This window comes from Maylandia zebra, linkage group LG19 (genome assembly GCF_041146795.1).
Source record: "Maylandia zebra isolate NMK-2024a linkage group LG19, Mzebra_GT3a, whole genome shotgun sequence".
NCBI classification, from domain to species: domain Eukaryota; kingdom Metazoa; phylum Chordata; class Actinopteri; order Cichliformes; family Cichlidae; genus Maylandia; species Maylandia zebra.
In genome coordinates, this window is record NC_135185.1 from 13,660,189 (window position 1) to 13,732,277 (window position 72,089).

Genomic DNA, 72,089 nt, shown 5'->3' on the forward strand with positions numbered 1-72,089 from the left:
GGAGGTGTAAGCCGCTGACTCTGTTCAAAGATGGTCGTTCACAGTGGACATAGATAGTTTGAAAGAGGAATGAAAGAAGTCATCTGTCTTTGTACAAAATTTGAACATTGGCGTCCTTGAAAGAGTGACCTTTGTACTTTACATGCAGATGGACAGCCGAGTCTTGTCCCATTGAGGTGGCTCTTCTATGTTGTGCCATGCGTTTGTGAAGTGGCTGTTTGGTCTCTCCAAGATAAAAGTCTGAGCATTCCTCACTGCACTGTACTGCACACACTACATTGTCAAGTTTGTGTTTAGGAGTTTTGTCTTTGGGATGAGCCAGTTTTTGTCTGAGTGTGTGGCTGGGTCTGAAGTACACTCGGATGCTTGGAGAAGACTGAGTTTTTCTGATAAACCGGCTACATAGGAGATGACGACATTGTTGCGTTTGTCTATCTTATCCTCCCTAGTTGGTGTCTGAAAAAGAAGATCAGCCTGAAGAAGTCACTTGGATAAGTAACTTAATGTTGTGCTCACTGAAAATGCTACGCCCAGATGGTGCTGTAAAAATGTGTGTGTGTGGTAGCCAATGTCCAAAGAAAAACTTTAAAAGACCTTCCGAAGTCTGGAGAACTATTGCTCAAGAGCACTTTAGAAATTACAAGAAAGTCTGCCTCCTTGGAGGAAAAATGTAAAGTAATGAGAGAGAGAGAAGAAAAAATACAGGAGTTCACATCCAATTATTTGAACAGCTCTGTTCAATAATCATTTTACAGCTTTTTTGACACAAACATTTGACATTTGGTTGTCAGTTGTATCAGTCAATCTCTAAGGTGGATGACACATCAGAAGCTTCTAGAAGTTATATTGAAAGCACTGATGATGAATATATTCCATCAACAGACTCAAGGAATGAAAGCAGTTCAGAGGGATCTGACAAACAGGGTCCCATTGTTCAAAATCAAGAAAACAAAGAAGTCACAAAAGACTTACAGAAGAAAAGCACTCCCAAGTACATCTTTGGATAAGGACCATGAGAAAGGAGAAAGTGAAAGCTCTGAACCTAACCAGGGAAATTTTTCTGTGATGAAGCTGCAAAAAAAGAAGAAGGATGGAACTAGAGTATACAGTAAAAAGCATCACTGCTTATACCGTCCACAGGAGTGCCATAAAATAGTAAGTCACTTAATACACAAGCACAGCAGTGAACTAGCTATAGCAGGAGCAATCAGTTTTCCTTTGAAATCAAAGGAGCGAAAACTACATTTTGACCTCATTGGAAACAAGGGGAACCATGCTCATAATATTGAGGTTCTGAAAGCTGGCTGTGGGACACTAATCCCAAATCAGCAAACTCGTAAACCAGTGAAGGCCAATGACTACATGCATTGCATAAACTGCCAGGCATTGCTGAAAAGGCATTCATTATGGAGACATATTTCACAGAGGTGCAGACAGCAAAACCAGGCAAAAGTCAGATCCAGTCACTTTGTGCCTTTGTACAGCCTGTCCCAGATGGTGTCAGCAGAAAGGTTTGGGAACTGGTGAATGCTATGCATCGAGATGAAGTCAGAAACATCATCAGACAGGAGAAAAATATCTTGAGACTAGGAGAACACTTGTATTCAAAACATGGACATGACAAGACCAAACATAAGTACATCAGACAAAAAATGGGAGAAATAGGATGATTACTTCTGTGCTCATGGGAAGCAGAGAGACTGGAAAAAAATGGAGGATTTCTATGTACCTTCCAACTTCAACTTTGTAGATGTTTTTGTCTTCATCAAAGCCAGCCACATCCTTGACTGCTTCAACTACAGAGCTCCATCACTGGCTCTGAAACTGGGCCATAGTCTCAAGAAGATCGCAGATATTCTTGATTGTGAAGCAAAGATGGCAGATTTTCTCAATGAGGAATTTCTTAAGATTCTGAACAGAAGCCGGGATCTTTATGAGAAAAAAATGGCATGTGTTTTTTTTCATCTCCTGCCCTGCAAACTCTAAAAGAAGGAAAATAGAACACTCCTCAACTCCTCCCTTTCACTGAGGATGTAAAAACCATGCATATGTATCTTGATAGGTACAGAAAAGAATACCAAGCCAGACTTGCCAGTGATCCCAATGGGAAGAACTGGTCCATGCTGGCCAATTTGACTCTTTGTGAAGTGATACTGTTTAACCGCAGGAGAGAGGGTGAGGTATCAAAAATGCCACTAACTGCATTCACCCTGCGAAATACTTCAGAAGGCCATTCGGATTTGGCAGTAGGACTTTCAGAGTTTGAACAAAAACTTTGTCTGCATTTCCACAGCATCAAAATTAGAGGGAAAAGAAACAGAAAAGTTCTTATCCTCTTAACACCAGACATGCTGTCCTCAACAGAAGCCTTGGTTTCACATCGGCGGGCCTGTGGTGTGTCTGATGAAAATCCCTTTTTCTTCTCTAGACCTAAAGCAGACACTCACTTTAGGGGATCGAATGCCATCAGACAGAAACATTGTCCTCAACTAAGTTGAGAAAGCATGTGTCCACAGTCCTAAACCTGAGAGACAATGGGATGGACATCCTCGCAATTTTTCTAGGCCATGATATAATAGTCCATAGGGAGTACTATAGACTGCCTGAAGGAACACTTGAGTTGGCTAAAGTCAGCAAAGTGCTCATTGCTTTAGAACAGGAGTAGGGAACTCCAGGCCTCGAGAGCCGGTGTCCTGCAGGTTTTAGATGTGTCCTTGATCCAACACAGCTGATTTAAATGGCTAAATTACCTCCTCAGCATGTCTTGCAGTTCTCTAGAGGCATGGTAATGAACTAATCATTTGATTCAAGTGTGTTGACACAGGGTGAGATCTAAAACCTGCAGGACACCGGCTTTCGAGGCCTGGAGTTCCCTACCCCTAGAACAAGGCAGACTGTAAGACTTCAAGGGAATGAGCCTCGGTCAAATCCAAATGAATCCCAATGGTAAACAAAATATTCTTATTTATGTATTTATTTTAGAGTAAATGTCTTTTGTGCTATGTGTTTTTCTTATCACTGCTTTTCAGAAGAAATGCAGAAATATGTGAACAGTGATCTTTCAGAGACAGATGTATCATTGGACTCATCTTTCAGTTCCTCAACATCGAGTAGGCGACACATTTAACTGTTTTTAGCATCCAGCCATTTACTGTATATAAAAATAGATGACATGATAATTTTTAAACTTGCAGCTTAAATGTGGAATCTTATGGTGGCAGACTGTTAACAGAGGGGACAAACTAAAACCTCAAAGTACATGCCAAATAAATTGTTCTGATAGAGTTTCTCTCATTTTACTTACTTCTTATCATGCGAATGTATGTTCAATTGTTAAATTTTCTGATCAGTTTGCTTTGAAGTGTACTTCAATGTTATAAAAAGGCTGTGAGCTGTCATTATTGACAGCTGATTTCAGTTTGTTTCTGGCAGGTGGATGGACAAGAACTATATCCCTTGCTGCACTGCCCCATCACTATTGTGCAGACTCTTGATCCAAATGACAAGTAACAGATGTCTGTGCTTGTTTTTTTTTCTTTAATCTTATCATTTGAATAGTGCAAAGACGTGGAGACATGCCATTCATCTTTACATACAGCTACAGTGGGGCAAAAAAGTATTTAGTCAGCCACCGATTGTGCAAGTTCCCCCACTTAAAATGATGACAGAGGTCAGTAATTTGCACCAGAGGTACACTTCAACTGTGAGAGACAGAATGTGAAAAAAAAATCCATGAATTCACATGGTAGGATTTGTAAAGAATTTATTCCTAAATTAGGGTGGAAAATAAGTATTTGGTCACCTCAAACAAGGAAAATCTCTGGCTCTCACAGACCTGTAACGTCGTCTGTAACAAGCTTTTCTGTCCCCCACTCGTTACCTGTATGAATGGCACCTGTTTGAACTCATCATCTGTATAAAAGACACCTGTCCACAGCCTCAAACAGTCAGACTCCAAACTCCGCCATGGCCAAGACCAAAGAGCTTTCGAAGGACACCAGGAAAAGTATTGTAGACCTGCACCAGACTGGGAAGAGTGAATCTACAATAGGCAAGAAGCTTGGTGTGAAAAAATCAACTGTGGGAGCAATCATCAGAAAATGGAAGACATACAAGACCACTGATAATCTCCCTCGATCTGGGGCTCCACGCAAGATCTCATCCCGTGGGGTCAAAATGATCATGAGAACGGTGAGCAAAGATCCCAGAACCACACGGGGGGGACCTGGTGAATGACCTGCAGAGAGCTGGGACCAAAGTAACAAAGGTCACCATCAGTAACACACTACAACGGCAGGGAATCAAATCCCGCAGTGCCAGACGTGTTCCGCTGCTGAAGCCAGTGCATGTCCAGGCCCGTCTGAAGTTTGCCAGAGAGCACATGGATGATACAGCAGAGGATTGGGAGAATGTCATGTGGTCAGATGAAACCAAAGTAGAACTTTTTGGTATAAACTCAACTCGTCGTGTTTGGAGGAAGAAGAATACTGAGTTGCATCCCAAGAACACCATACCTACTGTGAAGCATGGGGGTGGAAACATCATGCTATGGGGCTGTTTTTCTGCCAAGGGGACAGGACGACTGATCCGTGTTAAGGACAGAATGAATGGGGCCATGTATCGTGAGATTTTGAGCCAAAACCTCCTTCCATCAGTGAGAACTTTGAAGATGAAACGAGGCTGGGTCTTCCAACATGACAATGATCCAAAACACAGCGCCCGGGCAACAAAGGAGTGGCTCCGTAAGAAGCATTTGAAAGTCCTGGAGTGGCCTAGCCAGTCTCCAGACCTCAACCCCATAGAAAATCTGTGGCGGGAGTTGAAAGTCCGTGTTGCTCGGCGACAGCCCCAAAACATCACTGCTCTCGAGAAGATCTGCATGGAGGAATGGGCCAAAATACCAGCTACTGTGTGTGCAAACCTGGTAAAGACCTATAGTAAACATTTGACCTCTGTTATTGCCAACAAAGGTTATGTTACAAAGTATTGAGTTGTATTTTTGTTATTGACCAAATACTTATTTTCCACCCTGATTTACGAATAAATTCTTTACAAATCCTACCATGTGGATTCATGGATTTTTTTTTCCACATTCTGTCTCTCACAGTTGAAGTGTACCTCTGGTGCAAATTACTGACCTCCGTCATCATTTTAGGTGGGGGAACTTGGCTGACTAAATACTTTTTTGCCCCACTGTAATACGTCTCACAAAAAATACGTTGCGTAGTGTGAAGGCTGAATAGGCACTGAGGTCAACCATATACCATTACTGACTTTGTCTTCTTTTTTGTCAAAGGATCCCAAAGATCGAAAAGTCAGCCAACCACAGATGAGTTTGATGAAACACCCACAGGTATCCAGCAGACTAACTAGATGGTACCTGTTTTTATTCTTTTGTGGTTTTTAAAAACACAGAAATTAAAAAAAGGATCCTTAACACCTGAGAGAATAATGGAGACTGGGTCTGTCATTGATGACCCTAAAGCGGGTACTTCTCACACCTACCGCACACCCTGTTGCGTCTCAGGTACCTGTCTTAATTAAGCCTCTAAGCAAGGTTCACAAAAACCTAAAGAAAATTTACAGAATTTTGATTCTGTGCTATCTCAATTTGGAACAGGAACTAAAACAAAGGAAACTGAATCTGACACTGATGGCATTAAAATTAGTGATGGGTCGTTCGCGAACGAAATGGCTCTTAGAGCCGACTCTTTGACGTGAACGACGCGAGCCGTCACGTGGGGTTTTTTTCTCCCCCCTTTCTCTCACCCTCTCTCTCGCACTTTTTTCCGCTTCACTCAGCACGCAAGCCTTGTGCTTTACGCTGGGCAGAGGGGGAGGGGCGGTAGTTACACTCAGTAGCACAGGAACAGAGCCAGAGAGAGAGAAATAGAGGCAGGGACAACAACATTAGAAAGGTATAGTAATCATCCACAACTATTTTCGGTTGCAGATGATAAAGGGTTCAGAAAGTTTATTCATGCAGGTCCATATAACAGAGAATGTGCATCTTCTGTTTGTTTTCATATTATAATTTATATTTAATTGTGTTGTGGTTTGCAGTGTTTTGTGTTCTTTTCACTTTAAATTTGTAAAAGGAAAAAGCTGAAAATTTAAATAGTTAAAAGTTGAAATGTGAATAGTTGATTTTTGTATTATATGATTTATTTATTACATTTTATGTGGAGTGAATAAATAAAAGTATATTTACGGTGGCCCCTAGAGACAAAGCACATACAAACTTCAAATCACGTACGAACTCTGAAGCATGTACAAACTCCAAAACACGTAAAAACACGTACAAACTCCAAAACACGTAAAAACACAGAAGCATATAAAAACTCAAAACACGTACAAAAGACAGCAGAAGTGCTCCAGGATGCTGGGCGCAGTGTTGAGCCTTTGTTATCTTGTGGCTACACAAGCCAGCAAGTACCAACGACCGGATTTGTTGTGTGGTAGTAACAGGTAAATGAACTTTTTTTTAAATTATTTGAATATATATGAGTGCCTGTGTATAAATACACAAACAATACACACATGCTTTCAATTGTGTAATTTAAGTGATCTAGTAGCTCTGCTTTGGAAGTTCAGTTCATGCTAGAATTGTGTTTTGGAGTTTGTACGTGTTTTGTCTCTAGGGGCCACCGCATATATTTATATATAAACATATATAAATAAAACCACTTTTTTTTACGTTAGTAATTCCTTTTGTGCATAATTTTATATTATTGTTAATAATAAATTAATTAAAACAACAAAACAACCCGAAGAGCCGGTTCGGAGCCGAAAGAGCCGGCTCTTTTTAGTGAGCCGAACCGAAAGAGCCGGATCTGTAAAAAGAGCCGGAAATCCCATCACTAATTAAAATGGGTAATTTGCAAAAAAACTACAAAACTTTAAGTTTTTGCCCCCCTTTCTTTTTCTAAACCTGCTTTTACAAATTGGATAGAATTAAACCAAACAGGAGCACAGAGAGTATAGAAGTTCTTTTTTTGGGTATATTTATGAAGTTAATTACTGAACTTCAATAACTTAGTGAAACTTAAAAGAGTGTGTTTAATATATAAAGTCTTACACTCCCTTGCTCCACCACCACTAAAGCAGTTCATTAGGCATAAAGAAAGCTCAGACAGGACCACTCAAGCTACAATCCAAGGAGACTTGTTTATACCCTACAGACGGACAGCATTTGGGCAGAACGTCCTTTCTGTCCAGGGTGGCCATCTGTGGAACAGTCGTCCTCAACCCATTAGAGAATGCTCGACATTCAATTTGTTTAAGGCAAAGGTTAAAAACTGGTTATGGACAAATCAAGTGTGTGATCATGTATGAGTTGTATAGTTTTAATGTTTTATTTGGGAACAGAATGGTGTGTATGAGTAAGTTTGGTGATGGAGTTTTTATTATGAATGAATGATGAATTTTTATGAATTATTATGTCTATTTTTCTATGTTTAAGGACAACAGATGGAAATTAGCCTTTGGCTATAATCTGGCATGTTTACATTCATGTAATTTTTTTACATTTATGTTCATTAACATGCACTGTCCTAAATAAATAAATAAATTGTATTATTTCAGTTGTGCAAACCTGAAAACTTTTTGATTGGTATCTAGAGCAGATTTTCAATAATCCACAAGAAAAACATAATTTCTGTAATGGTAACTGGATGTACTGAATGTACTTTAGAACTTTTTTAGATTGATCATTTTGAGTATCACCTACTAAAGAGCCTGGCAGCACTGTCGTTGCCTGTATTGTGTAACCTTCTTTGTACCCTTGTGTGCTTATAATTGTTAGCTTTTCTATTGCTGCTAGCTGCTTGCCTACCATTTTATTTTCAAGCCACGTCAGTTCAGTTAGCACTAATTCTCTAACCGTGATTGGGTAAAATTGTTTGCTTCAAACTTTGTGTTTTTTTTTCCTTCAAGAGCTCTGGTTGTATCAGCAGAAAAACAAACAAACAAACAAACACACAGAACAGGACACAGAACAGAAACAATTTTTTTAAATTTACAAATATGTACAGGTGCTAAACTGCTAGCAGTCTACAGGGAGAAAACAATGCCACTTTCAAGTGTCTCTATTAGGATTAATCTCAACTGTTAAAGCTGACTGACAACTGATCCAGCTGTGATCGGCTACCTCACTTGTCAGAAAGGGATGTTTCCTTACATTTTCTTGTATCTATCCTCCATCCTATTTGGGAGGTACTAAGAAGCAACAAAAAGATGCAAATGATAGAAAAGTGTAGGCAGTTTCAGGGAACTAGGATGTATCCACAGATAACTGTGATAAAGCACCTAATGTATAATTTGCCAATTCACTGACAGATTTCTTTTATTAATATTCTGAAAATTCATGATTTAACTAGACTCTCAGCAGCTAAGAGGAAACAATTCAAAATTTGAAAGTGATTACCATAAAACCACAGTTTCTACCCTTTTCGTTTGTCTTAATTTATCTTAAATTAATTATTAAAACCGTATTAAGTCACTTTCTTTTCTATTTTAGGAACATCAAAGAAGAGGACTTGGACATCAGCTGAGGTGCATGCTGTGGAAAAGACACTAATGTCCTTCATTGAGTCCGGTAAAGTACCAGGAAAGTCAAGATAAGATAAGATAAGATAAGATAGAACTTTATTAATCCCTCGGGTGGGTTCCTCTGGGAAATTCGACTTCCAAAAAGCACAGCAACGACCGAAGTTACAGTTACAGAATTGTTTTTTTATACACATATATATATATATATATATATATATATATATATACACACACACACACACACACACACACACACACATATATATATAAATACAGAGACAAATATAAATAAAATATACAAAGGGGATAAATAGAATAAATAGGAATAAAAAATAAAAATACAAGTGAATTGCACATTTCAAGTATTGAGTCTATTGCACTGTTGACTATTTACAAAAGTATTGCACAAGGTATTGTACAGTGAGGTGAAGAGGCACTACAGCTTAGTTGTTCCCCCCTCCTTTGTCCTCCTGTTTCCCCTCCCTCTCCCCTCCAGAGAGGAGTTAAACAGTTTGATGGCATGTGGGACAAAGGAGTTTTTAAGTCTGTTAGTTCTTGTCTTGGGGAGAAGCAACCTGTCACTGAACAGACTCTTCTGGTTGTTAATGGCCGTGTGCAGAGGATGCCCAGCATTGTTCATAATGTCCATCAGTTTCTTTAATGTCCTTTTCTCTGCCACTGTCACCAGAGTGTCCAGCTTCATGCCGACCACAGAGCTAGCCTTCCTGATCAGTTTCTCCAGCCTGGATGAGTCCTTCTTTGCTGTGCTGCTCCCCCAGCACACCACAGCATAGAAAAGTACTCCAGCAACCACCGACTGGTAAAACATCCTCAGGAGCTTCCTGCAGATGTTAAAAGACCTCAGCCTCCTGAGGAAGTACAGTCGGCTTTGGGCTTTTTTATACAGGTGCTCTGTGTTGCATGACCAGTCCAGTTTATTGTCCACCCACAGCCCGAGGTACTTGTACTTGTTGACCACCTCCACCTCCTCCCCCTCTATCTGAACCGGCAGTGGACCTTCTCTGGACCTCCCGAAGTCCACAACCAGTTCCTTAGTCTTTGAGGTGCTGAGTTGAAGGTGGTTTGTGTGACTCCATGCGACAAAGTTCCTCACCAGACTTCTGTACTCCTCTTCCTGATCATCCCAGATACACCCCATGATGGCTGTGTCATCTGCAAACTTCTGAATATGGCATAATTCAGAGTTGTAGCAGAAGTCAGAGGTGTACAGGGTGAAGAGAAGAGGGAACAGCACAGTTCCCACAGTCAGAGTGTGTTCCCTGTATTGAGGCTTCACCGAAAGCACTTAAAAATAGAAGCTGGACAGCGGTAAAGTTCTACGTAAAAAAATGAATCACTGCAATGCAGCATAGAGCTGCAAAAAGAGTTTAACAGCCTGAACTTGTTCTTAATTGTTTATTTATGCTTTGTCTGCCCGTTTGCATTTATTTTTACATTTTGTGCTGGACCAATGTTTTTGGAGGTCAAGAAAAAAGTTAGGAAAAAATGCAATTCATGTTACTGTTTTAATTATGTTTTGAAAAGAAAAAAGGCATTCCCATACTGATATATCTAAAATTGGTTATCAGTGAGTACTGATAACCAATTTTATCTCGGAGTCAGCCAATTTTAAATCTCTTAAAATACCACATCTTGAAAATGCAGTAAAAAATGTTTTTAGCTCATCTGGATGAAGGACTGATGAGCTCATGTCATGGCAAGACATCCGTTGTCAATCCATCCAGTCACCATTCACAAGAATTGCTATTCCTACAGTACTGCTCAAAATTAAAACATTTTGACCAGCACAATTTATGACCATCAAATATAAACGTAATGATCACCTAATGGGGCTTCAACAAAACTGTGCTTGAGGCCAAGATCACATTTGTGATTCTCAATGGATTTTAATTCTTATTAGTAGAAATATAGCCAATCATTGACACAGAAATTTATTGCTTTCTTCTGCACTTAAATTTAACTGTGAAATGTGATGGATCATGAGCTGGATGAGCTACAAGTTCAAACAATCTGATATGTGATGTTTGCTGGGCGTAAGGGGCTGATTGTCTTTTCAAAGGCTGAAATAAATGTTACATGAATGCATAAGCTCAGTTTCTCTGCCCATTTTGTATAGTAGGTGACTTTTTTTAACCATCAAATGTGGTTTGGAAACATTGAATGTGGTGGTTTCAGTAAAAATGTTGTTTTCCATTTTCTGTTAAAGCAGATCTGGTTCTTCATATGTGATGAAAATTAACTGATAAACTGAATTGATTTAAAATTATTTTATTTGCATATGTTCAATCTTACAAAGTAAAACACTATACAAAATGTTACCTTTTGCTCAGCTTTTACAACATTATTAAATTTCATAAATAGTGTTTGTGTAATTTCATAATATTTTAGAATCAGATTTTTTTAAAATATATGTAATCTGATAGTAAGGTTTCTACCCAACACAGGTTAAATTTCATGGTTCAGTGTTGTTGACTGTATGCTCATAGACATTTGATTGGTCCCAACTGTGAATTACACACAATATAACTGGTCCCCATTAAAACAAAAATTCAGGTTTAAAATTTGAGAGTTTGACTTTTCAAGTTTAGATGAATTTCTTATGAATTTAGGAGTGAAAATCGTGTCTTTACACCCTTTGGAAAGGGTGGATCTCATCAGGCACCTGTCACGCAGTGGACCCCACGATGTAGGTAAAACGAGTATGTGTGTGTGTGTTCCAGATTTAACAGCATTTTTTCTATAAAGGACTTCTGCAGGGTGTTCAGTTTTACAGCATGTGTTTGTATGTGTGTGTTTGTTCGCATCTATAAACAGAAAAACAACAACATAGACACACACTCTTTTTGTGCCTCACTAATGAAAGTCTTGTGACTAAATATTACATAATTAAGAGGATCCAAACAGGAATGTGCAGGATGTTGTTAAAGTAGCTGTCTTGTTAATTGGCTAGATCCACATTCCACACAAGCAGTAATTACAACACACATACAGCCAAAAATATTTGTGCCAAAGCTTCCATGCAACATACTGGAAGCAACACTCAATTGGAAGCAACTTGGGGTTCAGCGTCTTTTCCAAAGACACTCAGGCATATGAATAGGGGCCAAGAATTAAACTGCCAACTCTAAAATCAATAGATATGTATTCGGTTTTGTGTTTTGAACTTTAAATTCATGTTTACCATTCAATATACTCTGTTTGGTTGTTGTTCTTAAGTTTCGTGTTTTAGAATTCCTTATTATTAAACTTTTTTTTTTGGCAGTTTAGAGTCCTTAGTTTATCAAATCAAACCAAATCAAAGCACTTTTATTGGCATATCACATGTGCAGGTACACTGGTACAGCACATGTGAGTGAAGTGTGCGAGCTTCACAAGCAACAGAGGTGTGCAAAATACAACAACATAAGAATAGGAATGCGAGAATTATAAGAATAAATATATGTACAAATATAAGAGTGTATGTGCATTATTGAATGTGTGTGTGTGTGTGTGTGTGTGTGCGTTGGTAAACATGTATTAGCTGGACATTTCGTCTGAATACACACCACACTAGAAGGACATTTTGAATTAACAGGACAGAGGCGGTGTCCTGCTAATTTTGACTGAAATCTAACAACGTAGAGTGGTTTCTATTGGTCCACTAACCCTAAAAAAACAAAAAAATCAAGATGTCGGTTTAATACATATAAACTTGATTTTGTGTTAAATCTGTGTATCACCAAGAGTGTCCCTGGTGGTAGCGTGTGTAATAGCAGGACCTCATGAATATTCACACATGTGTGAATAATAATGAGGCTTGTGTGTAGTTGTCCCGCCAATTCTTACACAGTCCTTCCAATTCACATGTGGGTTAGATAACTGGTAAATGTTCCAAAATGACCACACCAAATGAACCACTGTATGTTGAACTTAATTGTAATAAAAGCCTGCTTTACCTTGTTGGAAAGAAGACATATGAAGCTTTGCTTTTATATGAAACACTAAGGTTTTGTGTAATTATTCACAGTTATACTAAGTAAATACAGTTACGTACTTACAAAGTGGTATGAAAAAGTATTTGACTGATAAGTTATTTATTTTTTGGTTTGTTCTCTCATTTATCTGTTATCAGATTAGATGAAGAGAACCTGAGTGAATACAAATATAGGTTGTTTTCTATTATCTTATTTTTCAAGGGGAAATGCTTTCCTGGCCCTGTGTAAAGAGGATATTGCAATTCTAAAACAAATGTAAAAAAGAGTGACCTTTATTGGGTACACCTCGAACTGCTCGTTAACTACTCACTAATTGGGCAATCACATAGTGGCAACTCAATGCATTTAGGTGTCATGGTCCTGGGTCTCTCGACCCAGCATTTTGAGTTTGTGGTTATTTTTTATTCACTGTTTTAGGTCCTCTTGCCTTCACGTTTATCTGTGTTCCCTGGGTCTTGTGTTCACCCTTTCCCTTCACTGTGTGTTTTGTATTTATTGCTGTCTGTGTTTTGGTTTTTTGCTGCTCCATGCTTTGTTGTTCTGCTTTCTTAGTGTACAGTTTTGATTATTATTTTCCCATGTTTCGGTTATCATGGTTTGGTGTTCTGTCTCTGTGGCTGTATCCCAATTCAGGGTCTGCAGCCTTAAAATACGCAGCCTTAGCAGTCCACAAGGGCCGCGTACTCAAAGACCGCTAAGGTCGGAAGTGAGAGGCTTGTGAAATGGGACGGTCTAGGCTCCGTCGCACTGCTCAGGTTGCCTAGCAACCATGATACTCACCGCTGGAAACGTTTCTGTTGGATTGTGTGTCCACAGGTGTTTGTACTTTGCGTCACAATAAAATGACGGTAAAAGGCTCCGCCCACTTCCTATCCATGTCTCACCATGCAACGACTACTGTGAATGGACTGGAGAAGTGTAGTGGCAGAGTCCTCCATCAGAAATAAGATATGTGTGTTGACTTTTTATTCTCCCTCAAAAATATTATGCCATGACGTGGCCCAGAGCAGCTCTGCTAACAGGTTATGGGCCCAGCACGCTTCCGCTGCGCAAGTTACCGGCAGGTGTTAAAAGTTTGGCACGATTGAGTGAGTAAGCGTTTTTGTGCATCATGAGCAGACGCACGGCAGAGTCGGGCAGTCGATATTCCCGTTTGCAATTTGATGGAGATGAAAGGAAATATGAGATATGGGAAACGAAGTTCCTTGGTCATCTCAGACTACAAGGTTTGAAAGATGTCATCTTAAAGGCTGAGGGTGATGAAGAAGCCGATGGTGAAGATGATGACAAAAATGCAGAAGCATATGCAGAGTTGATACAATTTCTGGATGACAAAAGTTTATCGTTAGTTATGAGAGATGCAGTTGATGACGGACGGAAGGCCCTAAAAATTTTGAGAGGTCATTATGCAGGAGTGGGCAAGCCAAGGATCATAAGTCTGTACACCGAACTCACTTCTCTCACAAATGAAAAGAATGAAAGTGTGACGGACTATATTATCCGAGCAGAAGCAATTATCACAGCGTTAAAAAATGCGGGTGAGTCACTAACTGATGGACTTCTGATCGCAATGATAATGAAAGGTCTACCAGAGACGTTTAAACCCCTGATTGTGCACGTTACACAGAGTGAAGCAAAAATCACATTTTCAGATTTTAAAGTAAAACTCAGAAGTTATGAAGAAACCGAGCGAATGCGTGTGGCTATAACTAATGACAACGTAATGAGGACAAAAGTGCAATCAGACCAGGATTCTACTTCATGGCGAGCAGATGACCGAAGATCAAAGAATAATGAGATTGTGTGTTTTAAATTTTCGACTAAAGGGACACACTGCAAGAACGTGCCAATCTAGAGTATGGTGCAGTTTTTGCCGGAGTAGTACACACAAAGATGCGACCTGTAGAAGGAAGCTAAGACGGGATGAAGCGAGAGGGGTCGTGGAGAAGGACTACGCGTTCAAGACGGGCTCCAAACCCCAGAGGGTCCCGGACGGCGGCCAAGAGATGCTGAATAACCAGCTATTGGTGGATACGGGAGCGACGTCACATATCTTCACGAAGATCGAGAGTTTTAAGACTTTTGATGACACATTTCAACCCGAGGCTCATTGTGTAGAGTTGGCTGACGGAAGGCGGAGCAGAGGAGCTGCAAAGCGGCGAGGAGATGCTGAGATAAGTATGATCGACAGTAAAGGACGCAGCCACAAGGTAACATTGAAACAAGCACTCTACATTCCATCGTTCCCACAGGACATTTTGTCAGTAAAAGCAGCTACTAGTAACGGAGCCACTGTGGTTTTCAAACACGGGGACAGTTTTCTTAAACATGTTGATGGAACAAAATTCCCTATATATGAACACGAGAGACTGTTCTTTATAAACACTGTGCAAGAGTTTGAAGATAAATGTAATGGATGTTTTGATATGCAAACGTGGCATGAAATCCTAGGACACTGTAATTATGAGGATGTTCAAAATCTGCAAAATGTCGTTGATGGAATGGAAATTAAGGGTAAAATCAACAAAAATATGCAATGTGAAGCCTGTATACAAGGGAAGTTTATTCAAACTAGGAACCGAGAACCGGATGAAAAGGCCAGGGCAGCATTAGAGTTGGTACATACGGATTTGGCTGGTCCGATTACGCCAAACTCTAAAGAAGGGTTTAAGTTTGTTTTGTCGTTTGTTGATGATTATTCAGGTGCAACATTTGTATATAATCTGAAACACAAAAGTGATACAACTCAAGCAACTGAAAGATTTATTGCAGATGTGGCGTCAGATGTGGGGCAGGGATAGCTCAGTAGGTAAAGTGGTCGCCCCATGATCGGAAGGTCGGCGGTTCGAATCCACTTAACGGCTACCCTGAGGTACCCCTGAGCAAGGTACCGTCCCTACACACTGCTCCCCGGGCGCCTGCTTAGTGGGCTGCCCACTGCTTCACTGAGTGAATGGGTCAAATGCAGAGAAAAACAAGTAATTTCCCCATGGGGATCAATAAAGTATCCATTATTATTATATGGGAAAATCAAGTGCATTCGTTCTGATAATGGAACTGAATTTACAAGCAGTCAGTTCAGAGATTTATTAAGTAGACACGGCATTAGGCAGGAAACTTCGGCGCCATATTCGCCTCATCAAAACCGAACAGCAGAGAGGAACTGGCGTACACTTTTTGACATGGCGAGATGCATGTTAGTTGAGAGCGAATTGCCAAAGTCTTTATGGCCATATGCAGTACAAACCGCGGGAGTGATTAGGAACCGATGTTTTAACAAACGCACAGGTCAGACAGCGTATAAGATGTTAACTGGAAAAAGACCTGATCTTTCTAGAATGAAAAAATTCGGATCATTGTGCTATGCTTATAAACAAAATAGGGGAAAGCTGGATCCAAGATGCGACAAAGGTGTTTTCTTGGGATATGACAAAAATAGTCCAGCATATTTGATCTATTTCCCAAAAACCGGGAAGGTTGAAAAGCACAGATTGATAAAAATACTAAATCCCGCGACAATGGATCAACAAACACAGAGTGATCAGATGTATGAAGATGAGGTTTATGAATCCAGAAAAGATGGTGAACCCAAACAGACGAAGGATGAGGACATTCCAGATGGTAGTGAAAGCAGTCAAACTGAGTCCGAGGTTAAAACTGAGGATAAAGTAGATGCTGGAGCTACACGTTATCCATCCAGAATCAGAAAGAGACCTGATTATTTGAGTGATTATATCACGGATGTGAAAGAGTGTGAAAATGAACAGATGCAAACTAGTGTTGATTATTGCTACAGATTGTTGTGTGAAATACCCACATCATTTAGTGAAGCTATTGTGTCAAGTGAGTCAAAAGAATGGGAAAAAGCGATGAATGAAGAAATTCAATCCCTTAAGGAGAATGACACATTTACTTTAACCACTTTACCAGAGGGTAAGAAAGCAGTGGGGGGTAAATGGGTTTATGCCGTTAAAAAGAACTCAGACGGATCAGACAGATATAAAGCTCGATTTGTGGCTAAAGGTTTTAGTCAAACAAAAGGAGTTGATTATGAGGAGACTTTTTCACCGACTGCTAATTTATCGAGTGTGAGAGTTTTGATGCAGAAAGTGGTTCAGGATGATATGTTGGTTCACCAGATGGATGTAAAAACCGCCTATCTACACGCACCAATAAATGAAGAAATATATATACAACAACCAGAAGGTTTTGAGACAGAATCAAGTGAGACTAATAAACTGGTGTATAGACTAAAGAAATCACTTTATGGGCTGAAGCAATCAGGTCGTAACTGGAACCAAACCTTACATGACTATTTAAGCAGTTGTGGATTTAGACAAAATATTGCTGATCATTGTGTGTATTCAAAAGAAACTGAAAGTGAAAAAGTAATCATCATAGTGTGGGTGGATGATTTACTCATTGCAGCTAACAATGAAAATGTGCTTTCAGGCGTGAAAGAAATGCTCTCTTCTAAATTCCAAATGAAAGATCTGGGGAAACGTAACCATTTTCTAGGAATAGATTTTCTTCAAGAAAAAGAATGTGTCAAAATGTCATAGAAAATATATATTGAGAACATTTTAAAAAGATTTAACATGCAAAACTGTAAGCCAAGGTTAACACCCTGTGAACAGAAATGGACTCATTCTGATAAATTCGAGACATTACCAGATGTGAGGAGATATCGTGAAGCGGTAGGATGTCTTATTTATCTGAGCTATTGTACGCGACCTGATTTAAGCTATGTTGTCAGCAAACTGTCACAACACTTCAATGCGCCAACTGTTGATGATTGGACAGCAGTGAAACATGTTCTGAGGTATCTAAAAGGTAGTCAAGGAAAAGAACTGTGTTTTAGGAAATGTTCAAGTGGAAAACTAGGTCTACAAGCATACAGTGATGCAGACTGGGCATCCGATGTTTCTGATAGACGCAGTATGACAGGTTATTGTGTAAGCCTAAATGAAAATGGTCCTTTGATATCATGGAAAACCAAAAAGCAGACAACTACAGCACTATCAACTTGTGAAGCCGAATACATGGCATTAGCAGCAACAATTCAGGAGTGTATGTATTTGACTTATTTGATTCAAGATCTTGATGAGTTTGAGTATGAAATACCTATGATATTGGAGGACAATCAGGGAACAATCGCTTTGTCAAAAAAATCCAGTGAACAGACAAAGATGTAAACACATTGATGTGAAATATCATTTTATAAGGTCAGCTGTACATGAAAGGAAAGTGCTCATTGATTACTGTCCAACTGAGTCAATGGTAGCAGATATGATGACGAAACCAGTTTCAAAGTCTAAGTTAGACAAATTCTCTGTATTTGTGTTTGGAATGTAAGATGTTTTTTTCGGAGGACTGTTTTTCCCCAACCTGTGTACAAGTGGGGGTGTTGGATTGTGTGTCCACAGGTGTTTGTACTTTGCGTCACAATAAAATGACGGTAAAAGGCTCTGCCCACTTCCTATCCATGTCTCACCATGCAACGACTTTGTGAATGGACTGGAGAAGTGTAGTGGCAGAGTCCTCCGTCAGAAATAAGATATGTGTGTTGACTTTTTATTCTCCCTCAAAAATATTATGCCATGACGTGGCCCAGAGCAGCTCTGCTAACAGTTTCATACAGTATTGTTTGACAGAAATAAAGGAGAAAATTCATTTGTTTTTGTTCATGTGTTTGTTTTTCTATGAGCTTTGATGTGATAAGTATCTGAGGCTGAGACCACGGGACTGTAAAACATGATTGTTGGGCTTCATTTCTGTACTGAACAGTCATTTTAAAATTAGTTAGTAATTAACAATTAACTAATGTTGTTCATGAAACTAAAGTGGCAATGGCAATGAAAATATAATATGGCCAATATTAAAGTTATTATTATATTAATCATTACTTGTTATTACAGCAGTGAACTTGAACTCTGTGTCAAATACTGAGCTTCAGTAAAGATTCAAGTTGCAGTTATTTATATTTCCCATCACCTTAAATCTTCACTCAAAGACAAGTATCTTTGACAGTGTATATATCGATGTATTATATATAAGAGACAAATGTTGTTCTTTTAATATGTTGGTATTACTAAATTTGGCTCAATGCTGACATATATGTGTAAAAATAAAATGTACGAGCTGTGATAACCGTTTGTGATAGAATGAAGAGTAGACTGATATATTAAATATTCCTTTATTGAGTGAGGAAATCAGACCATGTCATGTCATAACTGCTTTAAGTCCTACAGAATAGATATCAGAGCCTTAAACAGGCTGACTTCTGCTAAATGGGTCAAACTGGGCACAAAGTATACAAACACATAACATATTTATAGAATATGATGGAACACTATAGATCAACTTACCTCAGAATATATAAAGCATAGAAATAATTACAGCAATATGATCCAACAAACACAGCAGTACTACTAATGCAAAATACTCAAAGCTTCCTAGAACTGAAACAAACATGGACATTTATTTTGAGGTCCATTCTGCTGCTGATACATACTTTAGGTTTGTGAATATTAAACTTGTTCCTGCCTTTCATAGTGTTTCCCTTGAAGGCCCTGAGTACTTTCTCCCACACTAAAAACACTGGAATGACAACATTATTTGAACATGAGCTAATCAGACTGATTCAGGACAGACAATGAGTTCTTTTAACCTTTTCTAGCATCCTTCACACAGAGGGAACAGTCTGTCTATTCTCTCCATCTGTCAGCTGCTGCTGGCTCTTCCTCCTCCTCTTCCTCACACACTGCTGAGTTTGTCCTGGTGGATCATCAGGGCTGCAAAGCCTCACAGATGATGTGCAGCAGTGGGTTCCTCAGTTTGTCCTCACTCTGGACACTTGCAGTTGTCACACATGGAAATCAAATGTGTGATAAGCTGCAGGATTCAAACACAAGTGTAACTTATAAATACATGTTCATACTTTTATTCCACAATCAGAGAGAAAGAAAAAGAGAGAGAGTGCAGGACAGACAGACAGGTGACAGTCTCAGGTGTACACACTGCTACAAAACAGCAAAAGAGAAGGAGGATTTAGTGTTTGTGTTATTCCGAGTGCTAAACAAGAAGAGTTCCCAGATGGTACAGTGGACACATGTGTGACTCCTGTGATTAAAGCTTCTTTCTTTCAGCTTAACGAGTGAAACAAACGTTCAAACACACGTTAAAGTCCGTTTGGCTCGACACCACCGAACAGAGGCAGCAATATAACATAGCTAACATTAACAGTGCAGTGAATCCTCCTTGTGCCGTGATATTCAGGACTGCAAACCGAGCAGCATCACTGACTTTCAGCTTGTTGTGTTTGTGGATATATGACTGACTTTAATTATCCATAAAAACATCACATTCTCTGTAAGATTAAGGTCGACTATTGAACGGCGTATATTTTAAAGTAAAGGCTTTAAAACAAAGTAAACGCTGAAAGTACAAACATCACTAATGTCACATAACTTTGCCAACATGTGGCCAACAGTAATGTTTTAATGTTCTTCGTTATTAAACATTTGTACATAAATAAGTGAATTAATATTCAGTACTTACTTTTCCAAGTTTACTCTTTGGCCGCCCCGCTTCCGCTGTTTTTTTTTGGCAAAATTATCCACACCCAACGCCGCGCTATGCATTCTGGGATATGTTGGGCCATGAAGTCTACACAGCCACATCCTTCAAATTCAGGGAAATGAAGGACGCATTTGTGGGCCACATTTCGAGCAGCCTTTGAATTGAAACTTAAAATGCGGCCTTTAAGGCTGCAGACCCTGAATTGGGATACAGCCCCTGTTGCTCTCCCCTGTCTGTGTTCTCTGTCAAATCCCTGTGTGAAGCCATGTCTCTGAGTCTGTCTCTGTGATTTTGTGTTTCCTGCTTTACTTTCAAGGTCTTTGGCTGTATCCCAATTCAGGGTCTGCAGCCTTAAAGGCTGCATTTTAAGGCCGATTACGTCACAGCGGCGCGCCGAAGGCTGTCCCAATTCAAAGGCTGCTCGAAATGCGGCCCTGAAATGCGTCCTTCATTTCCCTGAATTTTAAGGCTGTGGTGATGTAGACTTCGTGGCCCAACATATCCCACAATTCATAGCGCGGCAGTCACTGTGGACAATTTTGCTGCAGACGGCAGAAGCGGAGCGGCCGAAGAGTAAACTGTTAAACGTAAGTACTGAATATTATGTCACTTATTTATGTGCAAATGTTTAATAATGAGGAACATTAAAACATTACTGTTGGCCACATGTCGGCAAAGTTATGACATTAGCGATGTTTGTACTTTTAGCGTTTACTTGGTTTTAAAGCCTTTAAAATATAATAATACAATAGTTGACCTTAATCTTACAGAGAATGTGATGATTGTATGGAAAATTAAAGTCAGTCATATATCCACAAACACAACAAGCTGAAAGTCAGTGATGCTGCTCGGTTTGCAGTCCTGAATATCACGGCACAAGCAGGATTCACTGCACTGTTAATGTTAGCTATGTTATATTGCTGCCTCTGCTCGGTGGTGTCGAGCCAAACGGACTTTAACGTGTGTTTGAACGAGCTGACGGTTCACTCGTTAAGCTGAAAGAAAGATGCTTTAATCACCGGAGTCACACATGTGTCCACTGCACCATCTGGGAACTCTTCTTGTTTAGCACTCGTAATAACACAAACACTAAATCCTCCTTCTCTTGTGCTGTTTTGTAGCAGTGTATACACCTGAGACTGTCACCTGTCTGTCTGTCCTGCACTCTCTGTTTCTTTCTCTCTGATTGTGGAATAAAAGTATGAACATGTATTTATAAGTTACACTTGTGTTTGAATCCTGCAGCTTATCACACATTTGATTTCCATGTGTGACAACTGCAAGTGTCCAGAGTGACGACAGACTGAGGGATCCACTGCTGCACACCATCTGTGAGGCTTTGCAGCCCTGATGATCCACCAGGACAAACTCAGCAGTGTGTGAGGAAGAGGAAGAGCCAGCAGCAGCTGACAGATGGAGAGAATAGACAGACTGTTCCCTGTTTATGAAGGACTGCTAGAAAAGTTTAAAATAACTAATTGTCTGTCCTGAATCAGTCTTATTAGGTAATGTTCAAATAATGTTATCATTCCAGTGTTTTCAGTGTGGGAGAAAGTACTCAGGGCCTTCAAGTTACACACTACGAAAGGCAGCAACAAGTTTAATATTCAGAAACCTAAAGTATGTATCAGCAGCAAAATGGAGCTAAAAATAAATGTTTGTTTCACTTCTATGAAGCTTTGAGTATTTTGGATTAGTAGCACTGCTGTGTTTGTTGCATCATATTGCTGTAATTGTTTATATGCTTTATATATTCTGAGGTAAGTTGATCTATAGTGTTACATCATATTCTATAAGGATGTTATGTGTTTGTTTACTTTCTGTCCAGTTTGACCCATTTAGCAGAAGTCAGCCTGTTTAAGGCTCTGATATCTATTCTGTATGACCTAAAGCAGTTATGACATGACATGGTCTGATTTCCTCACTCAATAAAGGAATATTTAATATATCAGTCTACTCTTCATTCTATCACAAACGGTTATCACAGCTCGTACATTTTCTTTTTACACATATATGTAAGCATTGAGCCAAATTTAGTAATGCCAACATATCAAACGGACAATATTTGTCTCTTATATATGATACATCTGTATATACACTGTCAAAGATACTTGTCTTTGAGTGAAGGTTTAAGGTCATAGGACATATAAATAACTGCAACTTGAATCTTTACTGAAAATCAGTATTTGACACAGAGTTCACTCACATGAATTTCACTCACATGTGCTGTAGAAGTGATTTGATTTGAGAGTTCAAACTCACTGCTGTAATGGCTTATGATGATTAATATAATAACTATAATATTGGCCATATCATATTTACACTGACTTTAGTCTCATGAACAACATTAGCTAATTGTTATTTACTAGCTAATCTTAAATGACTGCAGTACAAATATGAAGGCCAACAATCATGTTTTACAGTCCTGTGGTCTCAGCCTCAGATACTTATTAAATCACACAAAGCTCGTGTAGAAACAAACACACAAACAAAATATGTTCTCTTTCATTTCTGTCAAACAAAACTGTATGAAACGTTTCCAGCGATTGGTGTTATGGTTGCTAGGCAACCTGGGCAGCGCGATGGAGGCTAGACCGTCCCATTTCACAAGCCTCTTACTTCCGGCCTTAGCGGTCTTTGAGTACGCAGCCTTTGAGGATCGTTGAGGCTGCGTACTTTAAGGCTGCAGACCCTGAATTGGGATACAGCCTTTGTCTCATGTCAGTGTTTTCAGTTTTGCTTCCTTGGTCTCGTTAGCCCTGATGTCTCCCACCAGTGTTCACCTCCTGCCTCTCATTCCCCTCGTTATGCCCTGTGTATTTTAGCCCTGTATTTTCTGTGCTCCCTGTCGCGTCGTAAACGGCACTAATCCTGTGCTGTGTGTGTCTCCCCGTGGATTAGTTTTGTATTGTCTCTTATTTTCCAACCAGCAATAAAGCTGCCGTTTTTGAGTTTCACTCCAGTCTTCCGAGAGTCTGCATTTTGGGTCCTTTTCCTCGTTCCTGCCTGCACACAGCTGAACTATGACATTTAGGTATGTAGACATGGTCTACATACATACCTGCATGTTAGACCTAATCCCGAACCAAACTATTTAAAGCGGTATTTCCTTTAATTGTTGCTCCAGTTTTGGATATAATGAATTTATTTTTAGAAAATGGATACGTACCATAGGATTTTAAGGTTGCTGTAATTAAACCTCTATTTAAGAAACCCTCTTTTAATCAAGACAACTTAATGAACTATAGACCTATATCTAATCTTCCCTTCATATCTAAAATTCTTGAGGTAATAGTTGCCAATCAGGTGTGTTAGCACTTAAACAATAACGACCTGTTTGAAGAGTTTCAATCTGGCTTTAGAGCTCATCATAGCACTGAAACAGCTCTGGTGAAAGTTACTAATGATATTCTCATGGCCTCAGATAATGGACTGGTGACCATTCTGGTTCTACTGGACCTCAGTGCTGTTTTTGACACATTCAATCACAATATTCTCATAGAAAGGTTTGAAAATGTTGCAGGGATCAAAGGAACAGCACTAGGCTGGTTTAAATCTTACTTGTCCAACAGACTCAAGGTTTGTTTACGTAAATGATAAATCCTCTTCAACCTCTATGGTTACTTGTGGCGTACACCACAGGGTTCTGTACTTGGACTGATCCTTTTTACTATATATATGTTCCCTATTGGTAAAATCATTAGACAGCATGGGATAAATTTCCATAGCTATGCACACCTAAATCCTGATGAACCTAATCAGTTATAAAGATTACGGGCATGCTTGGAAGACATAAAAACCTGGATGTCTTCAAACTTCCTCCTTTTGAATTCCGACAAGACAGAAGTTGTCTTTGGACCAGAAGCTCAGAAAAACAAATTACTTGGTCAGTCCCTTCATCTGGATGGCATTAAATTAGCCTCCAGTAATAAAGCAAAGAACCTCTGTGTTATTTTTTGACAAAGACATGTCATTTAGATCTGACATGAAAGAGGTTTCTAGGGTCTCCTCCTTCCACCTCCGTAATATTGCTAAAATTAGAAACATCCCATCCAGGAGTGATGCTGAAAAACTAGTTGATGCCTTTGTTACTTCAAGGCTGCATTACTATAACTCTTAACTATCAGGAAGTCCACATAATGCAACTAAAAGTCTTCAGCTGATCCAAAATGCTGCAGCCAGGGTTCTGATGAATATCAAAAGAACAGATGACATCTCCTCCCGTGTTTTAAATGCACTTTAGAACAGCACGCAGCAACACTACATATGAGCGAGCGGAGGGAGGCATGGGGTCTTCACAGAGCCCCACTCTCTGCCAGCCGTCAGGGCGGGGGGGCCTGAAGGTGGAATTGGCCATCTGATCGAGGCCTGGGTTGCAGCGGCCCCCTGCCACTGCGGAGCCGGGGACGGTCTGCTTGATTTCCACCTCAGGGAGGAGGGCAACATCTGGGTCTGGGTATGAGTTCCCCCTCCGGGGCAAGAATACCTGGACCTGGGATGTAGAGAATGTTTGGGGAGTGTGATTGTGTGTACAGTGTCCATTTATGTCTGTGTCCACGTTGGGTGAGGGCCGAGTGTTTGTGGTTGTGTGTATGAGGGTGGGAAGGTATGTTTGTGTCTGCCGTACACATCACCACAAACAACACCACAAGCAGAGCACAAGTTTTAAGCCAGCGTGGTGTGATTATAGATGCCGTGCAGGTGGGTCCATCTCACATGCAGCGGCATCGCAGAACACGCCCCGCCACATACCCTCTTCCCCCGACTAAGACCGAGGAGCCACCTCCCCCCCCCCTCCATGAGCAAGCGAGGGAATAGGCCTGGAGCATCAGCGCCCCAGCCCAGCCACGAGGAAGTGACTACCTGGGCGTTCGCCTGTAGATCTAGCGGCGCTGGTGACGAGGTGGTTCCAGGGACCGCCCACGCTTCCAGCGGCACCCCCATCCCGCTAGCGCACCAGCCTGTGGCTCACCTGAGCCGGTCGTTCCCTCGCGCTGTCCAACAATTACAATAATTATACGGTTGCTGTAACAGATTGTAGATACAATGCAGGTGAGTCCATCTCACCTGCAGCAGCATCCCAGACCAGCCACAATAATAAAGATTTTTCTATTTCATTATAAACTTTGTCCTAATTATGTCATGAGTTTTTACTATTTAAAAAGAAAAAGAAAGCATCACAAAAACACTTAAGGTCATGAAAATTAATTGTATTGCTGCAATACTTAAATATCTGTGGTCTAATCTATTTTTATTCACCAATCTCATTGTAGCAATAATATGCCTTTTTGGTCCAAGTTAATTATTTGAATTTTAAAACTCTTTTAGCCAAATAACTTTGAAGTTGTTACTAAAACTCATCATCCCCATTTACTACTTTTGTTTCATTCTTTAAAAATTTAGAAGCATAAATATCAGTCTTTTGGAAAAATTACATTTTATACAGTATTATTAAGTCTACATATTCCAAGTGAGTTATGTCAGAATGCACTAGAGCAATTTAACTCTATTACATCATAGCATTCTATTTGCAAGAATCCCAGTGTTAATCCACTGTTCTTGGCCAATGATATCCACTCCTCAGCACTATGGGGGCGCTAATGTACATCTACGCTGGTTGCCAACCACCATGAACATTTAAAGAGCAGAAGAAGAAGAGGACACTAAAGAGTTCAGGTGCACGACATGAGGATTTAATGAGACAGCTTTTATCTTACTGCTTTCGTGGAAGATCAGGTGAGAACCATACAAATTCCCTTACACATGATGTTTATATAAATATATTCATCCAATAAAGCAAAGTAATATAGGTTATTATATTACGTTCGGATACACCAAAGCATCTAATTTTTGACAGTTTAGCTAGCCAGCATGCTAGTAGCAAAAGTTTGACATTCTGTTGCTGTTGGTTTGATTAATTTTGGTTTTAGCATCACAAAACTTGTGGTTTTAAAACTAGTGAGATCTGTTTTCAGAAAATATTTTACAAATGAAACAAAAACTGTAGGACAAATATGCTTATTGTTCAACCATACTAAATCATTATTTTAATTTATAACTTTAAGAAATATAAAAGGTTAAGGAAATGTGGATATGAAAATTAACTCATTAAGATTTGCAGTAACCTTAGACCAAATAAAATATACGAAACAGAACTTCCACAGGTAGGGCATGCAGCCTCTGACACACAGTGATACAAGATAGGAGGAACTGTTGGGAAACACAGATATTTGGAACCTTTAGGGGAGCTCTCCCCAACATAAATAGATTTTTCGATCTGTTTATTTCTATGTCTACATACATTTTGTAGTATAATGTGTTATTTCTAAAGTCATTAATACCTGATCTTTGCAGGGGATGGCGGCAACAAGGCCACGGAGAGCTAAAATAAATCCCATACAAGATGCTAGGTATTACTGCTCCTTAGGTGAAGACAAGGCAGGATTTGATGTGAGGTATATTGATTCATTTAAAGGTGAGTTGATTCCAAAGAATGCAGTCAGCTTCTCAAAATAGAAATTTTTATGTTTTTTGTAGTTTTTTTGTAGCATACCATGCATGAGAAAATTAATAATCACGAATATAATTATACTTGTTTTATTATTATTATTATTTCTATTTTTTCCTTGTCTTTCCCCAAGGAATTATGAACATGTTACATGTTCCAAAATAAATAATACAATATAATCAAATAAAAAAACATATTTAAAAACAAGAAGGATTTTAATTAAATGGTTTATAGTTTATTGCCCAATTTGTTTTTGATGTGTGTCTTTAGGTCGCGGTGTGTTCAGCTGTCGGTCATTTCAAAAGGGAGATTTTCTTTTTGAGTACAGAGGACAAATCATAACTAAAGAGGAACAAGAAAACCGAATGAAACTTTACCATGATGCACTCAAGGTTTTCATATTTGATTTCAAGTTCAATGGAAAACAGTTATGGTATGTAACTGCTTTGATAAAGGATAAAATACATGAGGTTTACAAATTATAATATTCAAATAATATTTTGAATTGAATATTAAAATGTTATTCAGACGTTCTACAACCTAATATACTTAATGACTTTCTTTACAGAGTGTAATTGTTATTGTATACTTTTTGTTTTAGTGTTGATGCTACCAGAGAGGACGGCTCACTTGGCAGACTTGTAAATGACGATAATGTGAATCCAAACAGTAAAATGACAGTTACCAGAGTGGATGGAAGGCCCCATCTCTGTTTGTTTGCAATCAAAGATATTGGTCCAGGAGAAGAAATCACCTATAACTATGGTGATTCCAACTGGCCATGGAGAAGCAAGGCATAATGTAAATAGTACAGTATAAGTATAAATAGTATTAAATGAATAAAGGCTATACTGAAAAGTATGCATACACACACGGGTCCTGTGTAATACTCAACTGGACAGGTCCAGACATTAGGAGGACTGTATTCATCTTGGCTAGACCCAAAGACTGCCATTCATTATTCATGCTTCTTCCTTAGAAATCCAACATGGTGGCATCTCAGGCTGTGGATGAGATTGCAGCCAGTTCCTCTCCTAACGACGCAACAAAGGTAAATTGGAGTTTCAGTGTCAGATTGTTTTAGTTGTAGACTGAGGTGCTAGTTATTAGGCAGTATTGAGGTATGTGGGTCCTTGGTTATCTTGACCAAGTAAGATGCACGCATTAGGAGGACTGAGATTTGAAACAGGAAGTATAAACAACTGAGTTCTACCTACAAGTGCGCCCACACACACGGGTCCTGTGTATTACTCAACTGGACAGGTCCAGACATTAGGAGGACTGAGTTTAGAAATGAATTCAGATCAATGAGAGTTACTCTGGCAATTGTGCATACACACACGGGTCCTGTGTATTACTCAACTGGACAGGTCCAGACATTAGGAGGACTGTATTCATCTTGGCTAGACCCAAAGACTGCCATTCATTATTCACGCTTCTTCCTTAGAAATCCAACATGGTGCCATCTCAGGCTGTGGATGAGAATGCAGCCAGTTCCTCTCCTAACGACGCAACAAAGGTAAATTGGAGTTTCAGTGTCAGATTGTTTTAGTTGTAGACTGAGGTGCTAGTTATTAGGCAGTATTGAGGTATGTGGGTCCTTGGTTATCTTGACCAAGTAAGATGCACGCATTAGGAGGACTGAGATTTGAAACAAGAAGTATGAAACCCCAACCCTAAATCTGGTTTGCATAAAGACGTAGTTCTCGGCTTGGTTGAAATGAACTCTGATGTAGTTAGATCGCATATTTGAATTTCAGCTGATCAAGGAGCAAGAATGAAGCTTACTATAGGAAGGAGCATGTAAATACAACCGAAACAATCGCTAAACTCTTTCCTGTTAATGCTAAGCACATTTGTGTAAAGGCCATCCGTTATGTCTTGATGGATTCATGACTTCATGATTTAATTATACTTTTTTACACTCCCAGTCAAAACTTTGGACACATCTTCTCATTTCAGAAAGAACAAATTGTAAGTCTAATCTTTTTTGGGTGTTGTGGGTCCACAATGAATTTTCTTTTCATTGTGGTTTTGTAATATATACCATAATATAAAACCTAGAAGAACAAATTGTTTTGAAAATTGATCTATATACAGCAGGTATTTTTCCCTTTAAATTTTGCATTGCAAAAGTTACAAAAATTGATTTAATAGTTTTAGTAACACTTGAACCTGTTTTTTTTTTTTTTTTTTTCCTTCCGTCCTTAACTCCTTTTTAAAGAGGAACCAAAACAACTATTTGGTTGTGATATTTTACATCACAAAAGTATGAATTTTGTTTTTGATTACACTGTTTTTTTGTTTTTTGTTTTTTTTTACCAAACAGGACTGCGATCATGATCTAGTCCCTGACGAAATGTCAAGTTTAGAAAAATGTTTTGCATGTGGAGGACCTTTTTCGCCTCTGAAATGGAGTGGTGTGAGATGTGAAGGTAATTATTTAATTATGGAAGGTTGGGTACATTAGAATATCTTAAATATGATCCATAAGGAACACTATAAAAACTAATCCATAAGTAAATATGATATATGTTCATAATGAACCTTTTACATCTGCACTTTTTACATATTTACTTACCATGTCATTATTAAAGCTGCTATACCCAATTTGCAAAAACAAGTTAGCTTAACATATTTTTTTTTCATGTTCATAACAACATTTTAACAAAGCATAGCTATAAATGTTGTTTGGAGATTAAAGAAAAAAAAAATGAAGTGGTTCTGTTGCATTTGTCTAAAACCATCAGCCAATAACATGGCTCAGTCCAGAAAAACGATAGAACAGTCTTTCCTGACTCCTTAAATTCTACATTAACATGGCTCCACCACACTATGCACTGGCCTGTTTAGCAGCAAAGCACACCAGGGGGTGTGGCCTATGGATAATATCCAATGGGAGGGGGGAGCCTTCTTGACTGTGTTTATGCTTCCATCTAGCCTGTTTTTTTAAATTGGGGAAAGCGGCTTTAACTACCTTTCTTTTATTAACTTTTTCTCTGTCTAGTTTGCTACCAGTCCTGGCACAAAAGATGTTATGTTAGCCACAAGGTGAACCTCACTGAACCTCTTCCAGAGGTAAGTGTTTTTGCAGAATTCTTCTCAGTAAAATATGTAAGGTAAACAAAGTCTTACTTTGTGTTTTTGATTGTTATTAGGTCTTTAGTGAAGATAGTTCAAGTGAGGGGGCTTCATCAGAAGAGGAATATGTGCCAGATTCTATAGCTGACTCAGACAGCTCATGGGACAACAAATCAGAGCCTTTAAATATAAGTTGCAAACAAGTACAGAACTCTGAGATCTCCAGCAGTCAATCTGCTTGCAAAACGAAAAGACCTCGCCTAGAAAGTTTTTTAGAGAGAGTAGGACAAAGAATTTCAGAAGATGCCGAATCAATATCTGAAGATGGAATTGGCACAAGACAGCTCAACGTATCAGGGGTTATTGCCACAGCAGAAAAGTCTGATGCTGAAGGCATTGTTGATGACTCTAATACTACGGCTGAAGATTCCTTAAAAACATCCTCCTCACTAAGAAACAAAACATACTGCTACATTTGTGGAAAACTACAGACAAAGTTTACACGTCATTTAAAAACTCATGAGAAATCACATGCAGATGTTGCTCGAGTTTTAAGTCTTCCCAAGAAGTCCAAAGACCGTTTGAAAATGCTTTCTAAGCTGCGAAACAAAGGAAACCACAGACATAACTCGGAGGTCATCGCAAGTGGGATTGGATCATTAAAAACCAGACGCACATCAAAAAAACCCTACAAAGGAAAAGACTATATTCACTGCATTTATTGCGAGGCATTATATCTTAAAAGAGATCTTTGGAGACATGTTCGTAAATGTTCTTCAAAACCAGTGGAGGCCAATTCAGAGGGGGGACGAAAAAAGGTCTTGTCCCTGGCCTGTATGAGTGAGTCAGCTCTGTGTCAGCAAGTTTCCCCCGGTGTTTGGAAGATATTAGCTGTCATGAAAGATGATGAAATAACTTCTACTGTGCGAAGTGACTTCTCTATTCTTCAGCTTGCTCAATCATTCTTTAACAAACATGGGAAAGATCCCACCAAATTTGACTACATTCGCCAGACACTCCGAGAATGTGGAAGACTTCTGCTCACACTTCGGAAAGAATGCTCAATACACACTTTTGAGGATGCTGTAAGACCTGCAAATTTCAATGTGGTTATCAAAGCTGTTAAGAAGGTGTGTGGGTATGATGAAGAAAAGAACTGCTACTCGACTCCAAGCCTTGCTTTAAAGTTGGGACACTCACTGCAGAAAGTCTGTGATATTATACATTGCAGAGCACTGATGGCAGAAGACAGTGCACTGATAAAGTCAACCCAGAGTTTCAAAACCCTTTATGCTACAAAGTGGTCAGAACTCATCTCCCATACTGCATTAACCACACTAAACGAGCGGCACTTCAACAAGCCTTCCACACTTCCTTTTACAGAAGATGTTCAGCGTCTTCATAGACATCTGGAGAAGACTACAGAACAAGCACTGAAGGACTTGGAAGAGCATAGTTCACCAAAATCATACAGTGAACTTTGTAAAGCTACCATGGCAAATGTAATACTATTTAACAGGAGAAGAGGGGGAGAAATTTCAAAGATGACACTGAATGGCTTCCAGGAGAGAGACACTAGTACCCTGCACAAGGATGTTGCAATTGGACTGACAAAATTTGAACTTTACCTTTGTCAACACTTCAGAGAAAAGACAAGACTGTGGTGTTCTGGCAGAAAACATATTCCTGTTTGCCAGACCTCATTGTCTGACTCCCTACAGAGGACAGGACTGTTTGAGGATTTATGCGACTGAATGTGGGGCTGAAAACCCTGAACACCTACGTTCAACGCAGTTGCGCAAACATGTCGCAACTTTGTCTCAGATCTTAAACCTCAAGAATCACGAGTTAGACCAAGTTGCCAACTTCCTAGGTCATGATATTCGTGTTCATCGCGAATATTATAGACTTCCAGAGGCTACTACCCAGCTTGCCAAAATATCCAAACTACTGATTGCCATGGAGAAAGGGTCTCTCAAAAGCCTTCAAGGCAAAACACTTGAAGAGATTGAAATCGAAGGTAAAGTGGTGTTAAGGTTAAGAATTATACACGTTTCCTGCACTATAACCTTATAATTCATTAAGACAATCTTTTATTTTGTTAGATAACCTACAGTTGACAGATTCAAGTGAAGAAAGTGAGGTCGGAGCGGAGCGTGAGGAGGTCGGAGCGGAGCGTGAGGAGGTCGGAGCGGAGCGTGAGGAGGTCGGAGCGGAGCGTGAGGAGGTCGGAGCGGAGCGTGAGGAGGTCGGAGCGGAGCGTGAGGTCAATGAAGGAAATCTTGTATATCCACAGATTGGTAAGTACAATGTGATTAGTCTCAACTTTGTTCAATTTATGAAATCACATGACTAATAGACTTTATTACAGATTCTATAGATACTAGAATGATGAAGAAAGTTGTCAAGGAACCTCCAGGTATGTGTTTGTCATCATTTATTGAAGCTTTTACCTTTGTAACTACTTCCTAGACACTTTTGCTATCTTTGCTATCTTTATGTAAAAAAAAAAAAAAGATAATTCATTACTATCATTTTTCCAGTGATTGTTACCTTTGTCCAAATGGTAATTTAAAGAAAGTCAAGGATCTTTCTAAAGACCAGCTCAACAGAATAGAAAGGTCAGTTTTGGAGGATGGTCAGGTAGGAAATGCTAGTTTGAACAGGTGATTTTGAGCTGTGATTTAAAGTTCTAGAGAGAATCTAATGAGCAGAGGAAGTTCCAGAGGGTGCAATTAGCAGTGGCAAAGGATTGTACCCTCAGATTTATGATTTTGATGATGGGGGGGTAAGGAGGTTAGTGTTAGCAGTGTTGTGGGAGAGTGACAGTAAAGACAATCCCTCAGGGTGGCGGGGGCGAGGTTGTTGAAGGCTTAAAAGTTGATTAGGAGTTTGCACTCAATACTATAGTCAGTGTGCAGCCAGTAATGTTCTTTTTAGGATGTGGTGATATAGTCTCTAGAGTGAGTGCAGTAGAGTAAGGGGGCAGCAGAGTTCTTAATAGATTGCAGTTCTTAGAGGTGAGTTTGGGGAAAGCAAAGATGCTGGGATTCTTTTTGAGGGTGGAGAGAATGGATAGGATTAGGAAGAACAATATCATTGGGACTGCACATGTTGGAAAAAATGTCTACATTGTTCTACATTGGCCAGGTTGAGGTTGTGTTGGGCATGTGCAAACAAGGGACAGTGAGGAAGGTTTGTTGAAGGATGTTAGAAAGGAAGCTGCCCTGCAGGAGACAGAAGGAGATGAGATTAATCAAGAGAGATGAAAATAGTTGGTGTGTGGAGGGCTGATCTACTACTCTTTATTTACCTGGTTTGCGCTTCTGAAGTAGTCCCTCTACGCTCTCATCCTCTTTCTACAGTAAATCAGTGGTGAGTGGAAAGTTGACCAGTCACCGGAGTAGTGATGGGTCGTTCGCGAACGAAATGGCTCTTAGAGCTGGTTCTTTGAAGTGAACGATGCGAGCCGGCTCCTTATTGGGAGCCGTGGATTTTTTTTTTTACTTTCTCTTGCCCTCTCTCTCACTTTTTTCGCTGCACGTCAGCCTTGTGTTTGCGCTGAGTAGAGACGGGAGGGGCGCAAACAGAGCCTTGCGTTTGCACCCCTCCCGCCTCTGAGCAGAGGGAGGAGCTAGGGGCGGTAGTTACACTCGCAACAGCAGTAGCACACGAAAAGAGCAGCAGGGAGAGAGAGAGAAAGAGAGCCGGGAGCAACAACAAGAGACAATGTCGTCACATTAGAAAGGTGGAGTAAAGAAAATGAGTGACACCAAGAAAAGAAGCAAAATCTAGAACCATTTAAATTTTACTGACAATACATAGGCAGAGTGTAGAGTCTGCAAGAAAAGGATATCATATAGAGCCGGTGCACGGGCACCTGAAAACTGTCCACTCATCAGTGCGATGGGAAGATAAAACACAGTGAATTAAGTGTGATATAAGTGAAGCTGCCAGTGTGTCTACCCACTGAGCTGAGCACTGGGTATTTTTAAATTTAAAGTTTAAATTTTAAAAGTTAAATTGTAAATGGTAGGTTTTTGTATTTTATAATTTATTTTTTAAATTTTATGTGGAGTGAATAAATAAAAGCAGATTTATATAATGAACATATATACATAGAAAACACGTTTTTAAACATTAGTAATTCATTTTGTGCATAATTTTATATTGTTGTTAATAATAAATGAATGAAAGCAACAAAATAACCTGAAGAGCCGGTTCGGGAGCCGAAAGAGCCGGCTCTTTTTAGTGAGCCGAGCCGAGAGAGCCGGATCTCTAAAAAGAGCCGGAAATCCCATCACTACACCGGAGTCTTGTTTGGAGAAAAATTCAGCCTTGTATCTTTTAATATCAGCTGTAATAGCTCTAGCCATATTCCACATTCACATGTGTCACCTTAAACTAAAAGTCATAGTTGCGACTCTGGATTTATCTTAGAAACCATATTCAAGATTTCAAGGTCCATTAGTTGCTTGACCACATTCAGGAGCATTTGACATTACATTATAAGAGATTTAATACAACAAATATATGCTTACTGTTTTGTTTTGTTTTTCAGCACAAAGTAAAAATGGAGCGGGTAAGGTCATTGAACCCAACAGAATACTAAACAAGGAGATGAAGCCAAGCAGTAAGAAGAAAACAAATAAACAATCTGGTAAATGGTGACATGCATACAAAAGTCACTTAAGCACAAATGTAAACTTCATGCATTTTTGAACCCAGTTATCCACACCACCCAAGCCAGTATGGTGACTATGCTCATCTTTCTGCCAGGGACCGTACCATAATTCTACAACTTGGTTAGACAATTATATTAACCTACTTGGTAAGGTAAAACATAAATCACATTCAATGTGGAACAATACCTTGTATTAAGTAATGGGATAAATGTTTAAATTACTTTCCCTATGCCTATTTTAATCTGTAATACATTTAAATACTTATCATTTTCAAAACAGCAATGCACCAAAACAATTAATAAACAAAGCAATGAGAACATATTATGATTTGGGTTTTTAATTTTGAGGATTCCTCAACCATTGGGCTTCTACATTATCTCCATACTCTGAACATCATCTTATTCCCATAGGCAGAATCTGGATAATATTGGAAAATTTGGGCTGGTTTGGCTAATTGTGGGCTGTAACCTGAACGTCTTGAAGAAAATTATGTTCACTGAAAAAACCTGAAGGCCCACCTCATGGTCAGGCAGGGTCCACCCTTGTTTTTAAATAAACATTTGAGTCAGACAGTTATATATGAAATGTTTGAGTATATGTTATACATTTCAAATTATTACAATATCATGCTATACATGTTTTTTGTTGTATAACGGTGTGTGGAATAAAATGCTCTCCATCCATAGTGATTTGCCATAGCTATTTATTGGAATTCTGACTTAATGTGGGCTACCTTTCAGAATTTTACATTTAAATAAATGTATTCATCCATTGTAATAAGTATTTAAACAGTCAGCATTACAGGATTTATACCAAAGAAACACTGTTACAACAAATTCACCTTAAAGGGGACATATTATGCAAAACCCACACTTTTTTTTGTTGCTTTTGTATGTATATTTGGTTATGAATTGCCTCCCGACTCCTTAAGTGTAGGTTTTCAACAACTAAAAAAGGAGCTCTTTTAGGTCCCAGGTAGTGTATTTTGCACAATCCAGCATAATCACAGCCTCAGCACCTGTCCTCGTGGACAATGCAAAGGCCGTCTTTGGGCTGTGTAGACTAAACACTAACTGTTCTTAGCAGGGCTGTAAAACTAGTGTGTGCAGAACTCAATTCTTCGGCTTATTTTTGCATCCTACAACCATGTCAACTCACACAATTGAGCATAATACGTCCCCTTTAATTTAAAAATTGTTTAAAAAGTAGTTTGTTTACATTTATTTTTTTCTGCTTCTAGCTTCTCTGGAAAATGCAAGGAGGGTCAAAAAGCATCCTTGGTCTCCCACGGAGGTTGCTGCGATAATGAAGTATTTTGGCGAACATATCAAAAAAGGAAAACTGGCCACTATTATCGAATGCCAGCAATGCAAAACTGCAGAAGATCCTGCTCTGGCTGGTCGTTCTATTCAAAACATCAGAGATTTTGTGAGGAATCGGGGCGTGTCATTGAAGAAAAAAGAAAATCCTATGTAGAGGAGTCTACATAACTCCAAAGTACTTCTTGGAGGAGTTACAAAAGATATTTTGTATGTTTTGGTTTCTCATTTATTTATTTTAGAATTTTACTATTAGAAGATTGGTAAATTCATTTTGTTGACACTGTTTTAGTGCATCTGATCTAAGAGGACATAATTTTATATTGCCAGTTATTTTCATTTCTGTTAACAAAACAATCCTGTTTTTGTAAAATGCACTCAATTTGTTCCTTTTATTCACCTGTTGCCCTTTTAATACACACAAAATACATGTTTGTGTATGTGTATGGCCTTTGTCCTGTTAATAAAGTTAGCCCTGACAATTACTGTTCATGTCAGGGGGAGGAGCCAAGTTACCTAATTAGTGTTGTCCTCTTATTACACCATGTTGTCAGGTTCTTATATTTTGAGTTCTGGTGTGTTTTTCACAATTTTGAAGTGAGATTTGTGTTGTACAACTCAAATGGGATTTTTAAAGATGCACTTCATCTATCTAGCACAAGCGGAAAGGGGGGTCCGTTTAGTGTTGCAAAAATCTTGTTTGAAAAAAATTGTCCTTCCAATTCACCTTTACGTGTGTGTGTGTGTGTGTGTGTGTGTGTGTGTGTGTGTAAAATTAAATGAAAATAAAATATACAGAGGTCGGCAGTTGGAAATTGTGCAAAACAAGTGGCATTTATGTACAGTATGGAGTGCATAATTATTCTGTCCCCTGCGTGCGTGGTTCTGGTACACGAAGTGATGGATAGCTAAACATATGCAGTAGGCACTGAAAGCATTGACTGATGAGTCAGACGTGAAAGTAAAGTTGAGGGCTGTTTGCTTGTTTGTCTTCACCAACATGCATCTTACAGTGCTTTCCCAGAACTTTTGAAACTACAAAATAATACAAAAAAGAAATATACTAAAGGAAAATAAAGAATTATACATTTGCTACACGTGGCGAACAGATTTGGGCATTTTTATATATCTCCAAATATGCATCAAAACAAAAAAATTTGCATCACTTACTACTCATAAAGATGAAACACAATTTAAACTTACAAACAAAGCTTCTCAATGGCATAACACAGATGGATGCTGAAGGATTAAACAGGGAGATTTCTGGTTCGCCTCATTGTGCAAATCCCAATATTAAAATGGCTTCCTGCATTACCCCACTCATGTGACCCTAAACATCCAATAGGAAAGAATACAAGCCAAGCCACAGAAAAATTCACTTGACGCAGTCTCCAAGCTAACCACTAGGACAGACCTTCCCAAAGTGTGGGGGCAGAGTCATGGCAGGGGGGGCGCGGTATGAAAAGGAAAAAAACAAAACGCTTGGACACTGCTAGCACGGGGCGCCCACAGAAACGCAAAGCAGGAGATGAAGCATAGCTGAATATGTTTCCAAACCAACTTCATTCTAAGCCAAAGACTAGAAAATATGGTGAAGCAAATCTTCCCTTTGATTTCACCTGCACAAGTGCAAAGGTAGGTCTCCCCTGCAGAATTGGTTTTCCCATCGTCGGGAGCGCGCGCTGGGCTCTCCAAATCACGGACAAACAGTATCCCACATTCTTGATTTTTAGTTCACAAACACTTGTTGTAATGACTAACTTCCTGACATTTTGGAGATGTTAGCTCTTTATACAGTAAAGTTACAGTGGGATAAAAATAATATCAGGCTGATCCTGCCAAATTTGTTCCCTCTGTTCAAATCACGGACAAACAGTATCCCTCAGTTGTTTATGTTTTTTAAAAAAAAATGTATTGATAGCAATGTTGAATATTATTACACAGGAAAAACAAACAAACAGCTACACGTAAAACAATCACACCGTGACGCCTCTGCCTTTGTAAATGGAGGGACAGTAACTGTGTATAAAACTTGAAGACAGTCAGATTAACAGTAACAGTATTTCGTCTCTATCTGCCATTCTGCAATTCATCTCATGTAAACAATAATGTGGCGCACAGCGTGACGTGAAAAAAGGCACATACCTTTGACATTGTGTGACGAACTCTATATTCTCGTAAAAGCAAAAAAGGAGTTTTAAAAAATCTCCGTTTTCGGTGATTTCAAACGGCGTTTACGTGTGGACGAAACAGCTGCGTTTTCAAAAATATCCGTGTAGGTGTGGACGTAGCGTAAAAGAGTTAGTAGTTTATTTTCTTACTACCTGTAATTTATTGCAGATTACTTTTATTTGCTTAATTGTTTACTAAATGTTTGAGGTGTGAAATAAACCGCAATAAAGCAAAATATGGGTGTGGTTGGAGGATGTGGGGGGGGGGCAACATTTTTCATATAAAACAAAGGGGGGCCCAGCAAAAAAAGTTTGGGAACCACTGTGCTAGGAGATGCTAAAATGCTCAATGTGCACATAACATTACGATAATGATGAAGTTCCAGTAAGGTGAGGTGTCTATGAAGTGTTCAGCAGTCTAATGGCCTGATGGAAAGAAACTTTCTCTAAGTCTGCTTGTTTGGGACCGAATACTGCAGTACCTCCTGCCTGATTGAAGAAGTCTGAACAGTTTATGGCTGGGATTAGGGCTGGGCTATATCATACCGTTCACGGTAATACCGGTGTAATTTTGGGCAACAATGGGAAAATGAAATATCGCGATAGAATATGGGTAAAACGCGCATGCGCAGTGCCTATGTTTACGTACGCACATGGCGGCTACGCAGAATGAGAAGAGTGAAAGTGGATCGTTGAATGAAACAGATGAACCAGAATTGGTTTGTAAAAATGCTGCAACTTCAGTGGTGTGGAACTAGTTTAGCTTTTGTCCGTCAGATACACAACAAAGCACTATTTTTGGTAGAGCATGCTAGCGGGCCGTCGTTATTAATGTGTTGTTTGGAAAATACGGCACACATAAAATCAATCCTTTGATTTTCTGTAAAGTCGACAGTGCCCTTTATAATCCCGTGCGCCTTATGTATGAATTCTGGTTGTGTTTACTGACCTCGAAACGATTTTATGTACACGGTGCTCGAAAATCTGTCAAATGTTTTAGTACGACTTTGCTAAGCTACGAAGCCACCGCTTGATGGATTGTCGGAGCATTACGGCTATCGTAGGCAGGAGCCTCGCGGAGTGATACGTACTGTGCTTCAACATGATATTACCATATTGTGTGTGTATAACCTCTTTAAGTTTTGTGGATATTATACATGGTTATGCTGAGGATATGTCAGCCAATTTCCACTGGAAATGCCTTTTGGTTAAACTGTCAGCAAGGAATTTGCACTGTTAAATTTTTATATAACTTTAATGCACATAAAAAACAGCTGCTTGTTTAAGTGAAAATACATTGATGGGGTTTTTTGCACTAATAAAGTTGTGGAGTTGGAAAGTATTTTGTCTAGTGTCAATTATATCGTCAGTTATATCGTTATCGCAAATTTTCAAATGTATATCGTGATAAATAGTTTTGGTCATATCGCCCTGCTCTAGCTGGGATGAGTGGAGTCTTTGGTGATCCTCCCCACTTTCTCAAGCACCTCTTCCTGTAGATGTCCTGGAGGGAGGGAAGCTCATCTCCAATTATTCTTTCAGCACACCGCACCACTCTCTGGAGAGCTTTGCCGTTGTAAGCAGTGCTGTTGCCATGCCAGGTGGTGATGCATCCAGTGAGGATGCTCTTAATGGCACAGCGGTAGAAGGTCCTGAGGATGCGGGGGCTCATGTCAAATCTTTTCAGTCTCCTGATAAAGAAGAGTCACTGCTGCTCCTTCTTCACCGTTTTGTTTATGTGTACTGACCATGTGAGACCCTCTGCCAGGTGTACACCTAGGAAACGGAATCTGCTCACTCTCTCTACAGCAGCTCCGTTGATGGTGATGGGGGTGTGTGCTTCTCTGCACCTCCGGAAGTCCACTATCAACTCCTTTGTCTTTGCAACGTTGAAGGTAAGATGGTTGTCTTGGTACCAGTGGGTCAGAGCGCTGACCTCCTCCCTGTAAGCAGTCTCATCACCTTTGGTGATAAGACCCACCACTGTAGTGTCGTCCGCATTCTTCACAGTGATGTTGGAGTTGCTAGTGGCCGTGCAGTCCTAGGTGTAGAGTGAGTACAGGAGAGGGCTCAGTACACACCCCTGTCAAGCACCAGTGTTAATTATAAGGGGGGGATGAGGTGATGCTGCCCAGTCTGACCACTTGGAGTCTGTCAGACAGGAAGTGAAGGATTCAGCTGCAGAGAGAGCTGCTCAGTCCCAGATCCTGCAGTTCCCCTTTCCAGCTTCGAGGGAATGATGGTATTGAATGCTGAGCTGTAATCTACAAACAGCATTTTCACATACTCGTCTCTCTTCTCCAGGTGTGAGAGGGCAGTGTGTAGTGTCAGGGCTATGGCGTCATCCGTGGACCTGTTGTGTTGGTATACGAATTGTAGAGGGTCCTGTGAGTCGGGTAGTGCTGAGCAGATGAAGTCCCTGACCAGCCTCTCGAAGCATTTGCTCACGATGGGGGTCAGGGCTCAGTCGTTTAGTGTTTATTGTCCAGGTCTTCTTTATTCTTTAACCCTTAAGGCCTTTATTATAAACAAGTATTGGTGCCACATTAGGAAACAAAAAAAACTGATCATTTTGAGAATAAAGTCGAAATTTGATTCTGAGCAAAATGTGAAGATTACAGTTGTTTTAAAACAAACTACCATGGCTCCGATATCCTCTACAAAATGCCTTATGACGAGTTAGTCAAACAAATTGGTCAGCCGTCTTATCGTGTCTTGTGATACAACACCAATACATCAAGATTATCAATAATATTTTTTTTCTTAATGTGGCCCTAATGCTCCGTTGCACTTTACACATCAGATAAAGAAAATCTATGCAAATATTTATTTTGATTCACCTATTCTAGATGCACTGTTCACACCAACCGCATAATGTTGCAGAACATATTTGCAGAATTAGTTTTTTCAGATTTTTCAAATAAACCACAGCATCAACAACATACAACAACACTTGGCTATGTACCCAAGTGTACTGAATATACAGTGATATTGAAATAGTAAAATATTGCTGTTTTAACTCAGACACACAGCTAGACTCTGCTCCGGGTCAATCGGCTCTCTGAAATTATTTCTCTGCCTCCTCCGATGTGGTCCCAACTCTGCCAACAAGAATTTAAACTGCCTCACTGACATTCTGAAATATGTATGAAAGCTTTCATGATACAGCTTCAACTCCTGGATCAACCCAGGAAATTCTCCTTGTTGCTCGCTGCTCGTGACAACTGGCTGAACCCAGAATCTCTGTCTCTTCCTTTTCTTTTTTAGAAACATCGGGATGAGCTCATCATCACATGATGCAAACCTTTTTTTTTTCCAGTGATTCGGAGGACAAACTTTTCACAAAGCCGCAGTGTAAATATTTTACACAACACACACAGTGTGTAACATCTTTAGTCTCATGGTTTAAGGTTCATGTTTTCTTGTCTGTTATTTCTAGTCGATTCCTGCGATCACTAGGCTTGTATTTTATCTTTAGTTTGTATCCTTCTTAGTCTTTTGTCCTTTTATTCTCCATTCTGGTTTCTGTTGGTGTTTAGAGTTTCAAGCATCCACATTAAACTTTTGTGTTCAACTCTGCAATAGCTGTTTTTCTGTTATGTTACTTCATGTTTTATTTTGAAAGTCATTTGTTTGAGAGCCTTGTTTTTAAGCTTACTCTCCCATTGCCCCTTATCGAATCTTGTTCAGCTGCATGCAGTTCCCCAGGCGTTTCCACTCGGTTCTCATTAACTAGTTTCTAACCCATGTTCTGTAGATCTGCATATTTTTCCAGTTTCTTTCTTGGAGTTAAAGAAGATTTTTAACTTCTCTATGAATTCCCTGTTTAGATTTTTATGGACTTCAGATCCCCACCTAAATAAAGTTTTTTAAAAATAGGCTGTTAAGTTCTACAAGAGAACCTGCTCTAACATCTGAACCATGGTCAACTCAATTTACATGTACAAAAATGGCCCTAAAAAGAGCTAGTGATACACTACCTTGTGCGAAACCTTCACCTTAACATACATGACATTGCCAAAGTGAAAATGTCATTTCAGAATGCTTAAGAATATCCCTTAACTCTATAACACGTGTAAGCACTGCCATAGCCATTTGTGCTCCCAGCCTGTTCCATGCATCCAGCATGTGTGATTCATTTAATATATATTTTTTTCATATTTATAATTTTACCCAGTTCCTCTTTTACAGAAGACATTCTTGCAGTTTAACTGTATCTAAATTAGATTCAAAGCTAGTCAGTGGAAGACAGCTGATTGGCCATCAACAAAGTATAAAATTCAGTTGGCCTGTAAAACGATAATGAAGGGATCATTAGCCCAACTGAATTAGAAACTAGTATGCATGCTGGCTCAAATATAAGACACTTTTTTCTATAATCTGGAACAATTTCAGTTTGACAGATGACAGTGTTTAATTGTTTATGTTACAGAAACAAAACAGGGAAACACAAGCAAAGCTTCAAAAGAAACAGGTGCTCTGCCCTCCTGCTCACTGGTGATGATGGCAGTATCATAATAATGTAAATGACTTGTATATGTCACCTTGACATATACAGAGATATGTTTCCTCTATCTTACTGCCATCTGTCTTCATTATTGCCTTTTTCCTCACTTGTTCCTTCTCTTAATTTGAAGTTGACATTACAAAACTTCTCTGGATGTTGGAATTAGAATTACCAGGAAGACCGATGGGATGGAGAGGGAGCATTGTTTCTGATCTATTTCCAGTGTCAACTCTTCTCTCTGTTCTTCAGATGAGCCCACCTACCCCTCTCTTTTAAAAGTCGGTCATCAAGCAGCTTAAAAGGAGATTTTGAACCTTTGATGTGAGGAAACAAAAGACTGACTTTGTTCTGCCGAGAACCTTTCATGTCCCTGAAATTAACTAGATGTCGAAAGTGAGAGATGGAGAGAAGGCAGAAAGGGAGAGATGGTGCAAAAAGAAAGACTCAGATGAAGGAGACAAGTCTGCCAGGTTTATCATTTGCCAAGTTTATATGATTAGTTAGAAGCTTGGGAGAAAAGGTTTTTGAACTTGTCCACAGAATTTGGCAGTTTATGTGAAAATGCCAAAAATTTGGGGATGTTTTCTTATTTCTGGATTTGTACCAGTTCTAATATGCTTGCTAGTTTGTTTTTGTACCAACAGTTCAAACCCCTCAACCTTTTGTTGTTTATGATGAAGACAGAAAACAGCAGAAAGTTTTATAATTTTATTTGGTTGTTGTTTACTTTTCTCTGTAGGACTGCCATTTTTCATCTTCACATTACTGTTTGTCTTTAGGAACATCCCGTCTCAGAGCGATGCTGAAAATCATTCCATGCTGTCTTTTTGTTAAACAAAAAGTTAAATTAGTTAAATTAAATTAACTCTTAAGCTCCCATAAATTTTATCAGTAGATCCAATCCAAAATGTAACAGAACAGAATAATGAAACAGACAACAAGGATACAGTGGAGGGAAATAATTGCTTGCTGAATTTCTAAGTTGTCTCACTTACAAAGAAATGAATAGTCAAATTTTTAAGGGTAGCTTCATTTTAATGGAAATATATTAACAAAATATTAACAAAAAATAAATTAAATCCAGAAAAATTGTTAGTTAATATCAGTTGATATTCTGTCTTTCATTAAAATTAAACTACCATAAAACATGAGAGACTGATTATTTGTTACTTACAAAATCATCAGGGAGATTTATTTTTCTTCAATGTTTTATTTATTTATTTATTTTTGCATATAACCACTTTGCTGGTTTTCTGGAGTTTATTGCCTACTGAAGCATATCTTCAATCAACATACGAACATTATCTGTGCAAGGATGAATGCTGCTGAAGTGAAACACAAATGTTACAGTGGTTTTGAAGTCTTTTGACATTTGGCACCATCTGTGAGTGGAAATTTCTTGAACAGGTATTGAACAGCAGAAATTATTTAACTTTATTTACATGCCTACAAATGCTTGTCTTTTGAATATTTTTGGCACAGTTACCCACAGTCTCTTTAAATAGCCCGTTTCCCTTTAAACTCTGAGGGGCCGTAACTTTGGCTTCTATTGGCCAATTTGCATGATTGACCCCTCTTTTTAATAATTTAAGCCAATAGAATCACACGAACATAACCTTGTTTACATTAGTTCCACTAGTTGGAAGGTACAAAGTGAGAAAGTGCTGCTAAATTTATGTCACTCCCTCCTCCAGTCACGTGTCCACTACTGGGCTGAAAATGTCGAGATTTGGAAGCTTTTGTGGATACCATACATGCCTGTATTTACATAAAAGACCTGACTTCAAATGGGGAAACTGCATTTTGCCCCCAGTATAGGGGGTACCCGGCTTCTATCTAAATGGCACCAGATGGTGATAGCTATGGTTACAAAAAGACTTTATAAGTACATCTCTGTTAACATATTATTGTAAAAGAGCACTTTGATCTCAGAATGCATGCTTACTTGTGGGCCATAGAAATTTAAAAACTGGAATAGGAGAGTATTCAAGTATCAGGGTTCAGGAGACAGACACTGTCTCAAGTTATACAGCTGGGATCAGCTCTAGCGTATGCTGCTAAAAGCAAGCCACAATGCAGAATGGCTCTGTGGGAATAAAAATAAAATTAAAGCAAGCAAACAAACAAAAAACACCAACAAAGTGCATCCACTCTACCCCAAAAAGAACAGTGTTTTAACTTTAAGCACCTTTTATTAGATCTGAGATGCTGGCGAGTGATCATAAAATAAAATTGTATTCATGAAATGTCAAGATTTGATTAAAAATCTCTGAAAACTTTATTTAAGGAAAGTCAATCTTATTGATTGTAAAAAAAAAAAAAAAAGAGCCCTTTTTTAGCTCAGTGCAAGAACGTGTGTTGATGTTGGTACATGTAGTGCAGGGTTTCCTGTTTTCTTCCTGTAATTGCCTTCCTTACATTTGCTGTGAAATTTTTTCATTTATTTCCTCACTGATTAATTGTTTCAGCAAATGAGACAAAAATTAAAGTGCAATAGGTGTCCAGAAATATTAACATGAAAATTTTGTTAGCAAAGATCTTCCTGTTGTTTTCCCATTATGTATATTTTCTCCATACCCTCATTTTTCACGGTCTGTCTTCTCCTTCTCTTGCCTCTTTGTGCGCTTTGTTATTGGCAACACAACAGAATAACTTTGCATGTGGTACAAGTCAGAGTTATATTTGAACATATCCTCCCGTGCAATCAAACACACATGCAAACAGACACTTTTATAATTGCATGCCATTTATGTGACATTTCTGTAATTGCATCGTGCAACGTGTTTTGTCTCACTGTTCCTCCATTGGACACATCATAAAAACATGTGTGGTCTCTGATATAAAGACACATGTGTATGCGTTTTCTGTTCCCGTGTGTGTGTGTGCGCGTGTGTGTAATGACATTGACACAAGGACAGAGCCAGTAGGTGATTTATCACAGATGCTTCTATTTCTCTCTTAATGTTCATTTCACAGTTAATTTGCCTCACAAATCAGAAAACCACAAAAGAAAATGAACAGGGATTTCCAGTGTCCCAATGAAACAAAATACGTACATGGCATCTTTCAAGTCCAGAAATAAAAGATAAAATGGAGGATTTACAAAACACAGTGTCTGGAAACGTCACATAACATGCCGGTAACTGAAATGTCTTCTAGAATATAAGATGACTTGAACAAAATGTTATTGTCCCTCGTGCACAAACATTGCTTCCTTGCATGTGTTTTTAAAATTGATGCCAGTGTCCCCTTTTTCTATATCAATAGCAGGTTGGATGTCAAGTTGGCAGTGTAATTTTTCTATTAGAGGTTTAGAGCAGTCATTTAAAATAACATAGGCTGACCTGTCGCTGCAAAGATGAATTTATGCTGAAATGCTTATACCCGTGGTGACTGACTAATTAAAACATCTCATATTGTAGTGGAAAGTGTGGACTCAAAATGCAGACTCGGATGATGGCTTCAATCAACAAGAATAAGACTTTATTTTGGTGTAGAAGTCCAATGAGCTCACAGGCAGCCATACAGGAAACAAACAAACACTAATACAACACAACTAGAAACAATACAAAGGCTTTAACAGCTGAGGAAATACAACCATAAAAATATCAAAGTAAAACAGGAAATATAATGAAAAAACTCAAAAAGAGATGAATTCTAAGTTTATTTTCCGAAAAGCAGAGAACTACATTTATTACTATAAAACCTAAAGATTAAACACAATACCAAACACACAACATTGTAACTTGTGGAAAGTACGCGTAGGTAAAAAATTGTAAGTAATCTCAATGTTATAAATGATAAATACGTTTTATGTAGTAGCAACATAAAAGACATGAAAGATTATTTTTGTAAGGTATAAAAATCAGGTATAATGCAACCTCAGTTCAACAACAACCTAATTGACAAAATTCAGAAGCACCGTGTGAAAAACCAAGTACATCTCATGATTCAGTACCTTCTAGAATCACCTTTAAACAACAGCAACTCCAAGTGATTTGAATTGTATTCTGTATGACTCACTCTCACATCGTTGCTTCAGTTCAGTGATGTTTGAAAGCGTTCAGTAATGCTCAGCTCTCTTAAGGTCCGGCCGCAGCATCACGGATGAGTCAGGTTCAGGACTGGACTTTTACTGAGCTGTTGCCAGATCTTGATCCTGTTGTTTTTCAGGGATTCTGATGTGCTTAAGATCTTGAGTTGTTTTTTGTTGTTGTTGGATAACCTAATTTTGACCAGCCTCACTCATTTGAATAATGTGGTGGTGGTTCTTGTTCTTGTCATTTCATCATCATCATCATCATCATCATCATCTCTGGGTGTACACCTATTTTTAAGACCTGTAGGGACTAGCCATTTGTTTGGAAGTAAAATCTTAGCATTTAAATACGTTGTTCTGCCTTTTTACCATGACTGTACACTTATGTGGGGGAACAAGCTGACTTTAATCCCAACCCATAGGCCTCTAGCTTTTAGAAAACAAACAGCTCTGAACAAATTACAACTGGCATGTTATTTGTTTGAATAATTGGAATACAAACCATACGATGCATCTGTTTAAAGGATTAAACAATGTTCAATTCATGTTTCTTATGATGCATTTCTTCATCTGTAATGTTGATTCCAAAATTCCTCCTCCTCAAGTAGTTTGAGGTCATGATTATTTGTTCATCACGGCTCGTTAGTTTTCATTTTTTGCTTTGCTATGAGTGCGACGCTGAAAAGGCTGCTGAGCATGCCGGGGGTGACACAGAAAACATTATAGTGCAGGATTGTCTCTCCCTGGAGTATAAGTCACAGACTGTTCTACAGCAGTGTGAAGATTTTCTATCCTATATTTAAGCTGTATCTCATTAACACTCTGTTAATGTAATTCTTCTTGAAGCGGATAATGAACTGTCCCTATCACACCCTGACTTTGAAGATTAAGCTCACTCTCTCCATTTCAAACCTGCAGTCATGGTGGAGATTTGTGTGGATGAGGATCTGTCCATATGAAGACACGTGAAGTTTCTCCCCTGGGACTTTAAGTGGCTGTTTCTGTATCGGGTCATGGATGATAAATCATCTCTGCTCTGGCTCTGTGTGACAAGGCCAGTGCAGAGTGCAGCATGGTGAAGTACACTGTTATCGTGATTACTGATGCTGCAAACCCTGCGACAGCGTAGCGTTAGATTTTAAAAATGGACATGTTTGTTCTGCCCAAAAGTACAATGAATAATTGCATGTATGTGACAGCAGTGCGTGAAAATGAGAAGCGACCTCATCAGGAAGGTGGACAAACTCAGTTATGAGACCCAGTGTGTCACACTGGGTCCAATTTTAATGAATTGCTACATTTTAAGGAGCTGTTAGTTCTGTTCATATCAAATATATATATGTGTGCAATTAAACCTGCTGCTTGTATCAGTTCTAAACTATAAATCACTGTCAAATGTTTATTTTCCATTACCAAGGATAACTTAAGTTAAAAAAAAAAAAAAAAAAAGAATAAAAAAAAAAAAAAAAAAAATGGTTGACATGATTAATGGTTTGGATTGTTCACCAGTGGTAGTCTGTTTATTTTTATTGATTTAGAATAAACTTAAAAACTTGTATTCACTTTAATATATTGGCACTTTTGTCATTAAATTTCTATCATTTATTTAAATGACAGTTTTATGGAAAATATTCAACAGCCGTCCTACTTTATTCCATAAATTAACAGCTATAAAGCGATCCAGCAGAGTTCAAGTTTGGGATTTAGTATATATTACAAAGTGAAAGTTAGCAGATATAATGCTCTCAGTAATGGTATTTGACTGTTTCACAGTTGAGATTTCTCGTGATGAACTGTCATGCCAGCTCAATCTTATAGCAAAACTTGTCATATCATGAAAATGCAAGTTGTTTGTGTTTATGGACACAATCCAATGATTCCAACCTGCAAATGTGGACTTTTAAGCGATAAAGTGGAAGGTGTGTCACTCAGTACCTACATTGCATTTTTCCATTTTGGCTAATAGACATGGCCAGGATGGCCTGGGGAAGGTTGTGCAATTGTGATTGAGTACATCTGTGAAGGTTCTCAGTCATCCAGGTCAACGTAGTCTAAGTGTAGCGAGGAATGCCCAGACCTCTACATTGGAGAGACCAAACAGCCACTTCACAAGTGGATGGCACAACATAGAAGAGCCACCTCCACAGGACAAGACTCAGCAGTCCATCTGCATCTTAAGGATAAAGGACACTCTTTCGAGGATGCCAATGTTCACATTTTGGACAGAGAGGACAGATGGTTTGAAAGAGGAGTGAAAGAAGCCATCTATGTCCACTGTGAGCGACCATCTTTGAACAGAGGCGGTGGCTTACGACACCAACTGTCTACCATCTATAATCCACTTTTGAGATCCCCTCCCAGACGCCTTAACGTCCATTCACACCTGGGTCATCTGACCTCAGGAAATCACATGATAGGGTGGGGCCAGGTTTCACAATGAGCTCACCCGAAACCCTGGCTGATTGTGACCCATACCCGTTTTCACACCTAAATCTGGGACTCTCCACCATTTGAACCTTAGAACTGAAGAAGCTTCTCGGATGAGAGGTGAAACATCTTCAAGCAACTGTATGTCACCATCATGTCAATACCAACGAAAGTCTCGGAAATGATTCCAAAACATTATCGACTCTATACCAAGAATTAAAGCAGTTCTAAAGCAGAAGATGTTCCAACTCATTACTAGAAACGTGTACTTAATGAAGTGGTCAGTGACTGTAAATGAGTACATCAAAGAGGGGTAAGATGAAAAATTAAGTTCAGGAACATGCAATGTGTGAAAATTGACGTCCAGAAAAACAAATCAATAAATGAAAAGTTGTGACTATTTCACAAAGTGCTGAGACTGTTGAGCGTGCACAAAAGAAAGAGCAGATGATTAGACCAGCTGGAAGTTTTCCTAGATTCGTATCACTCTTCATTTTCCAGAGTCTCTACAACAGAGGAAAGGTTTTCCACAGAAATGTTATATTTGTGGCTGTAAGGCAGGGAGTTGTGCCTGTCTGTATGTGTTCCACTCCAGGAAAAGGAAAATAAAGTGAGGGGGATAAATAATCTTGTTTCTATAAAATCAAAAGAAACAGATCAACAAAGCCAGAGTGCTGGTTCTTAAAAAAAAAGAAAGTTAAAATCACAGAATTACCAAAATAAAATTAATACTCCCCCGTTAGCTGGAGAACATAACTACTGCCTAGCAGCTCAACACAGCGCTGAAGCTGGCCCACTGGGGCTGGTTGACTCCTCTCCTCAGCTTTTCTACTCAGTGCTGATTACTGAGTGGAGTCAGCTGTGCACTGTCTCCACAGGAGAAATGAGGTGGCAGCTGAGTTAGGAAAACCAGGACACACCCATGCAGAAAAACACAGTAGGCCTGCTAGGGCTGAAACAATGTGCATGTGCACAAGGAGCCACATCCATGATTTCTTTGAATCAAGGATTGATGGATAACACTGTATGAAAGCTACTCCTCTGCAGATATGTGTAGGCTCGCTTTATGACAAGTAAACCAGTGGGTCTCTCATTACACGGTTAAAACTTCAGACTCAGTGTCTTCGAGAGCAGCTGGTGATTATAGTCCTTGTCTTGCTCTGCAGCCTCAGTGTGTGTGGCACACTGGCACATGAAGCTCTCCGTCTGCTTTCATGGTAGCCACATCAGGTAGACAAACACCAGGATTCTCCTTTAATTAGAAATGATTGAAGATCGATTATCCTAATATAAAAACGCACTGATGTCTATTAACTTATACATTAATTATCAAGACTTGACATAAAAAACCAAGACTCTGATGCCACAGTTGATTGGTGATAACAGAGACATGTTCTTCACAAACCTTGAGAAAGTGATTGATGGATTTTATCTAATTTTCCATGACTGAATGGAATAACTTTGAAATACTGAATAACAAGGAACACAATGAACACAGGAAATGTGCTCTGCTTGGGTTAGGGCACTGCTGCAGAAAGAAATGAGATAAATCTGTGTGAGTTACATAAATTTATCCTTGAGCTGGAGAGTTCATTAATCAAAGGAAGCAGACTCTTGTAGGAGTTAAAGCAGAGAGGATGAGGATGTGGCTGTCTGTCTTTGTTTCCTTTCTCCCTTTTAATCTGAAAATGTGCACCACAGTTCTCTTCAGTAAAGACTATTAAAAATAGAGCTATAAACAAATAAAACAAGAAAAAGGATGCTGCTGCCTTCACTTACATGCAGTCACTGCGCAGGTTGTTAGCATTACACAACCTATACAGGGTGGGCCATTTATATACACTCAACAAAAATATAAACGCAACACCTTTGTTACTGCTCCCATTCCCCATGGGATGGACGTAGAGACCTAAAATTCATTCCAGATACACAATATAACCATCCCTCCCAAACAGTGGTCACAAATCAGTCCAAATGTGTGGTAGTGGGCACATCTGCTATATTGAGATAATCCATCCCACCTCACAGGTGTGCCACATCAGAATGCTGATCTGACATCATGAGTAGTGCACAGGTGTACCTCAGACTGCCCACAACAAAAGACCACCCTGGAATGTGCAGTTTTTTGCGCTATTGGGGGTCTGGGGACCCAGAACCGGTCAGTATCTGGTGTGACCACCATTTGCCTCATGCAGTGCAACACATCGTCGCATGGAGTCTATCAGATTGTCAATTGTGGCCTGTGGAATGTTGGTCCACTCCACTTCAATGGCTGTGCGAGGTTGTTGGATATTCGTGGGAACTGGTACACGCTGTCGTATACGCCGGTCAAGCACATCCCGAACATGCTCAATGGGTGACATGTCCGGTGAGTATGCTGGCCATGCAAGAACTGGGACATTCTCAGCTGCCATCTGCCCTGAACAATGTGAACCATGATTCATCCGTGAAGCGCACACCTCTCCAACGTGCCAGACGCCATCGAATGTGAGCATTTGCCCACACAAGTCTGTTACGGCGACGAGCTGGAGTCAGGTCAAGACCCCGATGAGGACGACGGGCATGCAGTTCAGTTCCTGTGCTCAGATAGCCGATTCTGAGAACTCACGACTGCATCGCTCAGTGATGTTATTCTGAGTGAACTTCTTTTAGTCCATGTACTATTTCAGCAGCATATAAATTAGTGTCTAATTCCCCTCTTTAAGTTCCTGAAACTTCTTCTATTTTTTCAACTGCAATTTTGTGAAAAATATGGTTCAGGGCCCAGAACTGGCCAGTTAAACATGTCACTAGCCTCCAAAAGTAACCCTCTGCCTCCCCTGCAAAAAAAGCAATAAAAGGTTTAGCAGTGTTTCTAAACGTGCTAAAGGACGCACACCTATGTTTTCTTAAAAACATGAATAAATCATACTTTGTGACAATTAGTCATATTGTCAGCTGTAATTTTGATGGACTGAGTTTTCTGCTCAGCAGCCTCAGCTAACAGTGTAGCAGCACATGAACCATTTCTCAGATAGTTACACCCAACAAAGATTGTTTCAAATCTTTAAAAACAAACTCTTCTTTGTAACTGAACCACAGATGTCTACTTGTATTCTTTTCCCTTGCCAACTCTGTTTTGCATGCTTCTGTGTCAAAGAGCCGGAAGGAAGGATAAAAGCAGATAACTGAAAATTAGCATTCTAAATGGGTAATCTGAAGCTTCAACCACAGAGAAAAGAGAAACTAGAAATCAACCCTTCTTGACTAAGTGAATTTACTTCCTGTTTAGAGCTGCAGATCAATTGGGCACATCAATCACTGGCCCAAAAACCCAAAAATCTGATCTGGTGAAGTTTTTTGTGGTAAACAGCTCTACACAGCATAGTTGTATTTAAGTACATGTGACAGGCACATAATCAGTTTTCAGGTTCTGGAGGTAAGCTGTATGTGCAGCCCTTTCTGTGCCACGGAAAACCAGCTTTGCACTGAGTTAGTCAGCATGTGATGCCAGTTTGCAGACTTGCCAACTTTAAGGCTTAAGATACAAAACCTCAAAGCGAAGTCACTTTAAACTTATGAAACCAGAGAGTTTTAAATCCTCCAGGGATTCTCTCGCAACTTCCTGGAACTTAACCTGAATGTTAATAATCCTCATTATTATGCACAACAAGACCACCTCCATTTCACTTTTTGCAGAATCCTATTTTGACAGGATCCTGGTCTGTTTTACATGCATGTTAATGATTTAGGTTTGAGGATTTCTGGAGCTCAGACAGGATAACAATCCCAAGAACAATCCAATTTTGAATCAGAAACAGAAGAGTTTAGTCAATACAAGAGCTGTGTAGACACAGCAGGTCAATAATCATTTGAGTTTACTGGATTTACTGAACAAACCACAGGCAACATGGGTACACAGCACCTTTGATGCATATTGTTGCCTAACAAAGAAATGACTTGAAAATATTTAGAGTAAACAATATTGAATATGAGGTCATACTTGGCTCGATATTAGCTATATTTTCATTTTTGACAAAAACCATGTGGGGAATGGGTATTTGCTGCAGAAGCACCCAAAACTATGTTTGTTTGTCTGAAAGCATTTAGATGACCTGTTTGATTTTTCAGTCCAGTTCCAACAACACTGGTAAACAAATTTAAATGAGCTAATTTTAGATGTGCAGTTAGTGAAGGGTATGGCAAATCAGCAGTGTAATGTTGACAGTTCATTTCACAAACAGTGCCATTTTCCTCTCAGTATAATAAGAACTATACCCCGGAGGTATGCTCTGGCGCTGAAGGATAAAACAGACTCAACTGTACTGTCACTTTCCCTAATTTAGGAAACGTGTACCTCGAGGGCTAAAGCTGGTAAGCTGTGGAGGTACAGTAGGGGTAAAAGACATTATTATACAGTGACAGAAACCTAGTAGGTTTTTTTTTTTAGCTCTCATAGGTGAATTGTTCTAAAAGCACTGAAAGGGTGCCTGAGGTAATTATATTTTGAGATTAAATTTTGCTAAAGGACTATTGGCAACATTTTGTGGAGAAATTATTGTGTGCTTGCTCTAATTGGAGCGCCTCAGAGCACATCAAGCACAAGAATCCCTAATCAGCAAGCTCCAAGTTAAATGTCATTGTCTCAGTAAAGGGCAGTAGTACTAGGATTTATATCAACTAGCATGCTGGGCTGTTAATATGGAGCCTAGTTATATTGTGTGTTGTGTTTTTCTTCTTCCTTGGAATAGACTTGGACTAGACACTCAACCCAAGTTTTAAGACTAGGTCTTCTCACATAACTTCACACAACTTTTGACTACTAGCGTTGTACACAAGCACTAAGGTTGGTAATTTATGACGTGCAACAACACAAAGATGATGGTCTGCAAAGCTGTGCATATGCTGGTGCGTTTACTTGCTCAAGTGAAATCTCTTGCTAGAGGATGATCTTTTGCATTTTTGTTGTTGTGGCTATTTTGATACAGAAAGGAAAGTTATGAATCACATGTGAAGTAAAGAAAAGGATGTGTGTAAATAGTTAACGAATGACTGACTTCTGTTCAGCTCCTTCACTTTCTGGGTCCTGCTAATGCTCATGCTGCCACTCTGTCTAGATGAGGGCGCTTGAACACGAGTTACTGTTAATTAGGAACAGATGTGCTTTTCCATAAATTAAGCCATCCTTCTCTCTTCCTGCAGTCTCACTGGTCACACACAGATTCAGAATCCTGGAGCAGTGACAGGTACAACTCACTATAAGTCTGACTTTGCTTTGCAGCATCGTGTCCCTTGCTGGGTTTGACTGTTTCACAAAACACCCGCCACTTAGTTCATTTTATTATGAATTGATTTGCCAATAATTACATAGTCAATCAGTTATTTATGAAGTCTTAGTGAAATGTTGAAATTTTGTGAGAAGTTGAAATACTCATTAAAATGTTCTACAGGTTAAAGTGGCCTTATTTGTGACAAACAACTTAAAAATAAAAGATAATTGGAATGGCTCTATGACTATAATTTATACTACATGGTGGTAGCCTGGCACAATAAGTTATGTTAATTTCCTTGTAAACTAATACTTTTTGTTAGTAGTGCTATGGCACATAGGAACATTCTGCTGGTCACAGAAAAAACACATCTTATCAGTTGAGAGGATATTACTGTATGTGGTCAGATACTGCACACAACCCTCAAGTCTTTAACTTTCATGTTGTGCTTGAAACCTGCACAAACTCTTCCAGTTTGGGAGTTACAGCTCCTAATTCTCCTTTTACCCCGGGACACTTTGGACTTTACCTTCCACATCTGTTGTATCTTCAGCCCCTGGTACTTTTCTATTTTCTATTGCTCCTTTTTCCCGATGTTGCAATCAGCTGGTATCGCTACATCTATAACAACTGAGGTCTTCTGTTCCTTGTCAGCTACTACTTTGTCTGGTTGGTTTCCCAGCAGCTGTGTCTCTCACAGACCCTGGACCGGATAAGCAGAAGAAAATGGATGGATAACCACAGAATGAAGAAATTAGAGTGGTGGCAGCTGTAGCCTTTTAAATTACAATTTAAAAATTGTCCTGTCATGTCATTATTATGGTCATTTAATGGTCTAAATAGTACGGTTTGATGACATATTGCAACATATCAGCTTGGTTTCCAGATCACATCTCTTTGCGTTATTTTACTCTTTTGTTTCGTGTTTAAGTTTTTAATTGGAATGCACTTGGACACTCATTCCATTGTTGCTAATGTTGAATGGCACATTCTTTCATTTTTTATGAAGTGTGCCTCAACCCCTAAGGTGGTGGAATCCTTTAATATTCATGTCCGAAAGTTAGAATGACAGCAAAGTTGTGGCTTTCCCACAACAATGCTCTGATGTGCCCTCGGCTCATGAACTTTCTGTCTTCTTCACTTCTCCTGTTTCCTGCTCTTTATTCTCGGATAAGTGTTACCCACATGGCTGCAGGTTGTGAATTAATGAGCAGGGGCAAAAACACAAAAAGAGGGAGTGGAAAAAAGGGGAAGAAATGAGAACAATGTGAAGACAAAGGGTGTAAATCAAGTCTTTACGATGTACTTTAGAGGGATGCAGAGGGGGAGTCACCAAAACAGCAACAGCCTTGGAGGTCCAGAGCTTGCATGGGTGCCACGGAAAACCTCTGAGAGAAATATGGGTGACTGTTATGGCTCACAGATATACCTGCAGCAGAATAAAATATACTGGTCAGCAGAGTGTAGGTTTCATTCAGCAACGACAAATAGTGTGTGCTGCTTCCAAGCTTCTGCAAGGCGTAAAAACATAAAGTATGTCCACTTTGTACAATCTGGAAGCAGAAATACTGAAAAACAAAACATGCCATGAAAAATTGAATGCTTTCTTCTTCTTTCCTCTGTTTCCATGGGAGATATTTTAACATTAATGGTCAATGGTTTTATCCACTACTTTCTAAAACATAGTTAATATCGTCCATGTAGAGAAAACTTAATGGTTTGAAATACCTGAGTTTTAGCAGCAACATCCTGCATTATAATTTTGAACCCTTTCTGTTAGAATTTACATTTTTGCAACTAAATTGCACTCGAATTGCCTAAAATTGTATTAGTCAAGTTACAAATGCATTATAGGAGGGATGATAAAATGAGGGGGGTCAAACACATTTGATTTTTCACCAGAAAAATGAAGTGTGAATGTTTTTTGAGACTACTCTTAAATTTCAGTTTCAGTCATGGTTAAATTTTGGTTAAAACGCGGTGTCCAAACATTAAATGTTAGAAAATGTCTCTGTCTTTGGCTGGTAATTGGTTTAGCATAAATTTATATTGCAATATCACTTTGCAAATATGACATATTTGTTTTTTGAAGGTGGACAACACTTCTGCATATTTTATGTCTAACCATAGGAAGCACACAGGAACATTTTGATTTTGGAAGGTACCTTCCAACGAGTTTGAGGAAATACAGTGTGACAAATCGAGTTTCCCCAGCTGTTTTCATACAGTCAAACTTTTTTTTTGTCATAGCTAAAAATCCTTAATTAACTTGAAGAAACCCAATCCAGTGTGAGGGGGGAAAGTAAATCAGAACAGTCATGAGGTACTGTGCACATTAATTTTGCCTGAGGTCCACTTAGAAATGTACAGAAACACACAGTTTCCATTATCTCTCCCAACCAGCTGTTAGATAGCCCACCAACTGGGTAAGTTGCTGTGGGCATCAACAGCTTTCAGTGGCCTGCAGTGCTTTAGATAGTCCCTACTAGACACTGTAATAGTACTTTAAATGACCTTCTGCATGTACAAAAGTGTGTGAAAGTGTATCCAATTTATATCTCCTTCACTATATATATACATGCATACAGTGGGGCAAAAAAGTATTTAGTCAGCCACCGATTGTGCAAGTTCCCCCACTTAAAATGATGACAGAGGTCAGTAATTTGCACCAGAGGTACACTTCAACTGTGAGAGACAGAATGTGAAAAAAAAATCCATGAATTCACATGGTAGGATTTGTAAAGAATTTATTCGTAAATCAGGGTGGAAAATAAGTATTTGGTCACCTCAAACAAGGAAAATCTCTGGCTCTCACAGACCTGTAACGTCTTCTGTAAGAAGCTTTTCTGTCCCCCACTCGTTACCTGTATGAATGGCACCTATCCTTCAAGCTCGGGTCCTCTACCAGATGCCTGGGAGCTTGAGGGTCCTGCGCAGTATCTTAGCTGTTCCCAGGACTGCGCTCTTCTGGACAGAGATCTCCGATGTCATTCCCGGGATCTTCTGGAGCCACTCGCCTAGCTTGGGAGTCACCGCACCTAGTGCTCCGATTACCACGGGGACCACCATTACCTTCACCCTCCACATCCTCTCGAGCTCTTCTCTGAGCCCTTGGTATTTCTCCAGCTTCTCGTGTTCCTTCTTCCTGATATTGCTGTCATTCGGAACCGCTACATCGATCACTACGGCCGTCTTCTTCTGTTTGTCTACCACCACTATGTCCGGTTGGTCAGCCACCACCATTTTGTCCGTCTGTATCTGGAAGTCCCACAGGATCTTAGCTTGGTCATTCTCCACCACCCTTGGGGGCATCTCCCATTTTGACCTCGGGACTTCCAGGTTATACTCATAGTGTATGTTCCTGTACACTATGCTGGCCACTTGGTTATGGCGTTCCATGTATGCCTTGCCTGCTAGCATCTTGCACCCTGCTGTTATGTGCTGGATTGTCTCTGGGGGCATCTTTACACAGCCTGCACCTGGGGTCTTGCCTGGTGTGATAGATCCAGCCTCTATGGATCTTGTACTCAGAGCTTGTTCTTGTGCTGCCATGATTAGTGCCTCTGTGCTGTCTTTCAGTCCAGCTTTGTCCAGCCACTGGTAGGATTTCTGGATATCAGTCACCTCCTCTATCTGCCGGTGGTACATACCGTGCAGGGGCCTGTCCTTCCATGATGGTTCCTCGCCTTCCTCCTCTTTCTTGGGTTTCTGCTGCCTGAGGTATTCACTGAGCACTCGGTCGGTATATTTCTGCCTGATTTGTAGCTTTTGCTGAAACAGTAATGGTTGTTTTCCCACATCTGGAAATGATATGGTCTTCACTGCCATCTTGAGTATGATTACAGTCATATTTTACACTTTTATGAATTATGTAAGCTACCATGGAGTCTAATCCATTCATCCAGGATCCAAGAAGCTCCCAGACACAGGAAACTTTTCTCAGCCTCGAATTAACCAAGCAAGTGTAAAAGTGGCCGAGCCATTCAAAGGTTTCAGTGTAACCTCAGGCGAAAATATTTGTGAAACATAGCAGTGGTGGCCTAAAATCCTCGGCATAAAATTAAGACAAGCAATGTGTGGGCTTAAAGAAACAAAGCAAAAATGAAAATAGCATGCCTCTGATACTAGGAGAGGTCTCTGTTTACCACTCAGTATATGTCATGTGTCAATCATCACATCTGCTACAACAGAGAGCACCTTCAGATGAAAACCAAGGTTGTTGCCCTTTATTCTTTTGTGTTTTTTTGATCTCATAACTTCACCTTTGTCCTTTTTCCAACGTGAAAGAGCAGAGGTGCCACAGCAGGCCAAACAATTATCCCGAATAATCTGCTTACATTCGGGTGTATGTATGTGGTCGGTTTTAAACTGAACATCTGTAACGTCTGAACATCAGACAAGGAGAAACCAAAGCTCAAGCAGTGGAGTATAATAATTATTGACAATCCTGCATATTATTTTGTAGTTTTGATGTCTTAAGCAGTGTACTGATTACTGTGGACTCACTCTAAGGTGTACAATCCCAGTTTTGTAATCCACTGCCCTTGTCTGCTCCAAGCCTTTCTATTCCATTTCATTCTGTTTATTGAAGAAGCAGAGAGAAATGAGAGTGTCAGCTTAAGTTCTCTATTCCTCATCTTAGCCCTTTTAGAAAATTTTACATTTCCGTTTTTAGATAAGGCTGAGAGGGATGGATTCTTGTTTTTCATACAAATTGAATACATTTTCTGTGAGGAGAAAAAAAAATGTCTGAGTGTATCTGGAATCCTTAACAGTGACAAATGTAAAAAATACTGTTGTGAAGGTGGAACATAAAAACACGATGAAATAAGTCTGTAATGTAAATTATAGAGTGACACATTGCAAGAAAGAAAATGTGCTCTGTTAGTCAGTGTGAAAGAAATTACTTTTATGCTTTATCCAGGAGACAGAATTTGTGTAACCGTCCCCTCGTCCTCTCAGGTTCAGATCTGCTCTCTCTCTTATGCCCGCTCTATCTCTCCCGCTCTGTTGTATGCATATGTGTGTGGGTGTATTTGAGTTAGTGATGTCTATCTCCTCCCAGAAGTAGGTGTGGGTGCCCCAGATTTCACTGGCATGCCTGGTGTTCATCTACAATCACCAACAATTCTTAATCCTTACTTATATATACTTCTAAAGAAACACTCAAGGCTGTGGTGAAACAGAGTACCCTTACCTGCATCTCTGCCTGTGCAAAGCAATGAACATTCACCCATAACCTCCCCTGTAAAAGCAATATCTGATTACCTGAACCCACAACGCATTGGAACAAAGGTAACGCTCACTGATGCATGTGGGAAGCGAAGGTAAGTCTCAAAGTGTTCAGCAAAACCTTTTAATGATTTTTCAGTGGGTCCTGTCCTTGAGTTTTTTTGCATGAACCATTAAAAGTTGACAACTCAAACTTTCATCACTGTAGATTTACTATAGAAGGGAGTTACGGAGGCAAATTGATTGAGCCCCTATTTATTAATAAATACAGGCTATATGGGCTTTTAAAGCACCAGACTTGATGTACTAGAACAAGTTATTAAGAGCACAACCACTTGACATACTTATAACCTTGCCTTACTCATTATAGCTTTTTTTCAGCGATTGCATTTTAAATATCTTTGAAAGTTAATGAAGTGATCATTACAATGCCCATTTAAATTGTTACTTTTACTCTCCTAGCTTTACCTTACTTGACCCTCAACTGAATCCAGCAGGATTTAAAGTGAAAATGACATCACATTGTCATTGTCCTTTTATTTATTTATTTTTAAACTTTTTGCAATTTAAATTCGGATTGGAAAAAAGGCCAGGGAAAATGAGAAAGAAAACTGTAAGAGCCTTCAGGTATCTGGTATTAAAGAAAATACCAAAGCTTGGAAGACATACTGTTATAGACGTGTGTGTATATTTTTCTTGCCTTTGTGAGGACCATTTTGAGTCTTTGACCTTGAGAAGAAGGCAATTCACCCTTACTTTTTTACATACCTTGAAATGACAGAGGTCTGACTTCGTCTCAGGTTAGGGTTATGGCTGGATATTTATTGGTGATGATTTGTGTTAGGGTAACGGGATACGTAATGAAATAAACTTTGTGGTTACAAAGAATACACATGAAAGAAGTACAAATATGTGTCAGACAAGTTAAGGGCAGGTGATGTTCCAGGGAGAGCGGATCCTGCCAGTCAAACTATAGCCAGCAGACAGGTAGTAAAAAATTGAGAGACCTAAAACTGACCTATAGCTCAGAGCAAACCAGCAGGTGTTCTGTCTGCATCCACCTTTACTTTTCTCCTCTAATTTGCTGTGTTTTTTTTTTTTTCCTAATTCAGCTTCCTTTTCTGGCCATCTCTCTCTGACACAGACGCTAGAAATAGATAGTGCTAACCAGAAAAACGAAGCTCTTACAAACAAATGAGACCCCCTTTACCAAGGGGTAAAGTCTGGATTGTCTGTATTCTGTTCTCATCTTCCTTCGCTTGTCATGACGTTGAATCCTCAGTGGAGCAACAGTCACAGGAGCTGAACTGTTTCTATATTGTTAGTGAAGCTCTGAAAACTACAACATCATCTCAGCTCAATACATACTGTAAATGTTCTTCATCATTTTTTTTTTAAAACTCTGCTTCTTGATATTCAAAAGAAAGTACAAAAAAGCAAATTCAATGAAATGTGTCTGATTGTTACTGTCTGATGTGGTTTAAACTGGGAACCACTCCTCCAACTTCAGAATCCTGTAACTATTTGGGAGTCAAACAGCCAATTTACAGTGAAGTGCCTTGAAACTACATGCAACAGTGTTTCTGTGGCAAAAAAATTAAATCAGGAAAAGTTGATATTTTGCATTAAATTGAACCACATGTTGACTATAGGACACATTTGCCCTATTCTCTATAGTTAACACCAGCAGCAGCCATTTACAAACAATTGGGGAAGACCACAGATGGCTATTCAGAATCTCTCGATAATTTTTTGTTGTAGTTAAAAATATATGTTCCTTTTTTTCTCCTAACTAACAATGACACGAATCATTAAAATAATGTGATTACTGCAATAACCAGGCTGACAAAGTAGTGGCTATACATAGATGCAGGTCTTTTAATTTGGGAAAATTTCGAGTCCAGATATACTAGAGAAAGCTGAACTATACCCTCCAGAAGTATTTGAATTTACTCTTGCAATGGCAAAACTATATTTGTACACAATTTGAGGTGATATAACTATCTAGAAAAAAATCACATTGTTTTTCAGTTATGATGATAAGTAGCTATTGAATTTATTATGTTTGTATCACACCGTAATTGCACATATTGAAGAAATAAAAATGAACTCAATTAAAAAACTCCCTTGAAGAGCTTCCACACAACATCTGTGATTTAGGAATTAGTTTGATCTGTGTGGTGTTTATTTAAAAGACAGCTAAATGTTCAGTACAGTCAAAGTAACAGTTTTCTTTCACCAGTTTGGATTTGGTGTCAGTTTTACACATTTATTGTTATTCTTTCAACTTGAAATTAAAGCTTTCTTTCGTTATGTTTACATTTAGTGCTATGTATCCTTGAGGCACAGCAGATGCCTCTGGAATACCAGAGAAGACAAGCAAGGCAAGATTTCTGTGATCTTCCACATCAGTTAACCAAGTCAAGAATACTCCTGAGAAGGTTAGTGGTCCTGTGACTTTCAAAGTCAACAATCAAGAGATACCTTCATGTATGGAAATACAGAGGGTTTACAGCAAGGTGCAAATAACTGGTTGCATTCAAGAACAGGAAGGACAGACAACATTTTCCCAGAAAAAAAAACAGCTAATGATCAGCAGCATGTCACATCATCTGTCAAATATGGTGGAGGCAATGGGACAGACATGTGTGTCTGTCACTGGAACAGGGTTACTAGTGTTTATTGATGATGTGACTACTACTGATATAAGTAGCAGAAGTTTCTCAGGGCAAAAAAATGTGACCAAGTTAGTTAACTGATCTCAACAAGATAGAGCATGGTTTTCAGATACCGAAAGCAGAGCGACTCCAAATTAGCTGCAACTAAACGTGGCTGCAGTAACGGCCTGGGAGAGCATCTCAATAGATGGAACAACGCATTTACATTTAAGTATTAAAAATGGAAATAAATAGGAAATATTTATAGAAATGGCTGCAATGTTTAAATTTTGCTTTTGTGAACTAAACATCTTGAACTAAAGCTGAAAGTGTGCAGACCAGTCACGTCTGTACCAACTAATCAGACAGCAAGTGTCCTACTTAGATTATGACTTATTTTTGTTGAACTAACTTATTTTTGTCTAGTCTGTAATCTTATTGCTATTTCATGCATTTGGCACTGAATGTTTCAAGCTATGTTTTTTTTTTTTTTATATTTTATATATTGTTCACCAAGCGCTAAGCTAAAAAAAATAAAAATAAAAGAGAATAATACGTTTTTGATGTTTGGTGAAAGGCCCACGAGTGTTTTTGTACAAGCAGAAGGCAGCTGAGAGAACATTCAACATTCTCACTTTCTTTGTTCTGACGGATTGTCAGAAAAGTGAGTGCAAATTTATAATTAGAATATCATAATGTCAAATTTTTTTTTTTTAATATAAAGGTTATTTTGATATTACACTCACAAAACCCTGAGCAGGGACAAGCAATCACAGTGTGCTAAAGAATGAAACTGATTATAAAGTCGGTACAAAACTCGAAAGTGGGAAATCCGTCATAATATTTGGAGGTGTTGTGGTATTTTACATATGCTTGTTTAACATTTTGTTACAGCCTGATTGTGATTACAGACGGTCCTGAATGCTGCTGCAAAGCTTCTCACCAGTTCCTCTAAAGGTCCCACGTGATCCCAGCTCTGTCCTCTTTACACTGGCTCCCCATGATGTTTACAGTTCAATATAAGATTCTGGTAAAGGCTTTAGAGCTGTTTGTGGTCAGATGTCTCCACGTATTAGAGAACTTCTACATCCATTCGTGATTCCGAGGTCTTTGAGGTCAATCGATTAATACTTGCTGGTGGTACCTTAGTCCAGGTTAAAGACAAAAAGGGGATTGTGCTTCGAAGGTTGTGGACACTGTTGATACCTCAAAAAGAAGCTTAAATCCTATCTGTGCTGGCTTTCTTTTACTTATATCTATTTATACCATTTTAATTGTTGTGTCTTATTTTATATTGTAAAGCACATTAGGAACATTACACATTAGGAAGTATACATTTATTTACACTACTTCATTTCTATTCAAGAGTGTCTATATGCAGCTGGTTGCTGAGGGAAACTAATAGCTCTAATATTATATTTTAGCTAATATTATCATAGAAGTGATTTTTTTGTCATGCAGGAACAGAATGCTTTTGTTGCAGATTTGTTACTTAATGCCATATTTAGCATTTTTAATGGTAATGTCACTAATGTTGGACATTTGATTATGGGCAATAGAAGTTAGCAGGCAAAATACATTTAAAAATGTTGCCTGAATTTTAGCTTGTGTATTATGAAAACTCAAATGGAAATATTATTGTTGTAAAATGTCAGTATAGTATCTTTTCTTCTATGTTTTATTAGCTAGGCAGAGAAAAAAATGTAATTTAAAAGGCTTCTTTGGTCTTTAAGCAGCAAGTGGTTACTCCCTGCTGCCTAACAGCATCTATTCTGGTACCCTTGAAGTTAATACATAACCTCTTATGCCACACTGCCAGCTGGATCAAGATTCTGTCTCCTTACAAAATATTTTCTCTTAAGAAAATAAATATTCCACTTTCTCAACCACGTGCTAATGCTCTTTTTTTTAATTCAAATGGAAAATCTATGTGGATATTACACTTGCCTGTTTCACACACTTTGTGTTGTACTATTGCTTCTTCACAATTCACAGAATTACAGTAATTTTTTATTGCTTCCTGTCTCCTTGTGGTACGTGTGGCTGTGAGGAACTTCAGTCTGTACAGCAGCTGTGCAAGACAACACAACAAAACTACACTTCAAAATTAACAGCTTAACTTGGCATGCATAATACCAAATAACAATCAAAGCCTTTGGGGCCATACTGCACAATAGAGTTTGAGATGTTGGTGAGAATTTCTTGATACATATTTTAAGCTTTATGACTGGCAGCTTCCACAGGTGAAATATACCACTTAAAATTTGGAGATAAAAAATATTCACTTAGTCTATAATGTAGCTGTTTCAGGGTTTAAAGGTTAACAGGAGCAGCCAGCAGTTATCACTGAACAAATGTGTAATCTTTAGATTGAATTATAGTAGCAGCCATTTATGAGGAACAAAGCTGAAAAGGTTTCTGAAGAATTTACATTATTCTTTAGCAAGGCCTGGACAAGGACAGACGTTTCTCTATGTGCCCCTTAGATGTTTCTGCAGAAATGAGAAAACAGTGATGGGCTGAAGAAACTTGGTGAAATTTGGTGAATTTCCTTTCCTTTAAAAACTTTCCATGAGCTCAGAGGCAGCAGAAAATATCAGGACACCAGAGAAAGCTGGTCAGAAGTGGACTTTAAAAAAAGATGTGCAGCTATAAAGCAATTCATATTAAAGAGCAGCAAAGCTTAAGGACTTACCTGACAGAATAAAATCTAGTTAGGGCTGGATCTGATGACCCTGAACCACCCCATAGTTATGCTGCTATAGGCTCAGCCTGCAGGGGGAATTTTTTAATGCACCGAGCACATCTACTCTTTTCCTTCACTCCCCTTATATTTATATGCCACTATTTCACACCTTTAACCTCTTCGTCCTCTCTTGGTCCATATCAGCAGTTCCTAACCCCAGCAACCTGGACCTTTCAGCATCCTCTTCTTTCCCCTCTGCTTTCCCCTCACCCCAACTAATCTACAACTAATCAGAGCAGATGGCTATCCATTCCTTAGCATGTCTCTGATAGAGATTTCTTCCTCCTTTTTTTGCTATGCAACCATGGAATAAAAACCCAGATATAACTGTTATTGTAAACTGGTGTTATATAAACAATATTCAACTGAAGTGAAATGGGGGTCACAAAACAACAAATGTTCTGGACACAACATTACAACATTAAATATTTGGCTCTAAGAGCAGGCATTCGTTGAATAAGAGAGAGGCGAGGTGTGCATGCTAAAGTGACACATGCTTCAGGTTCTTCGCATGTTTGGGATTGCATTTAAGCAATATGAGTCAGGGTTTTGGACAGGATAATCAATACAAAGCACCCAAACATTAAGCCAGAGACATGAAGAATTATTTGCAGCCTTAAGAAGATCAAACAGCCTGCTCTTATATCCTGTCTTGATCCAAGCAGTGTTTTACTATATATAAGAGAGTTGTAAATTAGGAATAGAGCCTGTACTCTTTAAATCTTTCTTTGGTGTTGCATATCAGCTGACACATCTAGCATAAGAGGAAACGGTGGCAAAAAAAATCATTTACATGCCATACCAGATGAGTTTGTTCCCAAACAGTAGCATACAATTCTCCCTGTGAAAGAACAAACCATTAGAACTGGACGATCATATGTTTTACATTCAGTTCAGTTTTATTTATACAGCACAAATCACAACAACAATTGCCTCAAGGTGCTTTATATTGTAAGGTAGATCCTACAATAATACATACAGAGAAAAAACCCAATAATCATATGACCCCATATGAGCAAGCACTTTGGCGACAGTGGGAAGGAAAAACTCCCTTTTAACTGGAAGAAACCTCCAGCAGAACCATGCTCAGGAAGAGTCTGGGGAGAGAGAAGGAAGACAGGATAAAAGAGAGCCAGAGATTAATAATAATGCAGAGAGGTCTTTTAACACATAGTGAGTGAGAAAGGTGACTGAAGAAGAAATACTCAGTGTATCATGGGAATCCTCCGGCAGCCTACACCTATTGCAGCATAACTAAGAGAGAATTCATGGTCACCTGGTCCAGCCCTAACTATGCGCTTTAGCAAAAAGGAAAGTTTTAAGTCTAATCTTAAAAGTAGAGATAATGTCTGTCTCCTGAATCCAAACTGGAAACTGGTTCTATCGAAGAGGACCCTGAAAACTGAAGGCCCTCCCCCCCATTCTTTCAAATACTCTACAGGGAGTGCAGAATTATTAGGCAAGTTGTATTTTTGAGGAATAATTTTATTATTGAACAACAACCATGTTCTCAATGAACCCAAAAAACTCATTAATATCAAAGCTGAATGTTTTTGGAAGAAGTTTTTAGTTTGTTTTTAGTTTTAGCTATTTTAGGGGGATATCTGTGTGTGCAGGTGACTATTACTGTGCATAATTATTAGGCAACTTAACAAAAAACAAATATATACCCATTTCAATTATTTATTTTTACCAGTGACACCAATATAACATCTCCACATTCACAAATATACATTTCTGACATTCAAAAACAAAACAAAAACAAATCAGCGACCAATATAGCCACCTTTCTTTGCAAGGACACTCAAAAGCCTGCCATTCATGGATTCTGTCAGTGTTTTGATCTGTTCACCATCAACATTGCGTGCAGCAGCAACCACAGCCTCCCAGACACTGTTCAGAGAGGTGTACTGTTTTCCCTCCTTGTAAATCTCACATTTGATGATGGACCACAGGTTCTCAGTGGGGTTCAGATCAGGTGAACAAGGAGGCCATGTCATTAGTTTTTCTTCTTTTATACCCTTTCTTGCCAGCCACGCTGTGGAGTACTTGGACGTGTGTGATGGACATTGTCCTGCATGAAAATCATGTTTTTCTTGAAGGATGCAGACTTCTTCCTGTACCACTGCTTGAAGAAGGTGTCTTCCAGAAACTGGCAGTAGGACTGGGAGTTGAGCTTGACTCCATCCTCAACCCGAAAAGGCCCCACAAGCTCATCTTTGATGATATCAGCCCAAACCAGTACTCCACCTCCACCTTGCTGGCGTCTGAGTCGGACTGGAGCTCTCTGCCCTTTACCAATCCAGCCACGGGCCCATCCATCTGGCCCATCAAGACTCACTCTCATATCATCAGTCCATAAAACCTTAGAAAAATCAGTCTTGAGATATTTCTTGGCCCAGTCTTGACGTTTCAGCTTGTGTGTCTTGTTCAGTGGTGGTCGTCTTTCAGCCTTTCTTACCTTGGCCATGTCTCTGAGTATTGCACACCTTGTGCTTTTGGGCACTCCAGTGATGTTGCAGCTCTGAAATATGGCCAAACTGGTGGCAAGTGGCATCTTGGCAGCTGCACGCTTGACTTTTCTCAGTTCATGGGCAGTTATTTGGCGCCTTGGTTTTTCCACACGCTTCTTGCGACCCTGTTGACTATTTTGAATGAAACGCTTGATTGTTCGATGATCACGCTTCAGAAGCTTTGCAATTTTGAGACTGCTGCATCCCTCTGCAAGATATCTCACTATTTTTGACTTTTCTGAGCCTGTCAAGTCCTTCTTTTGACCCATTTTGCCAAAGGAAAGGACGTTGCCTAATAATTATGCACAGCTGATATAGGGTGTTGATGTCATTAGACCACACCCCTTCTCATTACAGAGATGCACATCACCTAATATGCTTAATTGGTAGTAGGCTTTCGAGCCTATACAGCTTGGAGTAAGACAACATGCATGAAGAGGATGATGTGGACAAAATACTCATTTGCCTAATAATTCTGCACTCCCTGTAGAAACAACAAGTAAGCCAGCAGCGCAAAAGCGAAGAACTCTAATGGGGTGATATGGTACTTGTCACGGCTAGCGAGGCAAGCTGCGTTGAGTGAGAGAAGGACCCAAAAAATGCAGGCACTGACTTAGATGAGAAGGGTGAGCTTTATTGACACAAGGTGAAATACAGAGTGACACAGAGGTGGCGAGGACAGGAATTAAGAAGTAACCTAACTGGGAAGAACTCACTAAAGAAACCTGATACCATGACTTCCGGGGTGATATGCAGGATAACGCCTGGGTGAGACACGGAATAACAGAGGGAGGTAACATAGACAGACCAGTGACGAGCACAAGAGAACACACACTATAAATACACATAGGGAAATGAGGAAACTGCACACAGGAGGGAGACACGGCTGAACCTAATTGACATGATGAGACAGAGAGGATGCAAACTAAATACACTGACATAAGACATGGACCTTCACAATAAGACAGGAAACTCAACGCACATGCAAAGACACGGGCTTTACACAGAGACCTGACTAAACTGGAACAGAGGGAAAACACAGGCAGGGATGACTACACACAGAAGGAGGAGCACAGAGTAACACGAGGGGCAAGGGGACCAAAACCTAGGATCTGGAAATACAAAACCAAAACATAGACAGCAATAATGCACAAATAAATAATAAACAACTCAACTCAACACACTGGGTCACAGACCCAGGACCGTGACAATAAAGGTCATTAAAATAAGATCGGGCCTGATTGTTTAAGACCTTGTATGTGAGAAGCAAGATTTTGAATTCAATTCTGGATTTAACAGGAAGTCAATGAAGGGAAGCCAAAATAGGAGAAATATGCTCTCACCTTTTTGTCCCTGTCAGCTTTCACGGAAATTTTAGGACATTTTTGTGAGGTTTTAACATGTGTTTTAACATTTCTCTTCTACTTGATCTCAAGTATTTCCTCCTGAAAGTGTATTTCTACACCAGAATGTCAAGAAACCTGGTCATGACAACACTTTTATAAAAACACTGAACTCTTCCCTTTTATACTTCCTAGAATTTCTGGATTCTACACCAGACACAGAAAAAAAAACATCACAAGAAGTTTCTGTGTGGGAAAGTCAACTCTGTGTGTTTGTTTGTGTGAATATTTACAGCTTTCCTACTTTTTGGGGGTTTCAGACAATTCAAACCTCAAACATGAAAATGTATACAGTGTCAAACAATAATATTTTAAGGTTTTGTTGTTGGCTTTGTTTTGCAGTCAAAAATAAGAGAGAAAAATAGTAATAATAACAAATAAAATAAAAACCAGCAGGGAGAGATCAGTCACTCTCCCACCCCTACAGTGACAGCACAGATGGGTACTGAAGTGGTGGGCGAGAAGTTCACAGGTAGAAGCATCTGAGTCAGATCTCACAACTTTATTTTGCATTTTCTGGCTTAACGTTATGCTCATTTTAATTAACAGCATACAGACAGCTGTGTATCACTTTTCAGTTTTTGTATTTCTGGCATTTTCTCAGCATCTCAAATTAGTAAAAAAACAAACAAACATATTTATTCACCTGACCAAGATTGCCTCTGCATGTCCTCGTGACCGATTCATGTCCTCCTAAGTCTAAAAATAATACATAAACCAACCTTCACCTTCCTCCCTTCTTCCAAACCGCCCATCTTCACTCTGTCCTCCTCTCCTAAATCCCACCCTGGCTAGCACTTTGACTCTAAAGCCTTTGAATTCTGTCTTTGTCTCAGAGCCAAATCCAGCCTGTCAATAATACTCTTGGCTTTACACACACACACACACACACACAACCCTGTTCTGTGACTGATAATGTGGGGGCATATTGCAACAAATAAGCCTCGCTCCTACATCAGAGTTCTATCCATGTCGGGTCGGCTGAGGTGGTGGCTAAAGCAACCTGATTTATAAAGAGAAGTAACACATACTTTCTGTGAAAGTGGGCAAATTCATGATTTTGTGTCCACCAATGTTGAGCTATATTCTAATAGATTCTTACATGCTGACGACTAAGCAGTGACGAAAAATAAAGCTTCAAATTAAGTTCCTCAAATAGCTACTCGAGTCTTTCTCCAAACGTCAGTCAGTCCTCATAGAATCATATTTTAAACTTTCACTTTTACACCAGAAAGAAATCATCTTGACAGCTTGCAGCTGTAGTTATTGGTTTATTCTAGGCGATGGTATTTATTTCTCTGTCCAAAATTGGAGAATGGAAGATACTGTGACCTCTGACAACAAGACAAATTCACCCAGATGACTGTGCTCACTGAACCTTTTCTCTTTTTCAGATCATTCTCTGTAAACCCTACAGATGCTTGTGTGGAGCAATTCCAGTAGATCAGCAAGCTCTGAAGTCCTCAGCCCGTCTTGGCACCAACAACCATGTGACATATGAGGTCTTCCTCCTCTTCTTTGCATCCTCTTAGTGTGCAGCAAGCATATTTCAGTTCCTAAATTCTACCGAACACCAGATTTGACATTTAAGAATAGTAATATCACTAAACTAACTACATGTTTTAAAACTACAAATTTTGACATTTTACTCCAGATGAGGAGAGTACATCAGGTTCTACCTTGAGGCTCTTATCATCACAGTGGAGCTTGTGCTTTAGTGGAGTATACATATGTGGCGTGGGTGTGGTCCTTGGCCAGCTGCAGAGGAGGGGTGACGCAGTGAGCTCCCGGGGCGGCGCAGGGGCGGGGTGAACAGGTGTGCTGGGATCTGACAGTGATTGTGTCTCTTTATATGTTGGCAGTGACAGACGGAGACGGAGGTGACAGCAGAGAAAGAGAGCGCGGGAGTATATGTGTCCACGTACAACCCCGAGTTTAATAAAAAGTTCTGCATTGTCAAAGTCGCTCCGGCTGGTATTTCTTGGGTCCACCGTTACACTGGTGCCGAAACCCAGGCGTGATGTCCGGTCCCCTGCCGGCTCCCCCTGCTCCCCCGGCGGCGCCGCCGCCCGCCCCGCCGCCCGCCCAGCCGCTGCAGATCTTGGGCCAGATGATGGTGGACATGGCGCCGATGGCGGCTCGTCAGGCGGCCACGCAGGACCAACAGTTGGCGTTGCTTCACCTGCAATCGGAGCAGCAGACCGCGGCTCTGGGGCAGCTGCTGGGGAATGCGGCCGCGCCGGCTCCCGCCCCTCCGCTGTCGGTGACGTTGCACCGGATGCGGGATGGGGAGGACCCGCTGGTTTTCATCGAGGCTTTCCAGGCCACGGCGGTGGCCTGTCGTTGGCCGGAGGAGGAGTGGGCCGCCCGGCTGCTGCCGCTTCTGTCGGGTGAGGCCCAGACGGCGGCGCTGAGCCTGCCCCCCGGCTCGCGGGGGGTGTTCGAGGACGTGTGCCGGGCGGTGCTGGATCGTTTGGGGCTCTCCCCAGAGGATTACCGCCGTCAGTTCCGGGCCAGCAGGATGTCGGGGGGGGAGCGGCCGTTTGCCTGGGCTCGGCAGCTGGAGGATGCGGCGGCAAGGTGGCTGCGACCGGGCCCCTCGGCTGGGGAGACGCGGATGCTGAACATGGTCGTCCTCGAGCAGTTCGTGGGAGGCCTGCCCGAGGCGACGGCTCGTTGGGTTCGCTGCCACCGCCCGGCGGATTTGACGGCGGCGGTGACGCTGGCAGAGGACCATCTGGCGGCCGACCCGGTACCGGGCCGTGAGGAGCCGCGGCGGGGCGCCCGTGTTCCGCCGCCCAGGCCACCGGCGGCGGCGTCGCAGAGGAGGGGCGGCGGCCCTGCGGGAACGGAGCAGGCAGCAGGGTGGAGCCCCAGGAACCCGTTCCGGCCGCTGCTTCCCGCCGGAACCCCGGCGGCCGCCGAGGTTGCCCCGGAGCCACGGGGAGCCGCACAGACGCCGGGGCCGGACTGTTGGAAGTGTGGGCGGCCGGGGCACCTGCGCCGAGACTGTCCGCTCATGGAGGTGGGGCAGGTGTTCCGCGTTGCCGGCGCTCCAGCGCCCGCCCCCGGTCCAGGAGTGACGTACCGCGTGCCGGTAAGGTGTCAAGGGGGTATTCGCCATGCTTTGGTGGACACGGGCTGCACGCAGACTCTGGTCCACCAAAGTTTGGTTCGCCCCGGGGCATTGTTGGAGGCTGACTGGGTGGAGGTTAAATGTGTGCACGGGGATATTCACAAGTACCCAGTAGTGTCACTGTTGCTGAAATTCAGGGGCAAAACGCATAGAGTGAAGGCGGCGGTTAGCCCGCGCCTGTCGCATCCCCTTATTTTGGGTACGAATTGGCCGGGGTTCCACAGCTTACTGGGGCAGTACGCGGGGATGCGATCGCGGTCTGTAAATTCGTGTGACGTTTGCGCGGCGCT

General features: G+C 39.9%; 1 protein-coding gene and 1 long non-coding RNA gene across 5 annotated transcripts; both read left to right on the forward strand.

The window, feature by feature from the left end:
- Positions 1 to 25,772: 25,772 nt before the first annotated feature.
- LOC112430867 (uncharacterized) lies at positions 25,773 to 27,422 on the forward strand. The gene is made up of 4 exons (XR_013094549.1): positions 25,773 to 25,862; positions 26,481 to 26,601; positions 26,905 to 27,067; positions 27,236 to 27,422. It is a non-coding gene; the product is annotated as an uncharacterized LOC112430867 (long non-coding RNA).
- Positions 27,423 to 27,617: 195 nt separating this feature from the next.
- On the forward strand, positions 27,618 to 36,234 carry LOC112430866 (uncharacterized). 4 transcript variants are annotated; one of them, XR_013094626.1, is made up of 9 exons: positions 27,618 to 27,685; positions 28,082 to 28,153; positions 28,964 to 29,069; positions 29,642 to 29,712; positions 29,793 to 31,735; positions 31,821 to 32,015; positions 32,087 to 32,134; positions 34,277 to 34,375; positions 35,641 to 36,234. XR_013094626.1 is itself a non-coding variant. In XM_076877700.1 (5 exons), exons 1-5 carry the CDS (start codon positions 31,675 to 31,677, stop codon positions 35,874 to 35,876), a joined length of 639 nt encoding a protein of 212 aa, XP_076733815.1. In that variant the 5' UTR covers positions 31,465 to 31,674; the 3' UTR covers positions 35,877 to 36,234. The 4 variants fall into 4 exon arrangements, 2 of the variants coding, with proteins under 2 accessions (XP_076733815.1, XP_076733816.1); XR_013094627.1 differs by lacking the exon at positions 34,277 to 34,375; XM_076877700.1 differs by lacking the exons at positions 27,618 to 27,685; positions 28,082 to 28,153; positions 28,964 to 29,069; positions 29,642 to 29,712 and having other exon boundaries at positions 31,465 to 31,735.
- The last annotated feature ends 35,855 nt before the right edge of the window (positions 36,235 to 72,089 follow it).

Excerpts from the sequence above, each read along its gene's own strand:
- LOC112430866 (XM_076877700.1), top strand. The coding sequence starts at position 31,675 with ATGGAGAAAGGGTCTCTCAAAAGCCTTCAAGGCAAAACACTTGAAGAG. Across the intron at positions 32,135-34,276 it reads AGTTGTCAAGGAACCTCCAG|CACAAAGTAAAAATGGAGCG; the intron begins GTATGTGTTTGT and ends TTTGTTTTTCAG. Across the intron at positions 34,376-35,640 it reads GAAAACAAATAAACAATCTG|CTTCTCTGGAAAATGCAAGG; the intron begins GTAAATGGTGAC and ends TTCTGCTTCTAG.